The sequence below is a fragment of the Aspergillus affinis genome (genome assembly GCF_023601865.1).
Source record: "Aspergillus affinis strain CMG 70 chromosome Unknown NODE_167_length_61688_cov_86_527763, whole genome shotgun sequence".
Classification (NCBI taxonomy): Eukaryota; Fungi; Ascomycota; class Eurotiomycetes; order Eurotiales; family Aspergillaceae; genus Aspergillus; species Aspergillus affinis.
In genome coordinates this window covers 1-61,688 of record NW_026515948.1, presented here as the reverse complement: position 1 = coordinate 61,688, position 61,688 = coordinate 1, and the positions used below count along the sequence as shown (strand labels likewise).

The 61,688-nt window shown below is 49.3% G+C and overlaps 14 protein-coding genes across 14 annotated transcripts, besides 6 other annotated features; 8 read left to right on the top strand and 6 right to left on the bottom strand.

Moving 5' to 3' along the window:
* Positions 1–4,531: 4,531 nt before the first annotated feature.
* On the top strand, positions 4,532–7,188 carry KD926_002958 (transcription factor domain-containing protein; the record flags this gene model as incomplete). The annotated part of the gene is made up of 4 exons (XM_053094537.1): positions 4,532–4,978; positions 5,053–5,150; positions 5,221–5,994; positions 6,060–7,188. The coding sequence occupies 4 exons, from the start codon at positions 4,532–4,534 to the stop codon at positions 7,186–7,188; spliced, it is 2,448 nt and encodes an 815-aa protein (XP_052950718.1).
* A 601-nt stretch (positions 7,189–7,789) lies between these two features.
* KD926_002957 (tubulin-binding prefolding complex subunit GIM3) lies at positions 7,790–8,563 on the bottom strand (the record flags this gene model as incomplete). Its single annotated transcript, XM_053094536.1, has 4 exons — positions 7,790–7,982; positions 8,085–8,152; positions 8,296–8,433; positions 8,546–8,563. 4 exons carry the CDS (start codon positions 8,561–8,563, stop codon positions 7,790–7,792), a joined length of 417 nt encoding a protein of 138 aa, XP_052950717.1.
* Positions 8,564–9,243: 680 nt separating this feature from the next.
* On the top strand, positions 9,244–10,771 carry KD926_002956 (autophagy-related protein 27; the record flags this gene model as incomplete). The annotated part of the gene is made up of 3 exons (XM_053094534.1): positions 9,244–9,868; positions 10,000–10,468; positions 10,576–10,771. The coding sequence occupies 3 exons, from the start codon at positions 9,244–9,246 to the stop codon at positions 10,769–10,771; spliced, it is 1,290 nt and encodes a 429-aa protein (XP_052950716.1).
* Positions 10,772–11,951: 1,180 nt separating this feature from the next.
* Positions 11,952–13,945, bottom strand: KD926_002955 (uncharacterized protein; the record flags this gene model as incomplete). Its single annotated transcript, XM_053094533.1, has 4 exons — positions 11,952–12,095; positions 12,266–13,114; positions 13,600–13,782; positions 13,883–13,945. The coding sequence occupies 4 exons, from the start codon at positions 13,943–13,945 to the stop codon at positions 11,952–11,954; spliced, it is 1,239 nt and encodes a 412-aa protein (XP_052950715.1).
* Positions 13,946–16,787: 2,842 nt separating this feature from the next.
* On the top strand, positions 16,788–19,571 carry KD926_002954 (ATP-dependent Clp protease ATP-binding subunit; the record flags this gene model as incomplete). The annotated part of the gene is made up of 1 exon (XM_053094532.1): positions 16,788–19,571. The coding sequence occupies one exon, from the start codon at positions 16,788–16,790 to the stop codon at positions 19,569–19,571; it is 2,784 nt and encodes a 927-aa protein (XP_052950714.1).
* Positions 19,572–20,169: 598 nt separating this feature from the next.
* KD926_002953 (SDR family oxidoreductase/polysaccharide deacetylase family protein) lies at positions 20,170–22,538 on the bottom strand (the record flags this gene model as incomplete). Its single annotated transcript, XM_053094531.1, has 5 exons — positions 20,170–20,636; positions 20,749–21,126; positions 21,182–21,477; positions 21,566–22,142; positions 22,430–22,538. 5 exons carry the CDS (start codon positions 22,536–22,538, stop codon positions 20,170–20,172), a joined length of 1,827 nt encoding a protein of 608 aa, XP_052950713.1.
* Positions 22,539–27,038: 4,500 nt separating this feature from the next.
* On the bottom strand, positions 27,039–28,344 carry KD926_002952 (uncharacterized protein; the record flags this gene model as incomplete). Its single annotated transcript, XM_053094530.1, has 3 exons — positions 27,039–27,784; positions 27,877–28,187; positions 28,253–28,344. 3 exons carry the CDS (start codon positions 28,342–28,344, stop codon positions 27,039–27,041), a joined length of 1,149 nt encoding a protein of 382 aa, XP_052950712.1.
* Positions 28,345–32,103: 3,759 nt separating this feature from the next.
* On the top strand, positions 32,104–33,901 carry KD926_002951 (putative choline transport protein; the record flags this gene model as incomplete). Its single annotated transcript, XM_053094529.1, has 5 exons — positions 32,104–32,289; positions 32,342–32,388; positions 32,449–32,528; positions 32,590–33,082; positions 33,145–33,901. 5 exons carry the CDS (start codon positions 32,104–32,106, stop codon positions 33,899–33,901), a joined length of 1,563 nt encoding a protein of 520 aa, XP_052950711.1.
* A 2,751-nt stretch (positions 33,902–36,652) lies between these two features.
* On the top strand, positions 36,653–37,099 carry KD926_002950 (uncharacterized protein; the record flags this gene model as incomplete). The annotated part of the gene is made up of 1 exon (XM_053094528.1): positions 36,653–37,099. One exon carries the CDS (start codon positions 36,653–36,655, stop codon positions 37,097–37,099), a length of 447 nt encoding a protein of 148 aa, XP_052950710.1.
* Positions 37,100–39,661: 2,562 nt separating this feature from the next.
* On the top strand, positions 39,662–41,283 carry KD926_002949 (MFS general substrate transporter; the record flags this gene model as incomplete). Its single annotated transcript, XM_053094527.1, has 2 exons — positions 39,662–40,634; positions 40,694–41,283. The coding sequence occupies 2 exons, from the start codon at positions 39,662–39,664 to the stop codon at positions 41,281–41,283; spliced, it is 1,563 nt and encodes a 520-aa protein (XP_052950709.1).
* Positions 41,284–41,604: 321 nt separating this feature from the next.
* Positions 41,605–45,925, top strand: KD926_002948 (MFS general substrate transporter; the record flags this gene model as incomplete). Its single annotated transcript, XM_053094526.1, has 10 exons — positions 41,605–41,932; positions 42,013–42,176; positions 42,239–42,433; positions 42,482–42,657; positions 42,714–42,791; positions 42,862–43,068; positions 43,168–43,235; positions 43,318–43,413; positions 43,527–43,719; positions 44,455–45,925. 10 exons carry the CDS (start codon positions 41,605–41,607, stop codon positions 45,923–45,925), a joined length of 2,976 nt encoding a protein of 991 aa, XP_052950708.1.
* A 427-nt stretch (positions 45,926–46,352) lies between these two features.
* KD926_002947 (NRPS-like enzyme) lies at positions 46,353–50,665 on the bottom strand (the record flags this gene model as incomplete). Its single annotated transcript, XM_053094525.1, has 5 exons — positions 46,353–46,447; positions 47,363–48,467; positions 48,521–49,517; positions 49,578–50,323; positions 50,375–50,665. The coding sequence occupies 5 exons, from the start codon at positions 50,663–50,665 to the stop codon at positions 46,353–46,355; spliced, it is 3,234 nt and encodes a 1,077-aa protein (XP_052950707.1).
* A 503-nt stretch (positions 50,666–51,168) lies between these two features.
* On the bottom strand, positions 51,169–55,238 carry KD926_002946 (uncharacterized protein; the record flags this gene model as incomplete). Its single annotated transcript, XM_053094523.1, has 7 exons — positions 51,169–51,768; positions 51,819–52,656; positions 52,725–53,426; positions 53,906–54,646; positions 54,716–54,827; positions 54,904–55,013; positions 55,063–55,238. 7 exons carry the CDS (start codon positions 55,236–55,238, stop codon positions 51,169–51,171), a joined length of 3,279 nt encoding a protein of 1,092 aa, XP_052950706.1.
* A 590-nt stretch (positions 55,239–55,828) lies between these two features.
* Positions 55,829–57,191, top strand: KD926_002945 (aldo/keto reductase family protein; the record flags this gene model as incomplete). Its single annotated transcript, XM_053094522.1, has 8 exons — positions 55,829–55,897; positions 55,954–56,100; positions 56,157–56,261; positions 56,324–56,520; positions 56,581–56,650; positions 56,712–56,767; positions 56,820–56,965; positions 57,022–57,191. 8 exons carry the CDS (start codon positions 55,829–55,831, stop codon positions 57,189–57,191), a joined length of 960 nt encoding a protein of 319 aa, XP_052950705.1.
* A 373-nt stretch (positions 57,192–57,564) lies between these two features.
* Positions 57,565–57,974: a sequence feature (Protein overlapping with rRNA (KD926_002944, KAI9035723.1) was converted to a misc_feature.).
* Positions 57,975–58,156: 182 nt separating this feature from the next.
* Positions 58,157–58,587: a sequence feature (Protein overlapping with rRNA (KD926_002944, KAI9035723.1) was converted to a misc_feature.).
* Positions 58,588–58,636: 49 nt separating this feature from the next.
* Positions 58,637–59,027: a sequence feature (Protein overlapping with rRNA (KD926_002944, KAI9035723.1) was converted to a misc_feature.).
* Positions 59,028–59,072: 45 nt separating this feature from the next.
* Positions 59,073–59,363: a sequence feature (Protein overlapping with rRNA (KD926_002944, KAI9035723.1) was converted to a misc_feature.).
* A 64-nt stretch (positions 59,364–59,427) lies between these two features.
* Positions 59,428–60,048: a sequence feature (Protein overlapping with rRNA (KD926_002944, KAI9035723.1) was converted to a misc_feature.).
* Positions 60,049–60,685: 637 nt separating this feature from the next.
* Positions 60,686–60,742: a sequence feature (Protein overlapping with rRNA (KD926_002944, KAI9035723.1) was converted to a misc_feature.).
* Positions 60,743–61,688: the final 946 nt, after the last annotated feature.

The following is a 61,688-nucleotide window of genomic DNA, read 5'->3' as shown; positions in this document are numbered from 1 at the left end:
CCCCCCCCCCCCCCCCCCCCCCCCCCCCCCCCCCCCCCCCCCCCCCCCCCCCCCCCCCCCCCCCCCCCCCCCCCAATGGTTAAAAATACTCTACCTATTACGGATTGAAGAGCAGCAGGGGACACCCTTGTAGTCTGTGTCCTATTTTAGCATGCTAGCCAGCCACAGGTTGGAATATCACTACTATGACAAGCCACTAAAGTAGCGGGTGGACAAGGAACAGATAAGTGTTGACTTAATAATGCCAGCTAGGCCAGACCGAAAGCAAATGCATCATGGGAAGAACCTTCTTCTTGATCGACACCGCCACACGCACGAGGCAGCTCTGCTGGGAGGTCCACTGTTGGGACTTGAACTTACGAAGTACGGAGTACGTGGCATTGAACTGTTGAAGTCGGTAGTAAATAATAATAATAGAACTTACAGAGTACGGAGTAAGGACGATGAAATCATATTTGTGGTCACCGATCCGGTGAGCCAGCCCGTCTGCGCACTCCGTATTATCCGTGCCATGGAGACACTTCCTGGTTCTTACGGCCGCCGGCCGCTGAATGGGTTGAATTCGGTCAAAACACGGACAAAACCTTCAGCCAAGCGAAAAATCTCCGGACCAGACAAACAAAATCTGGGCGGACCTAATTTTTTCTTTCTTTTGGATGTTCGAAAATTTTTCTGGTTCAGGGACTGGGTCGACTGATGAGGATTGATGATTGGGAGCGGGGAACATCTGTCGGGATTCGCAGAAGCTAAATTGTTTTTATTTCTTTCTTCGCATTTATGGCGCTGGACATGAAGGGTTTATTTATATTCCTTTGCAGAGGGTATCTTTTTAACTCGTGTTCATTTATATCTTCTATTTTATTTTAATTCCTCTTTTTTTTTTAATCTTAATGTTCTATTCTTCTTTGTCACAATTTCTCGTCTCAACATTTGTCTGGAGAGCAGTACTCCGTGAACCGTGAACACTTCAACCGGACCGCCCGCTAACCAAATCCCCCCTTCCACCTTTACCGTCCCGGTTGTCCATCCGGGGTGGGCTTGCCTCGGCGTCTGGCCAATCAAGGCTCCCAGTCCCTCGGTCCATCAAGCGACTTCAACAGATCGTCACAACGATCACAAGTCCTCTTTTTTTCTCTCTCTCTTTTTTTTTTTTTTTTCTTTCTTCGGGTCCCATTGTGATGATGACGTTGCGCCGTAGTGGATGGAGGGGGAAGTGCGTTGTGCATGCACCCAAGTCGAACTGCCTTGTCCTGCCGAAATATACTTCTCTTCTCTCTGTAAGGTACTCTGTAGCTGTCCCGGCCCGGCTAGCTCACCTGGGCTGTTGCGGAGTACACACTGCACTGTACCCTAGTTTAGTTGTTCGTGTGTACTCCGTACCTACGGTAGCCTCTCCTGCACAAGCAGAACTAACTTTCATGCTTTAGCTTAATCCCTAGTCACTAAACGTCCATCTAGTCCATGTCCATGGTCAGATTCAGGGGAGCGTAAGCCTAGTTAGTACCTACTGTGTGTGTATGCCCAGCCAGCACAGACAACCCCAAGAGGTATCGGTGAGGAAACCACGAACGAGAATAGCAATGGACCAGGGATCCAATCAGCCCATGAATCCGGAAGCAAAATAGGCAGGTAACTAACTTCAACTTTCTTTCGTGTACACCGTAGGTCTTAACTCTCATAGGTAGGTAAGGCAAGGTACCAAGGAAATAAAATTTGGCTTTCCATATCTCCGTCAACCAATAAATGGTGTCTAGTGTCTACCCAGAAAAAGAGAGGCACCACACCTTGAGGCATGACGGTGGAAATTAATAAAAGAAAATAGAAAAAAAAAAAAGAAAAGAAAAGAAAACACGTCGGCTCTTCCCTGCCCCATTATTCACGACTATCAGTACTGACGGCCGCCGTGATGATCATCGAGCGAACCGCTGCTCCTTACGTACGGACTACGGAGTCCATGTCGGTTAGCAGAGGATAAGACCTCGGATATGCTGACGGGGTGGGAATGTCAACGACAACAGAGTTTAGCGTAGAAAAAAGAAACAAAAAAGGATTCAATGTCCGAAGACTGTCAACAGAGTCAAGTGATCTGATAGAAATACGTCCAGGAACCAATAAACAATAATCACTGGACCTCAAAGTCTGGAACAATCCGTACCATCCAAGTAGAGTAGACAAAGAAGTCGCTCCGACTGTCTTACCAGCCTCACGCCGTTCGGATCCTACAATAGGAATCGAAGAAGCTCATAGTGGGACCCGTGGAGCGTAGGAAGAACGACCGACACGTCGTGATCTTACTCTTAGGGATGAGAACACTGCCACTGCCGATCTCGGGATGCTTTCAACGTTAGCTTGGAGGTCTGATCTCCCCCCAATCCACGTTGTAGCTTCCCCTATGTGTCTGCAAGTCCAAGGGCAAAGACGTCAAGAGCCTGGCATGCAGAAGAGGGGAGAACAAAAATAAATAAATAAATAGCTATGTCAAGCACACCCAAGACCTGACCTTACTCCGGGCGAAGGAGAAAATAGAAAGATGTTTTCTATGTATAGCATACTATGCATGCATGCATGCATGACCGATGCAATATCGGCCCACGAATATCAAGTCACTACGGAAGAATGGATTATGATCAAATGATTATGCTCAGGGTTCGGGAACGGTGTCCGGGAGAGGAATTTGCCCTAAGGCTACGAAGGATTCATGACAGTCTAGATCACCGGGGGGAGCTGTTAGGCGACATAACAACAAGTAGGGTGGTGATATACCCAGTAAGCTTGGTGCCTGTCTGGTTGTGGTTGTCCCATGCCCCCTCCCGCTCTCTCTTTTCTCTTTGATTCTTTTTTTTATTGTTCATTATTTGAAAAAGTCCAGTTAGTAATAATTCAAATAAGAAACAATGGAAGTACACAACTTTGATGATAAAGAAAAACTCACATTACTGAACAGAATTACCGACTTCCGAAAAGCAAAAAGGGTCAGTGCCCAACTCACCACAAGAAAAGAAACTAAACTCAAAGGATGTCGGCAGAAGACTCCTAAGGATATGCTTCTGCAGTAAGCTCATTTGTGAATCTCCACCCTCCTCGATCCGATTTGGGTTCGAACTGGCGTCGTTTCAGCCATGTTTTTGGCTAGCCGGGGTCAGCCGAGAAACTTTCGGAGTCGTTTTCTGCCCATGGGTCGACCCTGAAGGTGGGATGCGAATGAAATGGATTTCGGTGTGGGTGCCGGTACGAGGTCATGATTGGGAAGGATTTCGTGTCGATCGGTCCTGTCGCTGTCGCGAAGCATTCTTCTTCGGGGAGGCGAATGGGAAAGAGCATTGAGAACTTGGAACTTGAGGGTGAAGAAGGTACCTGAGTGTCAATCAATACTGACCTTATTTAAGATTGTAGCATACGAGGATGAGAAAAAAATAATAATCATAATAATATCCAACATACTCCGTAGGTTTGTATGGTAATAATTAAAGCTGAGAAAAAATTTTCCTTTTCTTTCTTTTTCTAATTTTTCTGTCAGAAAAAATAAAATAAAATAAACGTTTCATCATTGCTCAGGAAATCCCCATCATCACCATGACTGCGATCTAATCTTATTAGGTTGATTGGATGACTCCGTCCTGACGCTCGGATTTTCTTTGAATTAAATTTTATTATTGGATTACATTTATTTCGTACCTCCTCTGTCCGCCTTCTTATATTAAACATCGCTCGGGATCATTCATATGGGCCCTCGTTGCCCCATCTCTCCCTCTCTGGTTTCCTCTTTCTTCTTCCCTTCCCCTCCTTTGATTTCTATTATTAAATATTCTAGAAGCACGAGAGAAACAAAGGGAGAAAATTCGATCCAAGAAAAAAACAATAGGAAGACCGTGATCCCAATTTCCCGCTTCCTGTCAGACTCAGCAATTATTTTCCATCCTTCGGCGCCACAGCTGATTGTTTTTCTTACAATCATTTTTCTCGTCTTTGTTTTCCATCAGTCGACCTCGGTATTGGCTTACACCCGGTGGAGATTTGAGTCGTGTTATGAAGATGAAATAACCCAATCCGTCGCCTCAGCCACCTCCATCTGTCCGCATGTCAATTTACCACCATTGATCGCTCCAACTCTAATCGCGCCAAACAACTGACTGATTACCTACACAACTCTGGCCCTTCTCACCACATTCTCATTTGCCACGCTACATCCCGGAATATCATTCATTTCTGGGGTCGGGATTTCCCCTGTTGCGTTTCGCTTTCTATCTTGATCGCTTTGGCGGCCAGTGCTGGTATTGCGTGTCTTACTGGTTCTCGGTATTAGTTCCGGTTCCCAACCCGCGCTTCCTCCTCAGGCGGATGGGCATCATCTCTCTCCCTTTTCCCTCCTTCTATCATATTCCATTCAACATTTTCGCTCCTTCTCTTCTAAGAACGTTGCGTGGTCGTGGTGGGGTTCATTTCACTCCTTTCACCCAATCTATACCACCAGCACCACCTTCCGCATTCTTCCCGTCTACTTCCCTTATGAGCTTGGCTCTCATAGTTCGAAATGCAGACTCATTATTTCCGTTCGCCGAATAGCCAACCTCAAGCGGGTGTGCCGTATGAGTTGCCCCCGGTGCAGTCGGTAACTTCACCCTCGGGACCCTTCCAGCAGGGCCCTCCTCCGGGTGCTCTGCTTTCCGCTCCGCCGAGCAGACCCGAGAGCGGATTGAGGATGCCCCATCTACTGCAGCCGTTGGCACAACAAATCCCCAACCCTCCCCCTCCGCCTCCTTCATCCTACTCACGCTCCTATGAGTCCAGTGGCTCACCTGCGGAGGGTATTTCGATGCTTCCCGATGCGCCGCCTCTCAATGGACTTGGATCCGGCCCCCCGGGATTGCTTCAGCCCAGTGCGGGGCCGCAGCAGCAGCAACAGTTGCAGCAGAAGAGGGCCTATCGCCAGCGACGAAAAGATCCCAGTTGCGATGCCTGTCGAGAGCGCAAAGTTAAGGTATGCTTGGCCTGATTCCTGTTCCATTATGGCTTGGCAGCGCGCCGTGATTGACCCTTGAGCCAACCTACTAGTGTGACGCATCCGAGTCGTCCAGCTGCACCGAATGCACAAACCGCAAAGTGCGCTGTCAATTTACCAAGGAGACCAACCGGCGCATGTCTTCCATAAAGTGCGTTCGCTGAAATTCACCCGTTTGATGGTTGTTGAATGAGAACAACTCGTGCTGACTCAATCTGTAGACAGGTGCAGGATCTAGAGAAGCAGCTCATCACGACCAAACACCAGTTGCAGCAACTCCGATCCGGCATGCTGAGATCCGATAACCTGATGGACCTGGATATTGACGGAGCAGGACAGCCCCAGTTGAAGTTACCGGACCTTGGATACCGACCCCAGCGCCGGCCTAAGGCCGTCGTCGCAGGTGATCTGACCGAGGCACGTGTCAACCTGCGCAAGTATGGCAGAGGCATCATGCACGTGCCTACACCGTATCGCCAACAGGGCCCCAAATCGTTGTTGACGGCCGACGCCCCGCCACTCCCGTCGAAAGACATCGCGGATCGTCTCCTGGCGCAGTACTATGCGTGCATCCATTCGGTTCTGCCCGTCCTTCACTGGCCAACCTTCATCGCCGAGTACGAGAAGGTCTATCAAGCGCGCTCCCTCTTGGGGATGCCACGAGAGTGGGTCTCGGTGTTGTTTGCCATCTTCGCTTGTGGTTCTCTTCATATGTTGGAGAAAACGAGGGAAAATGATGGTAAGGAATTTATCAAGATTTCTTGCGGAGTTATCGATGTGTGGCAGGACAACTTCACCCTCGATCAGGCCCGGGCAGCTTTGCTGGTCAGCATATTCTTGTATGAAGTGAATTCGAAATCTGCTAGCTGGGTCTGGATCGGTTCTGCCGTCCGGGTAGCGCAGGAGATTGGCCTGCATATCGAATCGGGGCCGTGGTCCACACTCGAAGCCGAAACGCGAAGGCGACTTTGGTGGGGGATGTACGCTTGGGATAGGTAGGATAATCTTGATTTCCTGCATTGCGCGGTGATTTGAAGCTGACGAGTTGTTGCCCCTATAGGCTTCTGGCTCTAGAAATGGGGAAACCTGTCCTGATCAATGATCAAGACTGCGATGTTGACCTCCCCTGTCCTGTTGACGAGCAGTATATCTCAGATGGAGGGGTTGTGCCCGAAAGCCAGCAGACGACTCCCCTCCTCGCCACCATTCATGTCGTTCGATCAATCGGGCAACTTACTAGGACATTACGGTCCTCAACTATCAGCCCGGCCACGATAGACACATTTGAGCGACATTTCAACGCATGCCTTGCCACATTTCCCTCGCAGTATCATCCGAAATCCGACCAATATCTCGACCCTCGAGCGCTTGATCCCATCATTTACCTCCAAAATGCTCGCCTCATTCTTCACCGCCATAACATCAATCCGCTTTGTGTGCCCGACGTGCGTACCTCGGCCCTCGATTACTGCGTTTCCACGTCCCAGGATACCGCACGTCTACTTTCACGATGCATGCGCTATCCCTCTAGTCCCCATTCAGGATTTGGGGCCGCGGGAAATGAGGCTTGGCGGCCCTTGCTCGCCTCGTCCGCAGGGACCACCATGTGCACACACATCTGGCGTTGTGCACTCATTCTGCTTTTCCGGCAGGATTTCGTCACCGCTTTAGTGTGTGTCCAGGCAGCTGCCGCAGTTGGAGACTCGCGCGCGCTGAACGCGGCCTGTGGGCGATATATTGTTTTCTTCTTGAAGTGTCTTTTGGATCGATTACGCCACGGCGACGATCTCGACCGAGACGAGGAAATGCTGGCCTACGTCTCCGGAGACATGCAAGGCCACAGCGACGGCAGCTGGGTGTGGCAGGGCAGCGAGACCGGCACCCAGTTAGCGGCAATGTCTTCTAGCATCGGTAGCCCGGTCTCATTCGGGCAATCCGACCCGAGGGACAATATTTCCACCGACGACGCCGAGAATACTGAAGGTTGGGATTGGGCTGAGAAGACAATTCGGTTCCTACACGAGAAACAGCTCGATCAGCAAAAAGAGTATGAGAGAAGGGACGGCTCGTCGTTCCAGAATCCGCCCGAGTCCGCGTATCTCAGCCCCGAGGCTGCCGTCGGGAGAGATGAGGCATCGCCCCGACGCTCGAGCTCGTCTCATCGCATGAGAATTGCCAGCATAATATGATTTGGGACCCCAATATCATATCTTTAGTCCACGGCGATAAGAGTCCAGCAAACCGCCTTTCGTCGACAACCCAGCTTTTCGGTTCACCTTTCAACAGAATCGCGATGCAGCTCCGAGCAAAAATTTCCATACTCTTGACCATGACACCAGAAAAAGAGCCTGAAATGGAATGTACTTGTATTGGGGTCCAAGTCAAGTCATGAGCTTGGTAGACCACGGACCATGTGATACGATGTTATGCATTACGATCAATTTATTGATGATCAATCCAGTGTTTGATTATACCTACTTTACTATATATATTATTTACTGTATGTCAGTAATCAAGATAAGCGCTTTTTCATCTTGACCCTCCATTTACCAGTAAAAGCCAAACCAGAAATAGTAGTAATAGTCATTGACACATAAATTTCTTTAACTCTACCACCCATCCATCTGTCATATCTTCGCCTCGTAAATCCCTTCGTCGAGCTTTTATATCCAGCACTAGGAATAGGGCAAAATAGAACACCCTGGCTATCAGATCAGATCACGTAACTAATCTGCCTTGAAATCAATGCATTCATATTCTTCACTTTTTTTTTTACTATTTCCCTTCACTTCAAGTCTCCAAGTTAATACTGCGACCGAACCGCGCATACAGCGCCACCTTCAACTCCTGCAGCTCCTCGCGCAGATCACTCAACTTATCCTCGAGGCCGGATACCTCGGTGTCGATCTGCTCCGTGGAAGAGGAGAGCAAGGACTGCGCTTCTTCCAAGGGGAGTTGAAAGAACGAGTCGCCGATTTTGTACCTATATTAGGTTAGATTCTTGATTCTTTTCGATGCTTTCATTTTTCTGGGAGATATGTGCATAGACTGGCTAGGTGTTGGGGGCAGAGAGGAAGGTACTTACGGGACTAATTCATCCTCATCCGCCAGTTCCAATTCCGTCGAGACTTCCTCGAGATCTTCTTTGTCTTTCTGTGGGTGGGGATTAGCTGATATTCAGATATCTGCATACCCACCTCTCTCCCTCCCTCCCCATCCTTTCTTATCGGAAAAGATAGAGTGGGAATCTGAGGACTAAAGAGAAAGGCGGGGCCCGGGGGGGAGAAAGAACGAACCTGCTTCGCCTTCAACAAATCCTCCAGCACCGTCTCCCGTTGATGCAAGCGACTGAACCGATTGATCTTCTCCTGGTCCTCGCGACGGACTTCATTGTCGTCGCCGCCGCCGGCAGCGACTTCGTCTTCTTTGGAGAGCTGCCGTGGATTTTTAGCTTATGTCCTTCTTCATCTTTTTTCACCTTCTTCTCTTTTTACGTTCTGATAAAATGCAGAGGATAGAGGGCAAGGGTTAAGAGTGTGTACGTACCATGCGCGTCTGCATCATCTTGAAAGAGGTTGCTCTTTTGCTCTTCTGTTTGGTTTCTGATGGCCTTTTGGTGGGGTGGATTGAGGCACTTATTGGTTGCTGCCAGCCCGAGGGGTTAGTCAGCTAGGATGGTGTCACGTGGGTGTCACGGGGAGGTCGGAGGTGGTTTGGAGGGATTGGATCTTCCTTCGTCTTATGCTGGAAGGTCTTGGGATGAGTTTAGTGTGTCTAGTGGTTGTGAGAGGGTTATTTTCTGGGGTGATTGTTTTTACTGTGAGTATTTTGAGTTTATCGGTGAAGTATCCTCATGTCTAGATAAGTATATAAGTATATATTGGTGAAAGGCATTTGGTAGTAAATTTGACTTTATCTCCACTTCTTATTTCTTCTCATTTTTCTTTCTCTCTCACAATAATCCCAATGTGCTGATGAGTGGCTTTCGTCACTATATAGAACGACCCTAAACTTCTCAATCGACACCAAGGAGTACAGCAGGTCGGGTGACATCATCATCATCGCTCATCATCTGGTCGCTCCGAGCGAATCAACCTTCAAATATTGGCAGGAGAAAGCAGAGCCCCCAAGTGCTTCGAATAACTCCTCTTTTCCTTTCTAGAGGGATCGTTCATCAGACCTCGAGGCCACGGCACTCCACGCGGACTGTGTGTCCTTCCTAGAATATCTCTCGTGCCGTCATACTGGAAGTATTGGGCACACCAGACTGGAGAAGCCAGCGACGCCTCGGAGAAAACCAACATCCCGACCACCGCATCGAGCAGCTCGTCCATCATCTTCCATACCAGCCATTCCGCCCCAGTCTCGATTTCTCAGCTGCCTGGGCATTTCTCGACACAACACTCATCCTGACCCCAAACGACCCCGACCGTCCTCCTTGCGTCTGTCGAACCTCTCTACCCGTCGTTTCCCTCCTTTCCTCGGCCAGCGCCCGTTGCGAGCTCTTCACGGCCATCACCGCCGATCCGCCAACTTCGCGCAACGAAAATCACCCACCACCTCGGCCTCTTGTAACGAAGTACACGCCTACGCTTATACACTCCTCCACCATGCGGATATCTTCCGCCCTCTACTCCTCCGCCGCCCTCCTCTCCTCTGGCCTCGCCTCCGCCCGCGGCTTCGACTGCCACAATATCAATGTCAGCGGATATAAATATGACCTCAAGCCTCTGGGCGGAGTCCACACTCTATACCATGTCAACGAGACGGAATCCTACGTGGTCAACACCACGTATGTGATGAACATTTGCGGGATCTTGAAGGGCGCGGCGAACCGGGATGGGATGAAATGTGGTACTTCGAAGAATAGTACGTAACTGGACTCCTACTGCACTTTTCCTTATCTCTCTACCTGTATCTTCTACGCAGGCCAAGACGACGATCCAGGAAATTTTTGTTTTCACGTAAAAAACCTCAAGCTAATCACCGTTCCCCTCCAGTCTGCGGCTTCGAATACAAACACGCCCCCGACGGCTCCGAGTCCAAACACCCCTTCCCGATCGTCGGTCTCGACCCCGTTGGCCACGGCTCCAAAAACACGGAGATCACGCGCCTTAAGACCGACGACTCCGACCAGGAGGGTCTCCGCGTGAAGTTCTCCGGCGGTAGCTACGAGAACGAGGACGGCAAGAAGAAGAGCGCCGGCGCCGTTATCGAGTTTCAGTGCGATCCCGACCGGTCGGGATTAGAAGGGTTGACGCCCCAGGCGGACGACGGGCCCGAGAACGAGCGTCGCGACGGCGACGAGAATCGCCAGAGTCTGCAGTTCAAGAGCTTCGGGCTCGTTGATGATGATTCGTATGTGCTGCGACTGGACTGGCGGACTCGGTATGCGTGCGATAACTACGTCGATGAGAATAAGGGTGATTCGTCGAGTCATTGGGGTTTCTTTACTTGGTTGATTATTATGTGAGTTCCCACTCCCCCCTTTTTTGATCTAGCTCTGGTGGACCTCTCCCCTTGAGATTGAATTCCGAGTGAATTGAACAACGAATAACTGATTGATTCCTGAATAGTCTCTTCCTCTGCATCGCCGCCTACCTCATCTTCGGCTCGTGGCTGAACTACAACCGCTACGGAGCTCGCGGCTGGGATCTGCTCCCTCACGGCGACACCCTTCGCGACGTTCCCTATATCTTTCAGGACTGGTTTCGACGGGTGATTAACACGTTGCAAGGGTCTGGTTCTAGAGGAGGATACAGTGCGGTGTAGATTTTCTGTTTTCCACACCCTTTCTGCCTTCTTTTCTATATTTTTTTTTTTGACTCTTTTATGGCATTTTGCTCTTGGCTTGCTTTTTCATCTTTATTTTGACTTGCTATGTTATATTTTTTTTTGATGTGCGAATGTCATAAGGGCCAGATCTCTCTATGTCTCTCCGTCCTCCTAACTCCAAACCATATATTCTTTTGACTTTTGAAGGGAAAGGAAGGAATAGGCAGTTGCACGAGTCCCATCCGATAACTGGTGTTGATGTATCAGATAGGTTGGAATGGATACAGATACAGATTCTACCTTTCTCTTTCTCCCCTATAATTTCTTCAGTATCTATCTACATTGTATGAATGGAACCAATGGCTGCTGTACATAATTACACTTACCGACCTCAATGTATGACTGAATAATAAGAAGATAGAAGAGAGTGATTTTCCCGGAGTATACGAAGACCGTACGGTGATATATAGATGGATTACATACCTACCCAAGGATCTAGGAGTTCCGTTCCGTTCTTCACGATAGGATTTACTGTGTACTTACTGGGCATGTATACACTACGATAGTTAACCATGAAACCGATATGCTCATCAGTCATCGGGAAGATGATGGTTATGAGAGCAAAGATCTACAGCACGCAATCGACATATCTCAATCACGCAAGCTCCGATAAGAGAGGATCGATCGATCCCCCGTGCCGCAAAACCAATGAGACCGACTTCCGTGTAAAGCACGACATCAGAAACAAATCAGATAGACCTTACGGAGATAATATCGAGGAAATATGGGGTAAGAAACTGGGGCTAGTATTCGTTATGACAATCTCCCAACATGCCAAACCCATCAGATCATAACATAACATCGAGTAAGAAAAAGCATTGCCAAATGGCGTCATCACGGCTAAGATCTCATCATCAGGAGCGGTGAACCCGCAAAAATCAGAAAACAACTCGTAAAGTATAAAAAGGTATTCGTTTCCCTGGTCCCCACCTCCTGGTACATTCTGGGGCATTTGGATCTTCTTGGTGGGGGGTTGGGTGTTGCAATTCCCCTATCTCTTTCCTTCTGTCTCCCTTTTCCTTCTCTTTCATCCATCCCTTGAGTCGTCTTTCCTACTTACTTTCGTTCTTCCCCTTTCTCATCCCTTCGCTCCTTCGAGCCCCTAGTCCGCACAAGTCTACACCTTCATGGCAAATTGCTTCATGTACAAGTAATCTGCCATGTTGAGATCCACGGCTTTGCGGATCTGGGCGGCGCCTTCGGGGCCGTACTTCTTGGTCCATTCGGCGTCGAACTCTTCTTCTGTCTTGACGGCGCGGGCCTGACAGTTTGGTATGTTAGTTGACCCTGCTCTCTCCGTGCTTGACGTCTTTCCTTCCCCTATGGCCTTCCTGGCTTGACTTTCACGCTTTCCCTTCAGTGTTGAATGGAAAGGCAGAAAGAGAAGACAGGAAGGCCAGAAGGGGACGGGAAGGAGTGAAGACAACTTACATGCTTTCTGGCCACCAGACCTCCCGACTCAATTGCGTCGTTATGGAATCCTCTCCACTTCTCGAACGCCTCACTTACGAACCGATGATCGTCCTCGTTGTCCCAGTCCAGCATGCTGGGATCATAATCGATGCCGACGCTGCGACAGAACGCCTCCATCATCGGAGCGGGCTTATCCAGCATATCGTCGGCGTCGACGACACAGATCTCGGCACCGGATTCATGGCCTGCCCCGAGTCCGCCGACCACAGGCTTCAACTTCTTCGAGCTGCCGTCCAGCTCGTCGGCATCGTCCTCCCTCGTCGCGATGTGCGGACCGATTAGCCCCACGCTGCGCAGGTAGTCGAAGGTGCGTCGCACCTCGTCGTACCCGGCCTCGGCGGGGTCGTAATAATAAAAGCCCGTGACGTCGTCCAGCGGCGGGATGGTGCAGCGGTAATACGACGGCACGCTGTAGTGCGGGTCGCGGATGAGGAAGGCAAAATGAAACTGGGAGAGGATGGACAGAGGCATCACGGTGGGGTTACCAGGTTCCGGGAGGGTATCGTACGGGAGCTCCGAGGCAGTCTGCTTTGACTGCTGCTCATGTGTCCCATTTGCGACCGCCTCTTCCTGGTGGCCATTCGGCTGCTTTTCCGCACCGTTGGTGACCCCGTCGGGGTGGTGGTCGGAGGATTCATGAACGACGCCATTGCCGTTCATGCCCCCGACCGAGGCGTTGTCTACGGACACAGAGTTTCCCGTCCCGACGCCACGCTTGATTCTGTTCAGGGATGGCGCGATGCTGGCAGGCTTCCCACTGGGAGGAAGAAGATAGTGGATGATGTCTTTGATGAAGATTCTCTTGCCCTGCGAGTGGAGGTAAGTATTTTACTCGGACAAGAACGATTGACGAGAGAATAAGGGAAAGATAAGGCGGTGGAAAAGGTAAAGTAGGGTATGTCCGGGCGGACGATCGTTCAAGATCCGTCATCATCATCTGTGTGCCCTTGGTAGGTAGACATGGGTAGGGAAGTAAGATCCCATCCCGCATATGGGGATTCCCGTAGACTCATAATCCGTGAGAAAATCGGAGGAAAAATGAAATGCAGGTGCTCGAGAGATCATTTTCATCTCGTTTCGTATCATCTAGCAATATGACTTGGAGAACTCCCATTTTAGTCCCTGCCACTTCCGATCCCTCAAATTGAATCGTTCGACAGAATCGGATCATGACAAGGGAAGTAAGGGAAGAGCAATTTTACGAGCCAAAAAGGGTTCTTCCAAGTCAGGGTTCTCGTAACGCGGGCAGAACTTAAAAAAGATCATGAAAAAAATAGGAAGAGAGATCGGACCTCGGAACCTTCACGCTCGATTCTCTCCATAACAGACCGATACGTGGACTGGCTGAAGCCACTCTCCAGACGAGCCTGTTCGTCGTTGGCAAATCTGGTGCCCAATCTCTCGGGACCATAGTAGAAGGCATCGCCAAATGGCTCGTGGATACACTGGATGGTATCCCGACGAGTCATAAAGACCTTAAGTGATAGGCGAAGGATGAATTAGCATATATTGCTTGGCCTTGGAAGGTCTAGAATTTTTTTTTCTTTCTTTGTCGATCAATGATGATGAACTCACTCGTTCGAAAGCCGTCGAGCAGGCTCGGGGGTGAGTCGCCACGAAGATGGGTTTCTGAGACATGTTGATTGGATTTACTTTCAATTATCCAACAACTTTTTCTCGTCTCTGGTAGATATTCCCCTTTTTAAGGAGGGGTATACTATGGTCTTGAATGACAAGCCGATAGATGGGAAAAATCCGGAACCAGTTTGCTAACTACCAGGGAGTTTCACCACCGGCGCAGCTTACTGTGACGAAGATCAATACAATTGACTCACTCTACTGTGCGTCGACAGTATCGTGAGGAAAGAGGATAAAAACCTGTCGACTTGAGTCCGGGGAGCAAGTCGGGAGGATGTAAGAAGAGGGGTTTGAAAAAAATAAAAATTCAAATCGATCAAGGAAGGGGCAAAGAGGAAAAAAAAGTGGGTTTTATAGGAAGGAAGTTGGGAACCGAGGAGGAGCAATGAGAAGCAAAGTGTGTGGATGTGAGAGGGTGCAGTTGGAGGGTTGGAGAGTTGGAGGGGCGCGATGGCGATACAAGAAAAATCAATTATGGATTAATTCTGCAGATTAATGGACGTTCCTTTTTGGTTGCTTTTTTGCTCTCTCATGAGGTATTTATCTCGAGATATTTTATTGTGTTACATTTTTTCCCTCTCTCTCTTTGATTTTTAATTTGTTAGCTGTTCTATTCTACCTGGTCTACATCTGCAAGTCTTCTCTCGATCGATCAATGAGATGAGAAGCCAAGGCAGACTATTCCATGCCATGATCATAATTGATCCCAGAGAAGTAGGTCCTGCGAGGCAGGTCGCCTCTCTCTCCCCATACTCAGCAACCATGAATATTTCTCTTCATGCGATGCTGCATAGGTAGATCCGGTGAATGAAATGCGAGCACGCCATCGAACAACTAATTAACTCCTCGACTAGACCACGATTGTCGTGGTCTATACGGAGTCAAATAATAATAACCGTCGTGTCTGTCCTGTGTCTAGAGACGCCGGACTTCACTAGACCACGCACGATGTCCACGGCAGACGCAGCGGTTGCCTCGTCTTTTCCTCTTCAAGGCATCCGCACCGGAAATAACAAAGCCCACGATGGAACTAAGGAACAATCGACTGTCTGGGGTGGAGGGGCACGGAAACTCCAAAATAGCATCCGCAGTCGTTGCCAATTCCAACGATTATTGCTGAATACTGATGCTCCGACAGTGGCACCGGGTGGGTAAAGGATAAGATCTACATGGGAGAATAAGCCCATTCTCCCCTCTGACTTGCTCAGGGCTCGAACATCCAATCCTTCCGAGTCTGTTTCGGGCTTATTCCGGGTCCTGAGTGGCCACGGAGAGGGCCTGGACTATGGCCCCAAGTGGATTCCAGTTCCTGAGCCATGGCCGCCTTTTTTTCGTTATGCGTCCAGCAATTAAAATAAAGTGGGTAACTGAACGGCCTACGGAGCTGTTCAGCAGCCCCGGCAAAGAAGACACCAGAGAGCTGGGGGGTTTGCCCGCCGGAGTTAGCCCAGACTGAGAAACTGCAAGGCTGCAAGTTGACTGAATTGCTTGGAAGGACCGTCCAAAACTTCCCTGCTACAAGGAATCCCTAAGCCATAGGAACCAGGGTAAAATGGGCAGCGTTCCCACTCTTGACGTCACGCACGGGCTGGAGGGGAATGGGATGACATTTGACCTGGGACTTGGTCGAATCGAATCCCAGAGGAGGATCCAGAAGTCAAAAAGGGAGGGGAGGGGGGAGGACTGGAGAGCAGGAAGAAAAGAACGAAAAGGAACGGTGTCGTCCGTCGAATCAGCAACGGCTCAGATCCGATAGATCATTTGGCATGGAACGCTGGGCGAGATCTCATCGTCCCGAGGTTGGACGGAGGAGAGTTCTCGCGGAATGATGGTCATTATCATTTGCTATTTGTTATTATCGCATGGATGGGTCATCGACTTTTTTGATTTTTTTTTCTTTCCTCCGGGCCCTCTGCTTCTGCTAGTCACTTTTTAGTTGGCAATTTAGTCCTCGAGCTTGCCGGCCGATAGACCATCGTGAGACATTTAATGCCAATCAATGTAGATGATCCTCAACGTGGGGGCGTGGCGGACTCGTATCAGGTTGACCACGGCCTGCCATTTGGTTTCGCATTCGGACGATGTGGGATACCTGATGTGGCGTTGATCCGTGATTTTGATCTGGGTCCATCGTGATTCTGTAGAAGTGAGACTGAGAGTATTTCGGATCATTGCATTCTTTATGTGCACAAGGGTGAATTATGTCAGCAAGAGTCGAGCAATAAGGTTTCAGGCATTAAGGCACCAAGGCATGAGGGTCACATGTCGATCAGGCAGCAGGGCATACAGGCATCAAGGCACTAAGATACCCCAACAGCGGTCCAAGTCATGTGACATCCAGTGATATCCATAATCCCGCCTCACTGGGAACTGCCAGAGAAATGCCGCCGTTTATGGGGCCATCCCGAATCCCGAATCCCGACAGCATCTCAAAGGATTGAGACCGGCCTGTCCAGACCTCATTGCCAACTGCCATATTCCCCGTCAACCGACCTTCGTCCGAGGGATCGCCTGTCATGTTCCCACATAGCCTGACGACGTCACCCCACGTGACCGTATCACGGGAAACCTCCAGATGCTTCTGGAAGGCGGTGGAAGGGACTCGTGTCGTCATGGCGCACCGAGGGACTTCTCGATGCCCAACTAGCCGTTATATAAACTCGGCTCACGCTCGTTCTGGCTTCATCAGCATTGCAGCTTGGAGATTAACAATCAGAGCATCAGAACCTTATCGAGACCTCTACAGGTAACCACACTAAACACCTTACTCCTCACCTCGTTACCTCCGATTCTTTCATCTACATCTACCTCGACTCGACTCTGTTTTTCTCTCTGTCCCACCATGAACGGGGCTTCGTTCACAGACCGGGCCAACAAGGCCTTGCTGGACTCCAGCAACCTCGCTGAACAATATTCTCACCTCCAAATCATCCCCCTTCATCTGGCAGTCGCCCTCCTCAATCCTTCTCTAGATGAGTCGAAAGACCAAGAAGCTCCCTCCCACTCCTCCCACGATTCTGCCTCTGCCCCTCTTTTCCGCCAGGTCGTCGAGCGCGCCCATGGCGACCCACAGCTGTTGGACCGCGCGCTCATGAAGCTGCTGGTCCGTCTACCCAGCCAAGATCCTCCGCCAGAGACCGTCGCCATCTCTCCCGCTCTCGCCAAAGTTATCCGCTCCGCCACCGACCTGTCCAAGACCCAGAAGGACAGCTTCGTGGCAATTGACCACTTGATCCTCTCACTTGCTCAAGATTCGCAGGTCCAGCGGGCTCTGGCCGACGCTAACATCCCCAACGTCAAATTGATCGATACCGCCGTGCAGCAGATCCGCGGGTCCAAGCGTGTGGACTCCAAGACGGCGGATTCGGAGAGCGAAAATGAAAACCTCAAGAAATTCACGATCGACATGACCTCCATGGCCCGCGAGGGTAAGATCGACCCCGTCATCGGCCGTGAGGAAGAGATCCGTCGTGTGATTCGCATCCTGAGTCGGCGAACGAAGAACAACCCCGTGCTCATCGGTGAGCCCGGTGTTGGTAAGACCACGGTCGTGGAGGGATTGGCTCGTCGCATTGTCAACGCTGATGTGCCCGCCAACCTGGCCCATTGCCGACTGCTCTCTCTCGATGTCGGATCTCTGGTTGCCGGAAGTAAATACCGTGGTGAATTCGAAGAAAGAATGAAGGGTGTTCTCAAGGAAATCGAAGAGTCTAAAGAGACCATCGTCCTGTTTGTCGATGAGATCCACCTTCTCATGGGTGCCGGCTCCAGCGGCGAGGGAGGCATGGACGCCGCCAACCTCCTCAAGCCTATGCTTGCCCGAGGTCAGCTGCACTGCATTGGTGCGACTACCCTGGGCGAATACCGCAAGTACATCGAAAAAGATCAGGCCTTCGAACGACGTTTCCAGCAGGTGCTGGTCAAGGAACCCTCGGTCAACGAGACTGTTTCCATCCTCCGTGGGTTGAAGGAGAAGTACGAAGTGCACCACAACGTTAACATCCTTGATGGCGCAATCGTTTCGGCAGCAACGCTCGCAGCACGATACTTGACGGCTCGTCGTCTTCCCGACTCGGCTGTCGACCTAATTGACGAGGCAGCAGCTGCTGTGCGAGTGACCCGGGAGTCTGAGCCAGAGGCATTGGATAATCTGGAGAGAAAGCATCGTCAACTTCAAATTGAAATCCATGCCCTCGAGCGTGAAACCGACGAAGCATCCAAGACCCGTTTGGAGGCTGCCAAGCAAGAAGCGGCCAACGTGACGGAGGAGCTGCGCCCCATGCGCGAGAAGTACGAAAGCGAGAAGGCGCGCAGCAAGTCGATCCAGGACGCTAAGATCAAGCTCGACTCTCTCAAGGTCAAGAGAGATGAAGCGGAACGTATGGGTGACACTCAGACGGCAGCCGATTTGGAATACTACGCCATTCCGGAGACCAAGACTCTCATCGAGAGACTCGAAGCTGATCGGGCACGCGCCGATGCCGAGCAGCGCGCTCGTGGCGGTGACGCCGGTGAAGCTCTCCTTGCCGATTCGGTCGGTCCCGACCAGATCAACGAAATCGTCGCTCGATGGACCGGAATTCCCGTCACTCGGCTGAAGACCACCGAGAAGGACAAGCTGTTGCAGATGGAGAAATACCTGGGCAAGCTGGTCGTCGGTCAGAAGGAAGCGGTGGCCTCGGTGTCGAACGCCATCCGACTCCAGCGATCCGGTCTCAGCAACCCCAACTCTCCTCCAAGCTTCCTCTTCTGCGGTCCATCGGGAACAGGTAAGACCTTGCTCACCAAGGCTCTGGCCGAATTCCTCTTTGACGACCCTCGGGCCATGATCCGATTCGACATGTCTGAATACCAGGAGCGGCACTCCCTCAGCCGAATGATCGGTGCACCTCCCGGCTACGTCGGCCACGACGCTGGCGGTCAACTCACTGAGAGTCTTCGCCGCCGCCCATTCTCCATCCTCTTGTTCGACGAAGTCGAAAAGGCCGCCAAGGAAGTTCTCACCGTCCTCCTTCAGCTCATGGATGACGGCCGTATCACCGACGGCCAAGGCAGAATCGTCGACGCCCGCAACTGTATTGTGGTTATGACCTCCAACCTGGGTGCCGAGTACCTCTCTCGACCCACCGCGAAGGACGGTCGCATTGATCCTCAGACCCGCGAGCTCGTGCTGGGCGCTCTGCGCGACTACTTCCTGCCCGAATTCCTGAACCGAATCTCCAGCACCGTGATCTTCAACCGTCTCACGCGGCGCGAGATCCGCAAGATCGTCGACCTCCGTCTGGACGAAGTCCAGCGCCGTCTCGATGACAACGACCGCAGAGTCACCATCGAATGCACCGACGAAGTCAAAGACTATCTTGGCGAAGCCGGTTACTCTCCCGCATACGGCGCCCGTCCCTTGGGTCGCATCATCGAGCGCGAGGTCCTCAACCGCTTGGCTGTGCTTATCCTGCGCGGCAGCATCCTGGACAACGAAGTTGCTCGCGTGGTTATGCGCGACGGACGCATCGACGTTCTTCCGAACCACAAGATCCCCGTCGACGAGGACCAGGATATGTTCGATGAAGACGATGCCATGGCGGAAATGGATGACGAAAATGGAGACATGGATCTCTATGACTAAATGCATCGTCTTCCCTAATCGTCTTGAGAAATTAAAAGAAAGCACATATTGTGACAATATTGCATCAGGAAACAACAAACAAAAAACATACACAAAAAGCATGTGGAACTTTGTGTGAAATACGGGGTGATGAGAAAACATGATCACGACGATATGATACATTGGCGTTTTTCCTTTCCTTTCCTTGCTTTCTTCTTTTATCTTTAATTTCTTTGGTATCCCTTGTTTTAATTCAAGGTGCATTTGCATTTCTTCTTGTTACCACTTCTACTTAGCATGTATAGTTCTGATATGTATATGAACATAAGATGCATAATTTATTGAACTTAAATATTCCAATTCTTTGCTCTTCCTTTCTTTTCTTGTCCTTAGAGGGCTTCGTAGATATACTATAGTAATCAGAACCTCGTGGACACAGACATATCACTGGCCACCTACTACAGTCTACCTGTGGCTATTGTTCGAACAACCATACTGCCACGCTGCAATTACACTTCAAGAACATTCTGTTGCACGGGTTAAAAGATACAAGTCATACTCATCTCAACCATCCTCAAGAAAGCCAACCAACACGATTTCCCTAACCTACCACACCACCCTAGACTTCCCTCTCCTTCCCCTCCTCCCTCTCCCTCCACCACCTCGCCACCTCCCCGGTTTGACAAAACTCTACCTCATCACCCCAACCCCGACACCAGCCCAGAAACCGCTCCACCATACCAATCACATGCGCCATGCCGCTCGTATCCGGATGCATCAGCACCGGGAAAATAGGCTCGTCTTCGTTCTCCCGCAGCCACAGGAACCGGTCTTTCCAGAGGTTCTCGATCACTCGGACGTCCGTGTAGCCGTGCGAGTTTGGGGCGTGAGGCAGGAACTGGAGCGGGGTCATGTCTTCCATGTACCAGTTGCAGGGGACGCAGGTTAGGGGGCGTCGGTCTATGCGGGACGCGCTGGGGATGGGCTTCATCCAGGTTGAGGCGGGGAGGGTGAAGTTGGGTGCGGTGAGGGGGGGTCGCGATGGGGCGTAGAAGGGTTGGCTGTCGTGGTCGGTTAGGGAGGCGTCTTTTTTTCATTAACATAAGCGCATGGACGTGATAGGTTAGTGTTGGGTTGATATGAGTGATGGATAGGGCTTGGGGGAGGTTTGGGGAGGGAGGAGGGATGGTGGACGCACCGTATTCGAATCCGAATTCTTCAAGCAGGTCGAGAGTCGACTCTCGGAGTTGATATAATGGTGCTCGATGCCCGATGGGTTTCTTGCCGGTCAAGTTTGTTGCGATCTCAATGCATCGGACGAGTACGTCGCGTTCCTGTTCCGGGGTGAGCTGGTATGCGCCTTCGTGGGCGTATCCGTGTAGTCCGATCTCGCAGCCCGAGTCGACGACCTGGTTGACTTCCTCCGGGAAGCTCTCTACCGAGTGGCCGGGGATGAACCAGGTACAGCGGTCGGCGAGGTTAAGTTTCTTGAGCATGCGGAGGAGACGAGGGGCGCCGACCCGGGCGGCGAAGAAGCCGGATGAGTAGTCGGCAAGGATGTTATCGGAGTGTTGGCCTTATCGAGATAGTTAGTAGAGCACGGCGAGGAGGGCCTAGATGGTATACTGTACCTGTTCCTAACCAGCCAGAGACAGCGTCAAAGTCGATTGAGATGGTGATGCGGATCTTGTTTTGCTTGGGCCTGGTGATAGACTGTGGGATAGTTCGAGCGATATCAACATCTGCTTGGGATGGAGTGTTCTTGGGTTGTTGATTAACTTCGCTTTCCTTCCAGATCAAACGGCCCTCCATGCCTCCATCAACACTAAGACATTGTCCGGATATATGGCCCGCCGCACGATGGGAGGCCAGGAACACCATCGTCCTCGCCACATCCTCTGGCTTCGCAATTTTCTTCAACGGCACTCTAATTTCCTCATCAGCAAACACCACAGATTCCAAAGCTCACCTAATCTGGCGCTCGGAGGTAAATAAGGCAGGGAAAATGCACTTACGTAGCCTGAGCTTCCCTCCACAATTCCGTCGGATCATCCAACCTTCCCTCGATCATCCGCGTATCCACCCACCCCGGCGCAACGGCATTGATCCTCGCCTTACTGTTCAACCTCACGATCTCATTCTTGATACTGCGCACCAGCCCATACTGCAGCCCGGCCTTCCCGGACGCATACTCCGCATGACCCTCTTGTCCGAACTTACCCGTTTCGCTACCCGTCACCACAATGGCTAGATTGTCTAACTCTGTTCCCAACGCCTGTTGCGTTGTCTGAGCAGTTCTCAGGAAATGCTTGATGGTGAGGAATGTGCCGCGGACGTTGACGTGGTATGTCTGTTCCCAGGTGTTCAGAGGCAGGTCCCAGATGGGATAGTCTCTGCTCTCGTCGGTGATGCCGGCGTTGGCGATGAGGATGTTGATGGGTCCTTGTTGTTTGACGGCTTGAGTGAAGCTGGAGGCGATGGACTCTTCGTCTGAGATGTCGCCTGCTAGAATGGATAGTTGATCGCTCTTTTTCGCGAGGTCGCGAAAGTCTAGGGGCTTGATGTCAAGTGTCGTCACTTTGCATTCTTGGTCTGTGGAGATGGGTTAGTAAGTAGGTTTGGCAGCATCGATGTGGAATAAGATATGGATATGCGCTCTTGACAAAATGGAAGAAGTATCAATCCAGACGTATGGCTCATAACACAGGTTAAGGCAGGATAGAAAATGTCCAAGACATATTAAGCATCAGTGACCACTGAAATAACATTGATTAGGGGGAATATCTTGAACCGAATGTCAAGGGTCATGGCTTCCCAAAAGGATAAAAGAATGATGTGCAATGAATCAATACATCCAAATCCACCGCTGAACAACCTACCAAGGAATTCCCGCACTGCCTGCCGCCCAATGCCCCCTGCAGCACCAGTGACGAAGACATGAAGTCCTTCCAGGCCTAAAAAGGAGGCGGAAGTAGAGGACGCTGTCATTTTAGTTACTGGACTCAAATAAGTCCGAAGCAGGATAGAGGGATTGATGGAATGACGGAAGGAGATGGATGCGATGAGGGGAAGAAGAGATGGATCGACTAGTGACCAATCGGGAATTTCGGCGGATTGACCGATGGCAGGCAAACCCAGACTATAGATTCACAAAGTTATGTGCGAGATAGAAGACAATGGTTTCAGTTTATCTACGATTGTTGATGTCAGAGTTTAAGCTGCAAGATGATCGCAGATGGATTCTGTATTGCTACGCGTGGTCTGAATCTACAGAACCTATACTTGCAATGTAAAAGTAAATATAATTCTCTCTGTCTTGAGTTTGACGAGGTTCAGTTAAGATAAAAATATACATATATATAAACCAAGATCCCCTGGATCAGAACCTCCTGGATGGGTGTCAATCATCCGGCTGTGAGTGAATTGTGTTTGAATCTTTAACACTTCAATATGACGACATGATCATAAGCATTGATAACTGCGCTAATCCTTTTCTTTTTCTCTTTAGTTGAAGGGTATATTGCTTCATGATAGCGTAACTGACAAACACAATCATGAAGCCAATTCTTGCCAGGATGCCAGGACACCCCATAGAAGACGAGATCGAACGTCTTTCATGATTCCATGACATAACTGTACTCATAAATGAAATGATATATAATATAACCGTATATTCAACACTAAAAGTAGTTCTAGAATTCTCTCTTTAGGCCAGCTCAACAGTTGACAGAGGAATACGACCCCAGTGTCAACGCTCACAGAATGAGAGACTGGACGTTATCATCAGCAAAATATAGTATTCAGCTCATCTTCTCTTTCCTGAAACGAGGGGAAAAGGCCATCCTGCCACGACTTCCATATCCCCAGTACATACCAAGCCCCTTACTCAAGCCCATAGGTCCCCTAAGACAGCAACCTCGCCACCACCGAAACCAAACTATCTCCATACCTCTTCTTCCGGCCGAAAACAACACCGGAGATCAACCACACGGAACACACCTACAAGCCACGCTCCAGCTGAAGTGAAACTAGTCGAGTATGCTCCGTAAAGCAGCCAGCCTTGCTCCTGGATATCATCCTCATCCACTTGGATATTTCCCGGACCTGACTTGCCATCTACTCTCATTCTGAGAGAGGCGTAAGGAGCACGGAGGATTTTAATGAATGAGTAATCGGCTCTTTCTACTCCGTAGGTGGATCTAATATAGCCAGATGGGTAATTAATATTATAGCTTGGCTCTGGGGCGTGGACACGTGGACTTGTGGACTCGTGGGTTCTATCTGAGTTTCGTACGGAGTATATTAAAGGATTAAATGAATACATGGAGAATGAATGAACGAAGAGATGTTCCGTGTCCGTGTCTCCTAATCCCTGAACAGCAAAAAGAACAATAGACCACGGCCCCCAATCAACACAACAAACCATCTAAAGCCATCCAGCCACCTGAAAATATGGAACACTAGTCGATGGTCGACGGGAGATATAGATATCCCAAGTGCACGGTTTACATACTCGAAATAGTAAACAACAAAACACCATCGCGGTCTGAGCCATGTCAGTGGCCAAGGCGCGCCCGGCTCTCCGTACGAATCTAGAATTCAGTATCTAAAGCGTATCGATAGTACCTCGTACAAGAAAAGGATATCCATAATGATAATATACGGTGAACTTAAAACGGAGCCTATGGAGTCGCAAAGACGGAGGATGGCCGTTGGAGGATCAGCCGGCTCGCAAAACAAAGTTTAGCGGACTTCAGTGTGTCTCGGAGGGATGACTATCTAGAGTCTGGGGGGCTTGATTTGGGTACAATAGTAACAGCTAGCAGTGAATACAGCCACACTATTGTTTCGTTTTCGTGGTAGAGAAATATTGTTCTTTGTCTAATGCAGGGGAGTAGAGAGGCTCTGTTTAGGATCTGATGTTGGTTGGGGGCCATCTCGGACGAACAGGGAAAATCTCATCTTTAGGGCGATATGTGTGGTCTATGCAGGTGTTCGGTTAATCGGTTTATCCGAAGGAATTTGTTTTTGCTCAATAGGAGTTTTCTGGGTGTGGTATGTTGATGACTTTGTGATTGAATGCATTCAGAATGACATAGTATCTCAACTCAAGTAGTAGATATGTTTTATTTTCTCTCAATAATAATGATCACTGGAACTCATCATCGAGCACACGTCTCAACAAGATGGGATTCCTACAAAACACATACCGGCAATTATCTGCCTACCTGACCTTGGAAGATCTTCCAGAACAACCAGAAGTTGATGTGCATAGTGTATACCAAACCCATGAACTAATGATCAACAGCCCATCTTGGAGACAAGCCCCAACACACCACAGATTGGAGTAAACTCAAAAACCGCCTTGCATGAACCATGGGAACACATCGTCAAAGATACGCGCTTCTGTATGTGTATGAGGGAACTTCGCACGTTCACTGTACTGCGGAGTATGCATCCATCCCCGTAAAGGGGAAATGATAAACGCCCATCTTGGTGAGGGACTTTTTTAACCTTCGACTATGCATGCACTGTGAAAATTTATGCACTCCACCCAACCATTGCTGACATGGGTTAACCGTGGAAATGAAATTCAAACTCCAATAGTTTAAACGGGCGGAGGCAAACTCTCGATGCTCGCAAGCTGACACCGAAAGTCAATAAGATAAGCCAGTGTGCCTTGCTAGGCGAGTCCGACGAAAAGAGAAACCTTGACGAAGGATTTGAAACTTTGATAATAAAGATAGACCTTTTCCAATCTATCCAGAATGGGCTAGTGCTTGTCAGCTGTATCGAGAATTATATCGGAATTCCAGAACAGAGACATAATATATCTTAGTGCACTCCGTATGGTATGGGTCAACTTGATGCTAGGATGTAATAAAAAATAATTCCATTGTGTTTCGTAACACGAGTTGATGATGATCCCCGCCGGCGAGGAATCTATCTCATGTATCGTGTACTGAGTAGTCTGTGGTAGGAATGCTGCACATCCTCCCCACCTATGCATCACAGAAAAGGGGTCATCACTGGGGAGATGTAGATCTCCGGGGTTGTCGGCTAAACGAGCGAGTTGTGTGCTTGGAGGGTACGTGCCGGTAGGTTTTCTTCCCCTCGTGGCCACCAGCCCAGATTACCACGGGCCTCATCCGTGGGAAGGCTGATAATGTTCAGCACTGGGCCCCTGGTTGTGCTCGAATGGCGTAGCTGACACCATGATCTTTCCCAAATACAGCATTTGGCGGTGGGGATGGCGCGGTGGATTACCATGGACCGGAAAGGAATAGTCTCATGGGTCTTGCCATCCGTCAAGGTTTGCCCCATACGGTGAACTTGTGGGCTGCCGGGTGCGACCAATCTTAGATGTTAAGGTGATTTGGAAATCGGAAGCGAGAGGCCAGACTGTACAAAGAGTGTTCTGGGTTGTCAGGCAGACTATTGATTTTTTAAAACTTATTCCGACATATAGATCTTGTGGTGCGGTATAGATGTTATCGAACGCGCATTGTTTCAGGTGAAGTCTGTTCGCATCAACAGCAGACATCGCTGTTCCTGAATCCGATGCATGCCCGGGGGTCTCTGGCTTGATCTTGGGACCCGGATTGTCGGGGCTTCCCAGGGATGCAGCCAGCCAGAGGCAAATTGTGAGCTGAGGGCCGGGGAATAAAGTTCAGGTGCAAATAGGCAGTGTCGGAATGGTGGCCCTTTCCGAGGAATGTGGCCCTGACGCCTGCATCTGCTGGAATCATTTTCAATTTTGAGGCGGTCCTGTCCAAATGGAATAGCTGGATGATGAGTATTCATACCGGAGCTTCCATCCATACGATTTGCACCCCGCTGGAATGTTAGAGACGACCCAGAAAACAGAGACCGCGCTAAAAGCGGCGGGTAAAGGTCGGGCGCGCGACGTTGACGCAACCAAGAAAAAAAAATAATTTAAAACGAAAAAAAAAAAGTTCGGAGCCGGGAGATCTGCATCGTGTATTGTAACGCCGTAACCAGATGGTAACGAAGAGTCCGTCCGGACAAATTCAACCCGAGTTGATCTTCAAACCGAAGTTTTATATTAACTGCTCGTGGAAGATTCTTGGAACGGCAGCGAAGGATTCGTGATTGGTTTCAGTGCTGTTTATTCCAGACCGTGGGAAATAGCACCCATGGGCCGCTGGACTGAATCCTTCAGGCGATGGTACAGCGAATCGATAATTTCACGCTCAACCAGATTGGACTGCCAGGACCGGGGCTGGTCCACTTTGTGCCGATCACCTCCGTATTGATGTTTTTCAAGGACATTGTTCCATAGAGTCGTAATATTAGCAGATACATGGTGTCTATCGGATATCAAAAATCAGATCGCCTCACAAAGCCCAGAAACAAAGAAGAGCAAGGATATGTACAGGATATAAAGGATGGCAGTAGGCTAGTTTCAACAAAAGAAAAGATCGCACAAAAGAAAGACCGCAAAATGTAGACGCCGACTAGACTGTTTCAAGGCTGCGCATGACGCTCATGCGTATGATGTAGAGCATCATCCCTCACATGCCCGAAATCCCAATCTTCAGGCTGCCGCGTTTCGCGCTCCACCGTCACCGTCACGTCCTGTCGAATTCTTAGGGCTCGGTCGGAACCATCGTCACTGATGTTGCGATCGTCGGCCGCCTCCGTACTGACATCTGACACGGCTTTCTGCGGCGCATCGACGGTACTTCGGTTGAAGCTTTGCATATTGAAATCTCCAGAGCGGAGGTGACTCGGAGGTCCGTAATGCCGATTTCCGGATGTTTTGCTGGTCCAAGGTCCAGAGCGATACCGGTCTGTTCCGCGTTTCGATCCGCCGGTCCAACTTTTGAGGGCGGGAAAAACATCGCGTAGGAGGGACCAAATCAGCGGGAGATTGGTAACTAACACGGCCACCGTGACTTCGCGGAAGTACCAATTCATGTAGACATAGGAAATCAAAGCGGGCACGAGACAGTAGACCTTATTCAAGATGGCCGCAACGATAACGAAGATACCCATGCCGAAGATGACAACAAGGATCAACTTCTGTTTGAGGGGCACTCGGACTTGAAGGAGGAGAGGTAGACCAATGAGGAGCATGAAAACGTCGGCAGAGATGGAAATGCATCCTTGAATGATCTCGTAGTATTGGTAGGTTGAGCACTGCTCGTTGGGCGTGGGAACAGCCCAATAGTTCGATAAAGGGCGACAAATGAGAAATAGCGAGAGTTCAACTGCAACGAATCCTAGCGCGATGTATATGGCAAGGTAATTGACCCATTTCCGTTGTCGCAAACCTTCGCTATGGATGGTATGAGCTTCGTACAGCATGGGAACTGGGAGGTGATTCCATACGTGAGACGGGCATATATCACCAGCATGCAGGCCTTCATTGCCCAGATTGCTAGAATGAATGCATGCTCAGACACATAAACCCATTTACTCCCTCGCTCCCGCTCAGCCTTTATAGCAGGAGTCAGATCCTGGATATCCTTCTCGTCCATCAGGTTCGACCCTCCACCGGAGGCGACTTGGTTCAAGGCGACGCATAGTATAGTGTACCAGATAACGGCAAAGACCATCAGGTAGTCATCTATTTGGAGATTCGTGATCCCCAATCGACGTATTCGTGCCACACTGCAAAGTATCGCAATCGTCAGCATCAACCAAATTGGAAGGACGAAACCAAGGCCGTAACTTACAATCGTAGCAGGACGCCCAACATGCCCACGGCGTAGAGAGTCCACGTCTCCTTCGCAAAGTCCCGTCCATATTGCGGACCCAGAATTGTCATGTTGCCGTTTCTCAACCTATGAAGCCGGGAAGGAGGGGGTTAGTATGGCATGCACGCAAGGAGGCTACAAACCGGGAACCAAAGGGAAGCCACCGAATATAAGGCGGATGCACGTACATCTTAAAGGTGATAAGGTTTGGGGATTCGACGCATTTGCCAGGGGAAAGCGCCGCGGCCAGCCTTAGGATCAATCAGCGGCCGGCGTCCGAGCTGGGATGTGATTGATTGCAGCTGTTGATGGGGGAGAAGGCCAGCGAGCCAGATAATCCAGGTCCCATCCCGTCGGGCCGGACAAATTACAGCGAGCCTGCGATCGAAATGAAGCACCAAGGCCAGGCGAGGGAAAGGTGCATCAGCTAGGGCGACCCGTGGCTCAGGGCCTCAATCGGCCGCACTGCGGGACCACCCATCTTGATTTCATCATCCCACACTGCTACCACAATAGGTATAATAATTGGGGTCGCCCTACCCTCCCGGCAATTTGATTGACGGGTGCTGGATGGAGGGACCCAGACACCATGCGGCCAACCAGCAAGCAGTAGGCGAGGTATCCCATTTGAGTAAGAGGTGAGTACCCAAGCTGGGTATGGGTCGCTCTTCATCATGTTACGACGCCTCAAGCCACAGACAGACATAATTATTATGGACTGGAGCTCAATCTATTTGTTTGCTCAAGGCTGTCGGAGTGGGACGAGGTGCAATACAACCTGGAACTCGTCTGGTATTGCCCAATACGGGACGGTGTACGTTCCCGGTGGGTCCTGCCATATTAGTCCCGAGTTAATGTCCATCCGACCTAGTCCCTCTCGGGTTAGTGACAAACCTAATGTCCCCCTCCTTTCAGCCAGGGCATGCAGTACGTAGGATGCCTCAGTGGCCTCGCAGGTCAGAGCGAACACCGTTATCTATCGCCAGTGAATCACATCGAAGCCCTGGATGCAAAGCAAATCGATCTACTATCCTCACTCTCACCCTGTCAGCACTCAATAGCCAACTACCCTGGCTGTGCTGCTCTCCCGTGGAGGCGTGCAGAATCATTATCCCCTCTAAAGATATCGTCGGCCGACAGCGGCCTCTCCTTGGCAGCGTCTCTCACCATGGAACACAATCCATAAATAAATAGACGGGATAGACGGAGTCATGAGATGCTCTTCCGTCCCCAGTCGAGCCAAGGGTCGAGAGCGCTGGCGTAACTTACAGCGTGTACATCTTCGTTCGTGATTGATTTGTATTGCAGGTGGGGCAGGGAAACATCGTGCTTTCTGCGGTGTAACCTGGCAGGGTGAACACTCCGCTGGATTGGGCCTAGGATCGGACTCGATCTGGCCGGCGCAGTCTGGAGGTTTATCCCGTCTTGCTAGCATGGCATAAATATCGGAATCGGGCCCTTGACTATGCATGCTCTCTCAGCATGCTTGTGCACTCAAAGTGGTCATAGCTTAAGTCTACGGAGTACAGCTATCAACCCACCCCGACTCATTAAGCACATCCTCTCGATATTGCTCCTGATATTAAACCGGCTGTGTTTCCCAATCAGTCCCGATGGGCCCTTCTGAGATGGAACTATCGAACCACACGTCTTGCTGTCTCCTTTCATAGATTATATTCCACTTCGACTTCGGACAACATTCTAGTTCGCCCGGGCTAACTACTAGGACATACCATAAGGCTTGCCAATAATCAAACCATCTCAGCACACTCTTGACTCAACCATCCAATAATTCCCACGCTGTTCCGACTAACGCATCAGAATTTTCACGAGGCCCGCATCGATCACTCCAGACGATGAGCTCACCGGCTTGGCCTGCAGGGGTGTGTGATACCCCTGCAGCGGCAGACCTATGATGTTGCGGATTCCGACTCCGGTCACGTACCGCTCGCTGCCGGCGCGATCTTAGAGTTTAGGTTAGGTTCCCCGATCAATTTCAAATCCATTGTCTTTGTTGTTCTGGAATCCTGATGAATGGCTCGGAGATTTCCCCTACCATTCGATCTTAGTTCTCGACCCTGTTTGTTGCTTGGTGGGCAGCTGGGTTCGGTGCCTGACCCGGCTTTGTTGCTGTAAAGGGATAGGCATCGTTGAACATCCATGTAGGTTACCTGATTCGTATCCCACCTTGCAATACTACCTGAATCGGGGGTAAATGACGCAGTGAAGTTGGTGCCTCGGTTGGGAGGATCGAGAATCTTGATTCTACCCGACGCTGTATATACTCTGTACGGAGTAGTCAAGTATCGCTGTTGATATGACGATGGTGATCTTGTCCTCCTACCAAGACCGGTAGACCAAGCATAGCACGGACAACACAGACAGCATGGCCTGATGCTCGCAGGATTCCGTGCTGCGTGTCTTTTTGTTTCTTTTATTTTCAATGTCTCTTATTTTAATTTCAATCTTCACTTAGTGGCATTGTTATTAATTAAGGCTTATCTACATGGGGAATGGAAATTGACATCAATTCCCACAAATTAAATGCACGCCAAGATATCACCGATGAATAATTCGCCGCGGTAACTAATGATTAGCCCGATAGCGGCGCCGCCGTGTCATTGGCCCCGGACAAGGTTAGGGCCCCAGAAAACAGAGTTCCGCGGTGGCAAGCGGCCTGCCCGTGGTTGAATCGCCCGTGGGAAAGTATCCAATAATTCGTCCCTGAACGAGAGTTTATCGACTATGTACGGAGTAATCTGTCGCAAAGAAGGAACATTAAGGGCCACCTTAGGGTACTCGCAGTATTGCGAAGGATTCCAACGGAGTAAGGAAAATCTCTGTCGACTGGGAGTGAGACAGACACGCGAGCAGATTCCGGGTACATTCCATCTCCCCCCTTTTTCTTTTTTCTTATTTTTTTTCTTTAACTCGAATAGTTTCTGTTGGTTGGTAATGTTTTCTGGGACGGCATCTCTAGGTTCTGTTAGGTAGGCGACTGTGCCTACACCATATAGTATTCTGATGGTTGTGCCACACCTGTACTAAGTGCTCCAACGTACAGTACACTCCGCAGGCGCTCCATACCCCAGAAGATGCCAGTAGATGTTCACAGTCCAACCCGGATTCCCGTAGATCCTGAGGACAGGCTCCCCCCGTGTGGGGATAAGAATGATGCTTAAATGCTATCCGCCATGAACACGTGCCCTTCTTGTCCAGGATTCAAGGCAGATCATCCAACCGAAAGAAATCGTGATAAAGCATCTGCTGAAACTCCCCCTTTGGGAATAGGCCGAATGTCTCCGTGACCCCTCCGACAGCCAGCCAGGGTGACCATTGGCGGGAGATGGCTCCCTCCCCACCCCAAATCCAGCTGTATACTTTGGCTTTGGTCGGCGGCCAGATCCTTACCTACCTTAAACTCCCTTAAACTCCCTTAAATCCTGCCCGCCGAGCCTGCATGATTCCTCTTTTAAGAAACCGTTGGTACCCTCACTGGTCATCATCCTTGTGCCACGCCACTTGATCCTTATCTTTCTTCTTTTTCCTTCACACGGCATGCTCGACCGATCTCTTTAGTTTCGTCTCCTTCTCTTTCCTTTCCGGTCATTCCTTCAATATATACCTGCATTCGTTTTCAACCTAATTATCAAATCTATCGCCCCGGTATCTCGCCATTCGCCGACACCTGGTCCTATATCGCCAAAGAGCTCCCACCCGTTCGATCTCAACTCTCACGTCATTTTTGTCCATCCTCCCTACATCCTCGACCATCTCATTTTCGACCAATTCAGCCTTCATCCACCCTCGATCGAATAGCAGCCCACGAAATGGCACCAAAAGATGCACCTGAAAAGGTGGAGCCCTTCGAGTCTTCAACGGAAGACCGGGCTGAGATGGAATTAGTTAATGCGTCCGGCCATCGTCAAGAACTCGATCGGAATTTCAGCTTGCTCAGTATCTGTGCTGTCGCGGTGACGACAGGAAACACATGGATTGCCCAAGGTGGCAGTCTGGTACGTGGTCCTGACGCTTGGGGAACTTGACTCCTTACTTAACTTTATATAGGTAACGGCGTTGGGGAACGGCGGACCATCGGGTGTCATCTATGAATTGTATGTCCTGCCAAACGATCCACCGACTCGTGTGTGTCTTTTGCTAATCGCGACCCCTAGCATGGCCGTCTCGGTTTGTTATTGGTTGGTTGCTGCATCCATTGCCGAGCTGGCATCGGGAATGCCTTCCGCCAGTGGCGGTATGTCGAAAGCTAAATTGTCTGTCTGTTTGGCTGGGGATCTGGCTAACTTGAACGCCAGTCTATCACTGGGCATCGATCACCGCCGGTAAATATGGTCGCGTTTGTGGATTCTTCGCGGGTTTCTGGAACTGCCTGGCCTGGATCCTGGGTGCTGCATCCATGTCGGCTATCCTGGGTCAGCAGACCGTCTCGATGTACGCCCTCATGCATCCCGGCTTCCAGACTCAGTCGTGGCATGTATTCCTCAGTTTCATCATCTGCACGTGGATGTGCTGCTGCATCGTTCTGTTCATGAACCGATTTCTCCCGCATATTGGAAATCTGGGAATGTTTTTCATTTTAGCCGGGGTCTTCATTACGATCGTCGTTTGCGCTGTCATGCCGCATGTTAACGGCACGGGACATGCCTCTAATGAGTTTGTCTGGCGCACCTGGCAAAACCAGACGGGATATACGAGCAACGGGTTTGTCTTCGTTGCAGGAATGCTTAACGGTGCCTACAGTGTGGGTACTCCCGACTGCTCGACTCATCTGGCAGAAGAGATTCCCAGGTATTGACACCTCTCTCGATCCTTGCATATTTTCGTCTTGAAATATCTAACTTGGTTGACAGGCCGAGTCGGAACATCCCCAAGGCCGTCCTGGCCCAAATGAGCGTCGGTTTCGTCACCGGTGTCCTCTACATGGTTGCCGTCTTCTACTCGATCAATGATCTCGACGCCGTTATGAACAGTGCATACGAATTCCCGCTCGCCGAAATCTACCGTCAAGCGACTGGCTCGCGGGGTGGCTCTCTCGGATTGCTTATCGTCGCCTTCTTGCCTACCGTCATCACCTGTGCCGGCTGCTATATCACCGCCGGCCGTACGCTCTGGACCATTTCCCGCGACAAGGCGACTCCCTTCTCCGGCTGGCTCTCGAAGATCAACTCCCGCATGCACAACCCCTTCAACGCAACCCTGGTCTGTGGCGGCATAGTCACCATCCTGGCTTGCATCTACGTCGGATCGACTACCGCGTTCAACGCCTTCGTCGGCTGCTTCGTGCAGCTGTCCAGTCTGTCTTACTTTGCCGCCATCTTCCCGCATCTCTTGACTCGTCGCTCGTCCTTCACCCCCGGCCATTTCTGGCTCGGCCCCGTCGGATACGTCATCAACGCGTTGAGCTGCATCTACATCTTGGCTTTCGTCGTCATTTTCTGCTTCCCGTTCGCTTTGCCCACCGACGCGGCTTCGATGAACTATGCTAGTCTGATGACCGGTGGATTGACGATCTTTGTGGCTGTCTGGTGGCTCTTCCGCATGCGGTCCTACGAGGGACCCAAGTTTGTTCCGTTGACGGACAAGATCCTGATGGACGACGCCAAATAAAGGGCGGGTAAATAAAGTGGTAGATGGGAGGAAGGAAAAAGTCGGTGCGGCTTTTGACCGTGAAGTGTGGTTACCACCCCATACTGTGGGTGGATTCTCTTATCAAAATAATTCTCTTCGCTTTTCTAGATTGTATCTATATTAGATGCAACGATACCTCGTTGGCTGGTGTCCAAACATGTTCCTATCATTCAATTTTCCTTTTTAGGAATAGAAACTTTGGTAGGCATGTTGGCTATAAGATATGTAGGTGTTTTGAGGGCTTTCGATTGAGATTCAATCCTATTAACGATCCGTAAAAGATATTTACCTTTGATAGTAAAGTCCTAAGCTATTGTCGCGATCTAAGTCTGATGGTTGAAACACATACGCACATCCACAGAATAATTTATTCCCCAACTTGAACAAACCTTCTGAAGGCTTGAACAAAAAATACCTGTCTCATGACTTGTTAAGGACAAAATGACCCATATCTTCCCTCCTACATCACTCCACTTATCTACCAAGACCAACAAGTAGTCTTCGTAGTTGCCGCGCAGTATTTAGGGCTTCTGCAACCTGCATTTTGTGTGTGTAATGAGCATAATTAAATGTACCTGGCCTCTGCCATCATGTCTACACGTCGCTGTATCATTGTCACAAATGCCTCATACAATATCCTGGCGCACTGTTCTCTGGTGGATCGCTGCTGCCTTTATGTCGGGCATTAAGTAGGAGCATAGAGGGATACCATGCTAATGCACGAAACACAAGATCAAGTGCTTCTGGTTTCTTCCTCCCCAAGGATATGACACTTAGAAGACGAGATGCCCGTTGTACAGCACAATCAAGAAGGAGCAACTGTTCAGGGAGCGGGAATTCAAAGTAGATTGTAACCATTCAACTTGGAATGCGTTAACCATGCTTTCTCATTCTGAAATCCTGAGCACATATACTGTTCATAATTCTCAAAATGTCTGAGCTTTTTCGCACTCAATCTACCCCTACCAAGGCAAAGGAGTCTCCCGATTCCCCGGCGCCAATCTATAACTTCTACCCGAGCTGCCCCAACACACTCATTGACAAGCCCGCCCAATGCCCGTGGCTATCTTCCATTTAATTTCGGATTCGAGGCTGAGGTAATCCTCCGTCCAAAGTGTCCTGCTAATCATGTCCCAAAGCTTCAGATCCCGTCCTCCGATGCCTCACATTCCGAAGCGCGTCGGTTCAATATCACCCTTCTCCAGGCCGTAGCCAACGTTCTATCTAGAGAGGGAATGGGAGCCGCCGTTTACGATCATGGCGTTGATTGTGAAATAGTCTATTCTAGATGGGCTGTGACGACAGATGCATCGCTTTCAAAGGTTCACATTAAAGATGGTTTTGTAAGTTTTGCTTTACTTTCGCGGCGTTGATTAAGTAGAGACTGACTGTATAAGATCCTCTCGAGATAATTTCACCTGTGGTCGTAGCCAACGCCGAATGGGTCCAGACCGTCAATCATTTCTGGGCTGTCCTCACCGAGCAATCCGAATTCCGGCGATATACCTCATGCAGCTTTCACATCCACATCTCATTTGCGACTGGCAATTACTCACCCCGCAACTCCAATCCACGGCGAAGGCAATTGTGTTTTGGGAGCCAGCCACTGCTCGATGCCCACCTCCCTCGAGACAGGATCAAGCCAACAGTTTCTGCAAAGGGGTGATGAAAGACAATGCTCCCTTGGTCAACCTCCTCGAGAGAAGCGGTCCTCTACGTGGACTCCGCCCCGCCTTTGACTATATTGACGCAGCTGATAGAGACTCGATCGTGAATTTCGTGTGCCCCGACAGATATCGTGCCTGGAATTTCATACCCTCACGGACAGGTGGTCATGGGAGTATTGAGATTCGCTGACCTCCCGGGGTTGTGACTGCCAAGAAGGCAAAGCACTGGATAGCCTTTGCTATGGCTTTTTTGGACATGGCCGTTCAGTTCAACCTGGAGATTCTGGCAGCTAATGTGCACAGAGTCGATCATCTTGACGATCTCGAACACCCCGACTTCCAAGAACAGTTCCTCGAATGCGCCAAAGGTATCGGAGTCTACTCTCAACTAGACGCTAAATTATCCCAGAGTGATGACCCGCGATCACTGTATGTAAGTATGATGACGGCAGATCGAATAGCGTGGCTTTTAGCCCAGATTACAGGTATAGTATATACGATTGATTCTCATCGTCCATTATTATCTTGAATTTATCCTATCCAAAAACCAAAACAAAAAAGAATTTAAAATTGGTAGGTTTCCGATGCCTGGTGCCGATGGGGCTTGGGGGCCCTGTCTCTCGGTACAGACAAAGGAACCAAAAAAAGTGAAGGCAAAAAAGAAGGTCTCGGGTTTGAGGCCCATCTTTTCATTTCTCATTTCTATCGCTTCTATACATAGACATATATCTCTTGGGGTTTATAGTCATACCAACCGTATTTGGTGTCTAGGGATTACCTTTACTGCTAATGGTAGTTATAGGGGTGCACTTCACAGAACCAGAGTCAAGCAGACCCGTCGTCACGGCAAGTCTTCATTCTCTATGGCATGCCTGTGCCAATGACCTCACACTGAAGTAAGCTTCCGAAAGATGTAAGGTAGCCCCAATTGACCCGTTATGATTAACTATATACTTTCTTTCTTATATGAGTCACTCCTAGAGACCAGTTCCTCAGCCATCAATCTTCAGTCTTCGCCCACTCGTCGCCCACTCGTCGCCCACTCTAAAAACCCGTTTTCAACATGGAGCTTCTGGATGAACTCGAGAACCTGGCCGGTTTGGCATACATGGCCGATCAGGCCAAAGGCCACCCGAACAACGACGCATACGACTTGAGCATCAAGCGATTTGAAGGTTTCTTCCAACCCTCCTCCTACCTCCCTCGGCACGCAGACCTATTTCCTCATGCTTCTGCTACCGGGGCCACCATCACCTCCGGCGACACCAAGATCAGCTTTCTGGTCAAGCTAGAGGGCCTTCTAGTAACAGCATCCAGGATAGAAGACCTAGCTGGCCTCTTAGAGCTACCACCTATTCACAAAGGGATCGGCGAAAGCGGCCAAACCGCCCAATTCTGCCTGATCAACGGCACGACTAAAAAATATCTTCTCTCGTCACTCGCCCACTCTTTCAGTCCGATTCTGAAGCCGACGCTGTACTGTTGTTGCTGCGGGAAATTCAATAGATGATTGAGATCCCTGTGCAGCTAGCCGGATCAGCTTTTGAAACTGGGGATGCTCGATAATTTGGAAAGGAAGTCGTAAAACAGCAATTGTAGTGACAATTTCTCGTTTCCAGCGTTCTTTACTAAAGGGCTCCGTGATTGCCTGGCTATGGGCCTATGTAGATAGAATCAAGCTTAGCTGGTGTATCATTTAATATTAGTAAAAGACAAGTTCACTTACCTGATCTCGCATTACCTGTCTAAGGCTTGTTTGTTTAGAAACCGAATTCGCGTTTCTTCGAAAGTTTTCTGACTTTTAATGTCTATTCATGGACTTGATCCCATTTAGTGTATAAAATGGGCGATTGAGGAGCTTTCCACATCTCCGACAAAGAACCTTTGGCTGCCCAGAAGAGAAATGGGCTACAGGATTAAAGTGATTCAAAACATCTGAGTGTGTACCACTGCCAGCCCAATTCATCTTTTTCTTATCACTATCTTTACTGCAAAATTCTGTCTGTAGCTACCACTCGATGAACTCATTCTTGTTCATGTCAGAATAAAGAATCCAGCTCTTATTTTGATCAGGGCCAACACGTTGGAGGCAAGAAGGAATTACAAGTGGTCGCGCGAACTCGAGGTCAGGAATTGAGCAAGTGGATTGCTGGCTAAATGATATTTCCGTCATTAGTAGTGGAACATCATTAAAATAAAGGCCATCCAACTCTTCCCCATTATGAAAAGATGAGGAAGAAATGCCAGACATTTAAGGCATAATAGAGTGCTCGACTAAAAAAAGGAATGTAGAAAGATTAATGTGGAAGAAAGCAGTACTTAAAATTCTTGTAAAGAGAGAGACTGATTGACTGACTCTATAAATTGAGAGAAATTTGCTGACTAGATCAAACAAAAGAGAGTCAACAGATTGTACAAGCTCTCATATTGATTAGCTTTGATTCGTTTATAAAGAGGGGTTTTGCATACAGCCTGCATAAAGCCCGTCAAGGGCCTATCTGCCCGCGTACAGCCCGTCTGTAGCCCGTCTACAGCCCATCCGCACCTTTTGAACCTCTTGGGGGAAAGTTTTCTCACAACTCAATAGATCATTTCCAGTCGTATACAGACAAGCAGGTCAGGCCTTCAGAAAAGTAGAGTATAGATTACAGTACTAAAATGATAAGTCTCACTTTCAGCCTTAACTAAATTAATTAAGATTAATATCTCAATAATCATACCCTACCTCAGCCACGGACTTGATTGATTCTTGAGATGTGGCAAATCAGAGGCAGTATAGCCTGGTAGTTGTTGATACGCATCGAGAGGATGATAGAGACTTATCTTCAAATGTAAATTGTAACAAGTTGACTGATAGTTACAAAACTTCATATCATCAACATTTTTGTCTTATATTTTATGAAGGCTGAGTATTTAAAGCTCGAGAAGTTCAAATACAGTATAGTATCAAAGAATTTCAAGAAGATTGTAGTTTGACAGTAATACAAGCTATCATAACTATGACAGGTGTAAATATTAACTAACTAGTTAACAGTCATTTATTTTGATGAATAAGCAGATTATATCCTAAAATTATGCATAGATGGACCCTTGGCGATGTGACGGTCTACAAAGGAGCTTAGTATAAGACAAGTTTGTTTCTGACTCGTAGTCAAAGAATTTTCCCATGGGGAAGAAAGGCTATCTAGGAGGGAGGATCTAGAGCCTCTATATACTGCCCGAGGCTTCGCCTCAGGCAGGAATGCCTGCAGAGCATCCAGGAAGGTTCCTGGATGCCTACCGGAGGGTCCCTCTATCCTATACTAACTAACCAGAACGTTCCTCCGTTCCGGGAAGCTCCCTGGCTCAGGAGGTAACACCCGGGCTCTAACTAGACAGGCCCTGGGCCTTTCATAGGGCTCGTGGTCGGGCTCTGCAGAGCTCTAGAACCGATCGCATGTTAATAGAAATCTTATGAATTCTTTCGATAACTATCAGAATAAGCACCTATAAACTATTGATGTATCGGATGGAGAGATCAAATGGTTTCCCAATAGCTATGAGGAATATTGGGCCTTTGGCACCTGGAAAAGTTATAAAAGAAATGTCTATAATGGAGGAATTATCTCGGTCTGTCTCCGCCGTAATGAACATATTTTCTGGTTAGCTTAGCGGGAGTGCCTGAGGCACCGCCGAGGCAGCCAGGCATCTGAGACACTGCAGGTGTCAAACGACCTACACCTCGCCTGCCCCTCCAGCTTCTGTCGATAATCATTCATTCGAGATAGATCGTTGGATCGATCCCGTGTCATCATCCTGAACCTCCGAATTTCGACGTCGGTGAGGAGCATCAACCCTCATCTAATCCCTGTGCCGGATAACCAGAGCCGTTTCCGAGGCAGATATCCGACGCTAAGGGATAGTCTGGGGTATGGAGTTCAATCCGGGGTAAAGCGCCGACAGGATTTCACCCCCAATGCTTGGCAGGAGTATATATCTTGGGGGGCATAGAGACTGGTCAATCTTTCTGAGCCCCCTCTCGGCACTGCTTGCTTTTGACTCCCAGCGTTCTTCTTGATTTTTGCCTCGAGAAATGGCCGAGCCAAAGAATGACAATGAATGCGTCCATCTCGAACAAGTCGCCAGTCCTCCGCCGCCGCCCAAATTCATTGTCTCGCAGGGTGGCGGTGACACGGCGTTGGCTCTCTTTTCTGACCCCAGCCAGCCCTACGAGCCGTTGAGCACGCAGGAAGCGAAGAAATTAGATCGGAAGATCGACTGGGTCATTCTGCCCTATATCAGTGTCGCCTATGCGTTTTTCTACATCGATAAGACCACCCTGTCCTATGCCGCCATCTTCGGCATCCAGGAGGATCTGAACCTCCACGGCACTCAGTATAGCTGGCTCTCGTCTGTCTTCTATTTTGGGTTCTTAGTCTGGGCGATCCCGACCAATTTAGCGCTGCAGCGATTCCCCGTGGCCCGATATCTGGGTGCGAATATCTTTGCCTGGGGCGCTCTGTTGATGGCGCAAGCGGCGGCCCGCAATTTCATCCAGTTGGCTGTCCTGCGTGCCCTGAGTGGTGCGGCCGAGGCGTGTGCGGATCCGGCTTTCCTTCTTATCACGAGCATGTGGTATACGCGCAAAGAGCAACCGCTGAAAATTGGGTTATGGTACACGGCAAATGGGTTTGGGGTGGCTCTAGGAGGTCTGCTGGGCTATGGCATCGGACAGATCAAGGGGGCCTTGCCGAGCTGGAAGTACGAGTTCTTGATCATCGGGGCGCTGTGCTGTGCCTGGGGGATCGTCATGTACGTCTTTCTTCCCGACTCGCCGGTTTCGGCGAAGGGGTTCTCGCTGGCAGAGAAGAGGACAGTGGTGGAACGGCTTCGAGAGGACCAGACGGGTGTGGAGAACAAGAACTTCAAGGGTTATCAGGTCCTGGAGGCGTTCATGGACTACAAGCTCTATCTGCAGTTCTTGATCTCGCTGATGCAGAGCCTGGTCAATGGTGGGATTTCGAACTTCGGAACAATTATCATCAAGGGTTTTGGGTTTTCGACGTGTGAGTACTAGCTCCTGACTGCGCTTTTGGGAAATATGAGGCCATTCTGACTCGTTTAGTGGGCACCACGCTCATGCAGATCCCGTACGGAGCCATTATCGCCATCTCCATCCTCCTCTGTATATACCTCAACCGGATCCTTCCACCCAACAACCGATGTCTCCTGCTCGTCGCCTTCCTCCTGCCCAACGTCGCTGGAGCATTTGGCCTCCGCTATGTTCCGCAAGATAACCGCGCCGGTCGACTGATCTGCTATTACTTGACGGCGCCCATCAACGCCTCCTTCGTCCTCCTTCTTTCCCTACAGACGGCGAACACAGCAGGCCATACAAAAAAGGTTATCAACAGTGCTTGTCTGTTTTTGGGTTATTGTGTGGGGAACATCGCCGGTCCGTTCTTCTACAAGTCGGAGCAATCTCCGACCTACATTCTGGGAATCTGGAGCATGATTGTCTCGCATCTGCTGGAGATCGTGGTTGTATTCGTGTTACGGTTCCTACTGGCAAGAGAAAACAAGGAACGAGACAAACTGCAGGGAATTGATGGTGTCAATGTTCTTGAGAGAGAGCTTCACGAGCAAGACGTGGACGCGTCGGCATTCGGCGATTTGACGGACAAGGAGAACCTAAACTTTAGATACATTTACTAGGTAGACACAGAGTAAATATACCCAACAGAGTTAGTGCCTCTAGATCTGCATATCAATAACAATCCATCTCTGCAGTTGTAACGATCTGCACGATAACGGATACTTTTCCGTCACCTCATCAACCCCGCAAATCCTCCATTCGCTCATCATTTCGTCCTGTCTTTGATGTAGTATCTCACGTCTGCCGATTTGCTATAAGTTGGCTTGTGTCTCGACCGCCAAGATGATCTAAGACCTTGGAGCATAGCTTGTCTTGAGCTTCTCTTCCTCATCGTCGTCCGTGTGTCTTGGCTACCGTCTCTCATCTTCCTTTCTGTGACAATGACGGACCCAGACCCGAAGAGCTCGGAGATCGAGCAAAGAGAGTACACATCTTCTGCCAAAGATATCGTGAAACCTGTCAGTCGCGCCCCGCAGTATGTGCGGGATTTGTCGCCCGAGGAGCGACGACGTGCCGAGAAGAAGCTCGTCCGCAAGGTCGACCTACGGCTCATGATCGTGACTTTTGTCATGTACGTGATGAACTATCTGGATCGGAACAACATCGCCGCGGCGAGGCTGGCGGGTCTTGAGGAGGATTTGAATCTGAAGGGAAATCAGTATCAAGTGACCGTGAGTATCTTGTTTATTGGGTATTTGTTGATGCAGGGTATGTGACTCATTCGTTACATGTTCAAATTCTATCTGTGCGGTTTCTGTAATGCAGGGATTGTTGATATAATGATATAGTGCCTTCGAATATGATCCTCAATAAGATGGGGAGGCCGTCGATCTATTTGCCCAGTTGTATGGTGGTTTGGGGCACCATCTCGACCGCGACGGCGGCCACACATAACTACGCCGGTCTTCTGTCGTGTCGGTTTTTTCTTGGATTTGTCGAAGCAGCTTATTTTGTGAGTCCTCATCTCTCTTCTTCCAAAGAGATCTAAGCTAAACGGATATCCCTATGATCCAGCCAGGATGTCTCTACCTCCTGTCGGGATGGTACACGCGCAACGAGCTGGTCAAGAGAACCGCCCTGCTGTATTCTGGATCGGTTATCTCCGGTGCCTTTTCCGGCTTGATCTCAGCTGGAATCACGGGAAATATGAATGGCGTCCGAGGGCTGTCTGCCTGGAGATGGCTCTACATCATCGAAGGAGTAATCACGGTAGGGGTTTATCTATGATTGCCATGTACAGTGACTGACACCAGTTAGATCTTCATCGCCATTCTGGCGTTCTTCATCATTCCGGATCTACCTCGGACCACTCGATGGCTCAACGAAGAAGAGCGACAGCTCGCCGCATGGCGTCTTGAAGAAGATATCGGCGAAGACGACTGGGTCGACAGTCAAAACCAGTCGATGTTTCATGGAGCGAAACTTGCTTTCCTGTGAGTTCTTCCTTCCACCGTGGATTCCGCAATAAGCCCTTCTAATTGTTTGCCAGTGACTACAAATCGTGGCTTCTCCTCGCTACAATTTACGGATCAACTTCCTGCGGGACTGTTACGAATTTCTTCCCGACGTGAGCATCTCCTGTCCCTTAATCATATGTCTTTCCAGCGTCGCAAATGATGTTGATATCTCTCATTCAGGGTGATGAAAGGCCTCGGAAAAGGAAACGTGGAGACTCTCCTCTTGACAACACCGCCCTATCTCATCGGCGCCGTGGTCATGCTGGCGAATGCCTGGCATGCCGACAAGACAGGCGAGCGGTATTTTCATATCGTCCTGTCGCCGGTCATTGCACTAGTATCATTTATCCTTGCAGTCGCGACGACGTCGTTCGCGGCGAGATATGTGTATGTCTTACTCACCGTGGTTTTGATCCTAGGGATATAGTCTCTCGCTTGGGAAATTTTCATACTCAGGGTATAATACGCACGCTAACAAAACTATAGGGCCATGTGTCTCATGATTGGAGGCATCTACGCCGGTTACGTCGTGGCATTGGGATACATCTCCAATGGTGAGTCACTTATCATTCTCGTTTTCACAGTCAAAATTCAATATTTTCTCTATGTCAGTATACTAAAACCAATATCATCCAGTCCTCCCTCGTCCAGCCTCTAAACGCGCTGCCGCTCTCGCTCTGATAAATTGCCTGAGCAACGTCTGCCAGGTTTACGCTCCATATCTGTATCCGGGTATGATGTCTTCCTTTTCATAACCGCCTGTTCTATCTCTCTCTCTCTCTCTCTCTCTCTCTACGGACAAATTCACTTCCTAATTAACGATCAACAATACTAACGCTCAACAGACGAAGACAACCCGCGCTACTTGAAAGCCTTCATCCATAACATGGCAATGTCCGTCATGACAATATTCTTCGGAACCATCCTTCGGATTGTGCTGGTGAGACTGAACAAACGATTGGACGAGGAAGAGGGTGTGAATATCCTGGAAGAGCAGGGCCAGGACGGGAACCAGAGGACAGTGCAGAGAGGCTTCAGGTATCTGATCTGATTCTGATTTGGCTGTCTTTGTTCTATGTATAGAGGCTGTGTGGAGATTGGGGATTGGGCATGAGGCTTTCTGGATAGTCTCACCTGTTAGGAGTTTGCTGCTTTGTTCGATTATTTCGCCTGAGTTTTTCCCTTTTTCTTTTGCCTTTTTCGTTTAGTTTCTTCCATTTCGTTTCTTTTATTTTTGTTCATAAAAGGGGAACTCCTTGAAGAGATACTATCGTAAAAAATGAGAATGTATTTACCGGTAGCTCAAAAAGATAGAACGGGTTCTTCGACCCAGACCTCTACGTAGTTGTCTATGGGAATTGATAGGGAAAGGGCCGTTCTTCGCTCCAATAATCTGTTGGTAATTCTGGTCTGCTTAATCGACATCCAAACACGACCTACGAAGGGCGTTTGCATAAGAATTGGACCCAACTCAATGTATTCACTCCCCATCCACACTGACTTCTGTGTTTTGTTTTGTTTTTGTTCCCGTCTTCTCACAACATTCGGATGTTTGCTTTCGCTCCTTTCCCCACCACCATTCCCCCGGTTCTTGTTTACCGTTTGATATCCCTAAGCGATGCTTTCCACAAACAAGCGTACCATCCAAGAAGCCGAATTGCTTCAATTTAAGAGATGGGAACTCTCCCTGCATTCCAGTGGAAAATTCCACATCAGCTTCCATCTTCTGCTTTCGAAATCCAAAAATTCACCTTGAACGATCTTCTATAAAAGCCCATCATGCACCTCGCACGGACCTATCCTTCCCCCAAACCCAAAGACGATTCGCAACGGAATCTCCCACCAGGTCCCTGTCGTGCGAATTCCCTTCAAAATCCTAGCATCCTCAAAATCCCAGGACTCAACTGCCCGAATCACCACCGAACCTACCGCTCTAACCGACGCCGCCCCCACCCCTGGCCCCAAGATGGCGGAGCCAAAGCCATCTCGTTCCCCAATCCCCGAGAACGATAGACGGAAGGAGGAGGAGAAGCACGAGAAGGAGGAGGAGGAGGAGGTGGTGGTGGTGAAGGAGATGACAAAGGAGATGGAGGAGGTGTTGATGGAGGAGGAGAAGCAGAAGGAGGAGGAGGAGGACGACGACGACGACGACGACGAATCTGACTCTGACTTGGACTGGGGAGATTATGTTGTCAAACGCGGTTATTATCGCAACCCTGCAAATCTCGAGAGATACGGATTTCGTCCAGTTTGGTGGGGAGGAGAATACCCCTACGATGAGATCCCGGAAGACATAAAACAACATCTGAACGAGGACGGAGAGGCCAATCACTTGACTTTGATCGGTTCCCTGCGAAGCATTGCCTGGCTGGCCGGGATCGACGAGCTCGTCGAATCAATTGATAGTCCTGCCTATACTGTCGAGGACCGTATAGAAATCATCCCTTACGGGCGCACCTTGAGGTGGCCACTCGAGCAGTTAGACGAGGAGGGGTTGATCTCACCACGAGTCCTAGAACAGGCCTATGCAGACCCAATCTTTTCCAATTCACGGCGGTATAGAGGCTGGCAGCCTTCCCGCACTCGGGGCGGCTATGATGAAGCCCCAAAAGGTGTTGGTGATACTCCCGCCATGTTTCCCCTCAAGGAAATCACGAGACAGAATCGTCTGCAGGGAGATTCCGGCAATATCCAGTGTATGAAGGTTACCAACAACAGGAAAGGGGCTGATGCTATGGAGCAGCTGATCTGCCAGCAAGCTGAAGGCCTTTTGGGGTCGGGAAAGCTCTTGTTCCGGGGGTTGACTTTGAAAGCATTGAAGTTATCTCTTGCTTTCTTCATCCCGTACCTGATCTCATCACATTATGACAACGAGTTTGGACCAGGTATCTACACTTCGGATGATATAAAGACCTCCTTGGATTACATTAAAGACGGTTGTGGGGCGCTTATGGTCTTCAAAAACCCTGACTTGCGGAATTCCACTGTTTGGAATCTCGAAGGCGATGGTTTGGAAGCTTGGGTGGCTCGGTGGACAGACCCGTCAATGGGTGAGGGCAATAGGGATCCTCCGCCAGAGTATCAGTCTGCCGATTTCATATTGGGTCCACTCAATGAGCCAAAGGACGATCATCGGGGCAAACGTCGGCAGCGCAAAATCTACACCCAGCTGGTTGCGGTCAGCTACAAGGGCTGCCAGACCTTGGCCGATTCCCTGTACATGATTATTTTTATTGATCCCTGATGGTCTCTACGGCAGTCTGAACACACTCGCTTTCCTTCTGAAATTGTTTCCGTCTCCATTCGTTACAAATTGAATTACTATTTTCATGCTTCGCGCAGTATACATTCTCTCATTCCCTCGTATAAGTAAGGACCAATCCGCTATGGAATCTTAATCAATTAATCAAAATTCTAATGACCCGATGAAAACTATCTATTGAACGGCTAAGCTATGTACGCGGTATACGCGCTTCGCCGAAGGAAGCAGAGTCTCGTGTCCGTAAGCCATATAATCCCACAAATGCAGCAGAAAAGTCAGATGTCAAACACAACTTAAGCAGCTCGCTAGTGCCTAGGGCGCTGTACAATCCTTTCCGCTCCGTGCTATGTGGATGTTGCTGCTGCGCGCGTCATTGATGGTGATGGGTAGGCCTGACCCAGGCCATCACCTAGAGTTGACCGTGGCCATCGGCTTCCGCGCCTAGATCGATGTCTTCCAGGAGGATGCTGGGCTCCATAGCCGCCTCCTCGTTTTCCTTGTCGTCTGGCTGGGCGAAGTGAAATACTCTTCCGGGTTTGATTCAAGTAGCTGCGTATGACTGTATGGATAGATCGATGTACAAATGTCAATGAGGAAAAACTACGATATATAACGATATGAATGAATTTCAAATGAGATGGTCAAGACGATGGTGGGTGAAAAGGGAAATAAGCATTGAGATAGTTACGGTACCTGGCATAATATTATGACTAACACCAGTCCACCACTCCGCAATAAAAAAGAAATCAGTCCTTTCACCCCCTAATCAACCGCCTACTGTCGGCAGTATAATAGATGTTTAAAAAGAGCAATACAGCGTGGATTCTATTATTCAACCTGTCATATATACTACTATACAAATTTAGGTTAAGTTTACCCGCTGCCCAACCTCCCCGGTGACATTACTAGATAAGCAATTCCTTATTATCTAGCGATGATTTTAGACTGAGAAAGGTTGCTATCAGGTAAACCTAATCCAAATTTGTATAGCAGTGTATATAACAGATTAGATGGTGGAATCCCTACAGAAGCCTACCTACAGCTTCTGCGATCTGCCTGCCTGCAGCCCGCGGACAGCTCAACTTGATCGCGCTCAAACGATCGAAATTCGACATAATTACTCTTCTTATAAGAGAGAGTTTATATATAGTTACACTATTATTCAATTCAATCGCTTAAATTAAGAAAGCTTATTAGGTCTAGCATGCCAACAGAATTTATGAATGTTTTTGGTTGCCGAGTGGCTGGTGCTCAAGGGGCTCCCGGCGGCTCTGAACGTCCGAAAGGAGTCAAAAACTCGGACTAGAACTTCATCGGTTCATTCCCTCTAGGTCGGAACTGGAGAAGTAAAGATTATCAAATTGACGCATCACATAAACTCATAATAGATATAATCCAGTATGTACAATCACCACTCACCCCTCCAAGCATCCACAAACCTCTTAATCAATCCGCTCTCGATCAGCTCCACCCCGCCCTTCAATGCCGGGCTCGCGGCCTCCGACTTCTCCATGTCAAAAACCAGTCCCGCCCGACCGGGGTTATCATTGTCGTACTTTTCCGTGAAGAAATCTAGAAGTTTCACGGTGGGGTTCTTTTTGGGATCCTGCTCCCCCTCGCGCAGCCGTTGCACCCACTGCCGTTTCGGCAGGGTTTCGAATTCTAACCCGGCGGCTTTCAGGGCCGGAAGAAGGTCGCGGGTCCACTGGAAGGTTCGCGCGTTTTGGACATGGTAGATGACCTTGGGATCATGAACTAGGGCTCTGGCCTCGGCGTTGGGGTTGATTCCCGTGAGGTCAAGGATGGCGTCGGCGACGCAGTCGACCGGTAGCCAGGATGGGGTTTCCTCTAGCTCTGGCAGGGCTTTCAGGGTGACGGCACTCTGTAGCATCAGGGGGATTGCTTCGGTGGTGTTCCATTTCCCTGTAACTGTGTCGCCGACGATCTGCCCTACCCGGAGGACCTTGGCCACGAGACCGGTTTTCTCGGCCGCCGCTTGCACGACCCGCTCGGCGACGAGCTTCGATCGTGCGTATCCCATGTTTTGAGCGTGTGAGAGCTCGGGGATAGGGCCTTCGGCGATGGTGGCGGGCAGAGGCGTTCCGGCTGCGGCGGAGATGGAGGAGCAGAAGTAGAATTCCGCAGGGGATGATCGTTGGCTGGAAAGGCAGAGGTTGATTAGGTTGTGGACGCCCTTGATGTGTTGTTGCTCGAAGCTGCGCACGCCAAGCGTAAAGTTCACAGCCCAGGCAGCGTGAATGACCTTGGTGAGAGAGGTGCGGAGCTCATCGATAATAGACTGAGACAGACCCAAGTCCTCGCGACCGAGCTGAGCAGGGAGAGCGACAATCTTGGAAACATTGACCATCGGGAGAGATCTTGCGGATAGAGTGGATAGCACTCGATCTAGAGCAGCACTGGAAGAGGAAGCTCGCACGAGGCAGTATATTTGCTTGACCGAGTCCTTTTGCATTAACTTAGATAAAACGTAGGTGCCAAGCGAACCAGTAGTACCGGTCAGTAACTGTCAGAGATGGTTAGCGGATACACGGTTGGGTTGGCATTGGGGAGCATTACAATGACTTCTTGCTCTGTTTCGCGAGGCGTGAACGCGGAATATTTTTCGATAAGCTGAGACATCACTTCGAGCTCGTCCTCTTCCTCTTGCTCCTCGCCTGTCCGAAGAGCATATAGATGTGCGGCAAGCTTTTTAATGTTGGCAAGATCGAATATCACGTTATGACCAAGTTCTGCTATTCCAATGTCAATTCGCCTCTTGATCGTAGCCCTTGCCTTGATCGCCTGGAGACTATCTACTCCAGCTTCATAGAAGTCGGAATCTGGGGTGATTTCATTGAAACCGAGCTCGGTTTGAAAGAGGTCCAGTAGATATCTTTCTAGCTCAGCAGTTTCCAAGGCAATATTCTCTCCCGAATTCGCATCGCCATCTTCCAGTATCGCGTAAACGGCTTCGATGGCATCATTGAATTCCAGATAACAGCGATTTCGGATCATGGTACCCTTGTCGGTAGCTGGGTAGGTGCAGTCAATATCTAGAATAATCACCATATCTTTGGAGATCTGGCTGAACGCCTCGGCAGACTGATTAGCCGCTTCGATATCTGGCCAGACCTTTTCGAGAATCTCATCCTTGCTCAATTCCTGACACTCGTCGCTCGGCACAACCAACAGACCAGGCAAGGGTTTGCCCACGCCGAAAACAAGATTATCCTTAACAAACTTGCTCTGTCGCACACGATGCTCAATTGGAACAGGCAGAACCTTCTCTCCGTTGACCAGGGTGACCCGATCATCGATACGGCCCAGATACTTCCAAGCGTTCGGAATTGTGGGATGCTTGAGGAAAGTGTCGCGAGTGTAGAAGGAATTTGGTGGGTCGTCGGAATTCGAACTGACTTTGGCGGGCAGTCCGTCCAGGGCAACACATTCGTAGGAACTGTCTTCGAGCTCAATCATTCTTAAGTAGGGCTCGGCGGTTTTCAAAGGTCGAACGTAGTTCCAGGCTTTGTCGTCGGCAGGTCTCTGCGATGTCATGAGCTGGCCTAGCTCGGTTCTACGCACCAAGTTAGCCTAATGTAGTTCAGAGGAGAGTTCATGTACTTGGAAAACCTACGCGCCATAATGACTGATCAGCTTGACGCCATGTTCGACCAAGAGATCTCCAAGATCATCTGGACAGCTACTCCCTCCGAACAGGACCTGTTCACATTTGGCCAGTTCTTCAACACCACCATCAACCTCACTTAAGAGTTTCAAAACGTACGGAACACCGTGGAAACTCTCGGGCTGAGTCACTCTCAACGCTTCAAGAATGTTCTTCCCTGTTAAGGGCAGATTGGCGTTGTAAATTGCAATCGGCTTAGCCTTGAACATAGCTCGAAAGAATGTTGACAGTCCATGATTATGGTAGAGTGGTAAGGTCAGCAACGCCCGAAACCCTCTACTTGAAGCGTAATTGGCAATGCAAGCCTTGTGTGTTTGGAAGATCGGTTTGGGGAGACCGGTTGATCCTGATGAGTGAATGATGAAAGCCCATTTCTGACTCATCTCAGGAGTGCCGTTAAGTTGTAGATTTGGCTTTCTCGTGCACTGCGAGTAGACCGAAAATTCCGGTATTAAGAACGTGCTGATGGAAGCGGCCTCCTGAATGCGCTTAGTTGCCTTCTCGGTCGCAGCAGAATGAATGACATCCGTGCATTTAGTTTTCGCCAGTAAGTTGGTATACGCCTCTGTGCTGAGTCGAGTTGACAATAGCAAAACTGCATAGCCCAGGCGAGAGAGGGCCAGGAGTGAAATGACATAGTCGAGGTTAGAAACACCTAGGATTGCGACCACTTTATTCTCTTCGACATTAGAAAACTAGGAACTTAGTTAGCATGAATTACATTTTAAGGGAAGATCTTCACTTACTTCGGGTAGACCGGAAGCCTTGAGAACTTGAACTGCTCCAGTTGTGAACCTATCCAAATCTGTGGCGGAGTAGAAGACGTAATCACTCAACCCATGGGAGCTTTTCGGATAGCCAACAAGGGGCTTGTCTGGTACTGTCTGCACACGCTCCAACAAGACATCGTTTATGGTATTTAAACATACTTCTTTCTCATCCGGAGGTGTTGGAGGAGGCCTAGGACTGCCGGTATCGCTTTTCGACACCATATCCCCATTCAATAAGACATCGTTGATTTGAGATGTCGTGAGCATGGCTGTAGTTTGTTATTCCAAATTCGACATGCGATGTTTAAAACATCTAAGAGATAGCTTTTGGGGCTTGCCTTGATAAATCGAAGGAATTTAGCTAAATTGCGGAGGTGATGCATGGCTTTTTCAAAGTGTTTCTTGTCTACCGACTTCATTGGCGGAGGTCTCCTTCCTGGGGGTCGATCGGAAAAGCGACTTTGGCCTCGGATAAGCTTGTCTCCATCCGATTTGAAGGTTTTCAAGCCCAACGCTCGTGGCGTGATCCTTCGGCTGACTGATCTTTTCTTTTCGTGGAAGACCTGGGCTCCGCGCAAGGCCTCGTGCGCCCGTAGCAAGTGCCAACCGAATTCCGATGAAAGCCCCAATATCCGGTGATTATGGATCTTGAGTTATACAATTCCACGGCATATTCCCCCGTAAAATTAGCGCGGAGGATAACCGTATAAGACCGCATCCAAATTTCTTCGCCCTCATAATTAATCGCTAGTAATCAAAACACATGACATTCACATTCCAAAATCAGCGGAACCCTCTGTTGGAAACAAAAACCCTAGCTCGCCCAAGCCAGTAAGGGCCAATGAATCGAACTCTCCCCAGCTGGTTAGATCAGCAATGTATGACGCAGGACTGGTATCCTCCATCAAGTCGTCCATCCAGCCTTGTGACTCCAACGGGATCCCTGATGGGTCTAAAGCATTAGTCTGGGGATCTGTCATGCTGCCAGAGATCTGAGGAACGCCATTCTTTATCCCGTTGTCACCTGAATTGTGATATTCAACTTGTTCGTCAGGATCCCTTTGCCTTCCCGTCTCGGCCATCGCGATCTCGGTCACTACAAGGCGCGGCTGGTCTGTCGAGTAATGCTCCATGCCTCTGTGATGCTTTCGTCTGATTGACTCTTGTGCCTCCTTTCGAAGCTCCTCAAGGACCATAACATAGCGCTGCGCAAAAGATGATGTCGATCCGCATGTCGCTAAATCTTTTTGTGCTTGCTCGCCCGCTTGAAAATATAGAGAATCTCCTTGTATGTTGACCGCCTGGGAACGGTTCTGAATAACATGAACATATAGTACAACAATCGCTGAGAATGCATAGTAATGGGTGAACTATGACAATGTTAAACATGCACGGTCATAAGCGTAGGGAGTAACCATACCCAAAATGCATGATACATTTTACCATGCTCACAGAGGTCGCGGACAATCCCTACGATTTTCATCGCGGCATTCAAACAGCTCTGAACATTTTCATTGATGGTTCCATGCAGCTGCTCGTTCTTTTTGCTCGTGGCACTTGCCAGTACGGCAAAGTTCTTGAGAACAAAGGGCCGGTAGAGTAGTATTTGAGCGTGCGAAAAGGCCAGATTCAACACATTGTACTGACGTTGATACAGAGTGATCAACATATCTATACTTGGGAGGTCAAGAAATGCCGACAGTTTCTTTCGCCATTGGGACAACTCGGCCCCGTACTTTGCGGCGGCGGACATTTGCATCTGTAAAGTGGTTTTCTGGATCCCGTATAGATCACGGAGTATGCCACTGATAATTCTGGACAGTTTTGCGTGGTATACAGGAGCGAGCATAATGCTCTGGGCGTTCGAAGTAGCTGGAAGAATGGCGTCGGCTCTAATCTGCGAATCGTTGGCGATTGCGGGTAGTTCTTGATCGATTTCATTATCATGAAATATCCGGGGACGGCCCAAGGCGGCACTGAGATAATTATCCAAACTGTACGCGCACCAAAATACTCTTTTACGACACTCCTGATCCACAAAGTCATCGACCCCTAGGGGGTGTTCCCGGCGTCGTTTGCGGTGCAGGCCGATGGCAATAGCAAGCCGAGCAGTGGTTCCGAAAAGACTCCAGCAATGGTTGATTCGGGACTGAGAAAGTAGATAAAAACACTGCGCCAGGCGTGCTTGGACACTAGTGAGGCGAACAGGTCCTGTCTCAGCTGACAAGTGGTGCTCTGAGGCACCGAAATAAACCGCGCTATTCGAGAAAAGCAGGTCTTATGAATATTCGGATCAAATAATGAAAACTTCTCGAATAGCACTAACCTATTTACTGAAGTCCCTAAAGCAGTCTCTGTCCTGGGCAGGTACTGCTTTGCTTGTAAGAATAGCATGAGAAGTAACGCCCTCACCTCCCTTGCGCCCGGCGCAACGCTTTGGGTGTCATGTAAGCTACCATACAATCCTTCAAGCCAACCTTCGGTCGTTTGTTGATGTAGGAATCGATGTGTAGGAAATCCAAAGTCGAAATACCGATTCAGCAAAGCCTTGGCTTCTTCTTTTGTCGGAAGAACTAGGAACGACGCATCGTATTTGGGCAGTGGGGCATCACCAAAGCTGAAGATAGTCGTGTTTGGCGAGAAAGCGACGTTCTGGTGTAGTCTCTTCTGGACACGAATCAAAAATGAGACGCCAGAGGAAGGGCCTACATAATGACCTTCCATGTCGGTTTGATGGGGTTCAGGCGAATTGCGAGACGATGTAACATTTGCATTTTCATCCGTTGGTAACAACAAACGACCCTCGCTCTCTATGTTGGTTATGGCTGGTGGAGGACGCAATTTTTCTGGAGTCAAACTCGGTGGCATTTCGACCCGCTCGGTCGGGGCGGTTTCTTTCTCCTGAGCTTGATGCAGCAGCGGAATTGGTGGCAATTTGCCCCTGGTATAGCCGGCATTGTATTTACATTGTTGCCCCGACCGCTGGCATAGCGAACAAGGAAGGGTCCCCGAGCAGCGCAGCTTTTTTCTGCGGTATTTGGGTTAGTTTGACGATTTTGGAGAGATCTCGACATTAGACATGGTAGAGCCAGGTGGACGTACTTTTTACACGTATCGCATGCACGCGTGACGCGAACTCGATCCTTGCCGACGCATCGACGTTTGCTGGAAGGAGTATCATTTGACTCCATCAGGGCAGATTCATAATGGTGGCTACCTAGATGGATGCCAGGTGGTCAAGAGCGACCGGTGTGTATTGCGGAGAGATTTGTGGGGAAGAGAGAAATGAGGAGAAAGAGAGTGAAAGGACTCAAAGGAGAGCGTCAGCGGGAGGCTAAGAGCCTTAGGCTAGGCCTAATCGACCCCTCCCGCAGCCTGAGGCCCTCAGGTTCATCTCGGCCTGCGGCTCAACCGACTCTACCGAGCAACACGTTACAACTCCGTTGACTATTGATCGTTGATTTCTATCCTGGTCTAATAAGTTGGGAAAAAACATCCATCTACCACTCCCGCCATTCTCCTCCCGGACCCCGGAATGCTGGACTCCGCCATGCGACTGCATTCACCGAAGCTGCCCTAACCTTATCTTCGTCAATTTCAATTCCTAAGCCAGGCCCAGTTATCAAGTCGATCAGTCCATCCTGTACATTCCACACCTCCGGGTTCTTGATGTACGTTTCGATATCCGCCGAGCCCGCGTTGTAATGAATGCCCAAGCTCATTTCTTGGATCGCAAAGTTGGCACTGACAGCATCCACATGAATATTGGCTGCCAGAGCAATGGGTCCCAAGGGGCAATGAGGAGCCAATGCCACATCGTATGCTTCTGCCATTGTCGCCATTCTACGAAGCTCAGAGATGCCTCCGACATGGGAGATATCCGGCTGTAAAATGCTCACGGATGCGGACTCAAGGAACGGCTTGATGTCCCATCGGCTATGCAGTCGCTCGCCGAGAGCAATGGGAATGGGCACAAGTTTCGACAGAGCCGATATGGACTCTGGATGTTCGGAAAGTAATGGCTCTTCGATGAATAACGGCTCGTGCGGTGTCAATTTGTGGGCGAGCTGTAGTGCCATAGCCTTGTGCACCCTGCCGTGAAAGTCGACACCAGCATCAATCCCCAGGGCCTTCACAGTCTTCAATCGCTCGACAGAAGCATCCAAGGCGTGTGGGGAATCGAGCCAGCCGAGATCTTCGGTCGCATTCATCTTTATGGCTTTGAAGCCCTGCGAAATCCGCGCTTGTCTAAATAGATCATCGGGCGGCATGTCAGTTTATCCACGTCTCAATCGATGAACTTTGGTGGCTCCATACGCTTGAGCTTCAACATCACCCGGTCGGTCGCCTCCGATCCATGCGTACACCTTTAGCTTGTCCCGTACTTTGCCGCCTAGAAACTCGTATACCGGCAGACCGAGTCGTCGTCCTTTACAAAAATGTATGTTAGCGCTATTCATGCTCGAGGCATTTGAGGTCCTCCCTGCTTTGAAAAGGGAGCATACCTTTCAAATCCCAAAGGGCGATATCTATTCCCGACAAGGCACTCATCAGAATTGGCCCGCCTCGGTAGAATCCCATACGATAGCCATTCTGCCATATGTTCTCGATTTCACTGTGATCGCATTGAGCACCATTCCCTGGTAAGGAACCTCTGTACTTACTCTGCATCCATGCCCGTGAACCGTTCAATGAAAGCATCGAGAGCACCTTCTACCGCTTCCGAATGGCCTTCAAGGGATGCCTCGCCCCATCCAAAATTGCCATTGGCATCCGTGATCTTCACGAAGAGCCATCTTGGCGGTACGCGAAAATACTCAATTTGTTTGATTGGCGCCATGGGTTTAATTTTTTGAGATAACAAGGTGAACAGGTTCGGAACAGGAAAACAATGATGGCTCTGATCCCGTGTGTATGACACTTTATGAGTTGGAGAAAGTCCCTCATTTACCCCTCATTATGACTGGAAACTGTTAGAATAAACAAAGAGGTAATAGATCGTCGTCATCGAGCCCGCGGTGCAACTCGGAGTTGCTGCGATTTGCAACTACATCGGATAAGTATATCCGCCAATCGGAAAAGCGGATGGGCGGACCTTTTTCCCCGGCACTGCCAAAGTGACCCACCGATTCCCTTCCAAAGGGGCAACATCATTGTCTTCACGACCATTCAAAGTGAGAGAATGAGCTCAGACGATCCGATGATGGTACTTTACCCCTCATTGACGCTCTTGATGTGCCGCTAGAAGTGGGGGAGCTTTTTTCATCTGTTATTCGTCCGACCGCTTTCAAAAAAAAAAAAAAAAAAAAACTACTCTTTACTTAACCGCGAAGGCTCGTCGTCTACTTTCTGAGGTCAATTGATTCTCAAATTGCCAATAAAGGAGAAATTCGGCTATACGAGACTTTTCTCATTGCAATATCCATAATTATGTCTCTCGGACGAACATTCAAGCTAAATACGGGTTATGAAATCCCCGCGGTTGGGCTGGGAACATGGGTAAGTAGAAGGAATCTTATTATTGAGAGGACTATGAATTAACTATGACCATACAGCAATCGAAACCAAACGAGGTTAAGCAAGCTGTTGCTGCGGCCCTGAAGGGCGGTTATCGTCATATCGACGCTGCCTCGGTCTATGGTAATGAGCGCGAAGTCGGTGATGGTCTTAAGGCATCCGGTGTCCCCCGAGAAGAGATCTTTGTAGGCATTCATCTTCGAATATCTTGGGTAATTTGTACTAACCGATGGTTATATAGCTCACTAGCAAACTATGGAACACCGATCACGATCCCGAGAACGTTGAAGCTGCTGTGGATCGTTCATTGAGCGATTTGCAAACAGACTATCTTGATCTTTATCTGGTGAGTGTTGTCTAAGGGAGTTATACAAGCTCTATAAACTAATGCAAGATTATTTACATCAGATCCATTGGCCAGTCGCGTTCCATCATTCATTGACAACCGTTCAGCCGGTCGATGAGAAGACGGGCCTCATCGACGTAATCGACGTTCCGATCCAAGATACTTGGACGGCTATGGAGGCACTCGTGGCAAAAGGCAAGGTTCGATCGATTGGAGTCAGCAACTTTACCAAAGAGAAAATCGAAGAACTACTCAAGACGTAGGTATATTGTGTCGATATCATTTGGCGCAACGCAAGACACTAATTTCATTCTAAGAGCAAAGATCCAACCTGCTGTGAATCAAATCGAAGCCCATCCCTACCTCCAGCAAAGGGACTTGTTGGAATGGTCAAAGCAGAAGGTAGGTTGATCTAGAGTTTTCGGGTTATTTCTATCTAACATGCACCAGGGCATTGTCGTGACAGGATACTCTCCCCTCGGCAATAACATTTACAACATCCCTCGGTAAGTACCTGTAACCGCAAGAAAAGTCGTCAATAATTTAATAATATACCAGAGCTGTCGATGATCCTCGTGTGATTGAAACCGCCAAGTCTCTAGGCAAAACCCCTGCGCAGGTCCTTGTCAGCTGGGCCGTACAGCGAGGAACGGTGGTTCTTCCAAAATCGGTCACCCCGGAGAGAATCCAAAGTAACTTTGAAGGTAGGTTAATGACCATGAGACCGGGTATATCAAATAGCTAAGAGTCATCACCATAGACTTTATCCTTCCCGAGGATGCGTTTCAGGCTGTTCAGTCCTTGGAGAGACATCAACGCCTGAATTTCCCAGCCAGGCTTGGCGTCGACATCTTTGGGGAGGTTGGGGAAGAGAGCGTTAAGAAAAGTGCACTGGACTGGGCTGAGCAGCAGAGGAAACTTCGAAACTAGGGGTTTGAACTGATTTTACTTTCAAGGGATGATGTTATTCTGTAAAGACCATAGATATAGATCAGTCAATAATAGCTCTGATCTAAAGATATATACTGGGAAGGAACGGCCAGCTGTATACCCGAAATAAATTCACACTTCAAAACTATGTCTACCCATGGCGCACAAGTCTCTCAGTGAGAAAGAGCAAATTAGTTTTTATGTACTTAGTGCAGGAGAGCTATTGAGATGATGAAGATGGTTGTAGAAGAACCCAGTGTTGCATATAAACGCGAATGCTTGGCAGGGTGCCTCAGGCATTCACACATCCCACGCGACTTAAGCCCACTGGCCTCCAAGCAATAATATTCAACCCTCAACTAAGCACTCTCACTTATTCAGCGTTCGATGCAATAAACCAAGGGATTTGCGTGAATGAACCGCCCGCACGAAGATCGCGACTCGAGAATCCCACCCATGCCTGGACCTTGCCCTCCGGAATGACCCACTTCTGCTTCACGACATCCCATCGACTGATGTCCCTTCTTGTTAAATCGAACGTGACCGTTTTAGACTCGCCAGTTTTGAGGTGGAGCTTGTAAAATCCACGAAGTACCTTCTTTGCCTGAATTTGGGAGTTCGTCGAAGGCAACTTGGGTAGGTTCAAATAGAGCTGCGGCACCGTGGCGCCTGCTGTGTGACCGGCGTTCTTCACGGTGGTGGAGATTCTGTACAGGTTGTCCCATAAATGGGGATTTCCTCCGGGCAGAGTCTTTGCGGATAGAGACTCAGCGGATAATTTATCTTAAAAAAATAAGCGTAATGGTCATGTTTCTTGCCAGGGAGAATGTGGTATAGGAGAGACCGAAGCCGAACTCGTAAAGGACAGATTTGTTGTGAAAGTCGAAGTGTCCTGGAATTTTTGTTAGTCGTTTTCTTCTCTCCCTTGAATCCAAGAAATGGCGTTTTATAATCATGGAACCTACGGTAATCAATTAGATCTCCACCTTTGAAATCATCCTGCCAGGCCGTCGGATCTTCCGCGTTTGTGAGAGACGTTGAGTTGACAATAGGCGCATAAGAGTAGTCCGATTCTTTCTTAGCGATGGTATAAGGTAAGTGACCGGATGGGTTCACGTCACCCCAGAGCACGTCGACAATACTGTTACCGGCCTCTTGACCTGGGAGATGTGCGACCAGAATTGCCGTGACATTGGGATGGTTTGCCCATGGCATCACGTTTATTCCACCCGTGTGAGAGACTACCACAGTGTTGGCACATTTGGATGCAACTTTCTCTACAACTTCAGCTCCAAGCCAGTCATGGAGCAGCGTAGTGCGGTCTTTACCTTCAGTAGCCCAACTCTTCAAAAAGACTAGGCAGATGTCTGGTGGTGAAGGGAGGAGAGCATTCATACTATGGTTATTGTTAGTGTGTATCTTTCTAGGTTGAGAGATGTACGTACCTCGGACTGTTATCTTCAATAATGGCAGTGTTGTTCAACAGATATTGAACTAGAGTTTTCTTGAAATTGGCACGCTGCTTGATAGCTTCCAAGGGGCTGACAACGTAGCTGAACAGGCCGGAACCTGAGCCTTCACCCGCTGGAAGCACGCCGTACTCGTAATTGCTGACCCCGTCAAAGTAGAAGAAGGACATTCCGTTGGTGAATTCACCCGCATCATTATCATAAACAGCGATCTGCTTCGGTGATTGCAGTGGTAGAGTGTAGTTGACATTTTTCAAAAGCACAGTGCCCTCCGCTGCAGCTTTGCGAATGAAGTCTCCGTGATTGCCGCGAACATCAACGTTTGCGGTATGAGGAAACGTATAGTTGTAGTTCTCGTACGTCTCGGCTGTAAGTTGTTAGTGATTTTCATCTGTGGAGGGAGCTCACTTACGGCCATCAAAAAGAAGGGCGTTGATATCCTTCGAGCTCGGGTCAACACCCGGAAATCCCTGGTCTTGATTTAAGTAGAAGTAAGGTGTCAAGACCCGATGGCACATATCGTCCAAGCGGCCGGTTGAAACTGATCCGTTCTTTATGGCCTCTGTGAGGTTTGGACCCCAGTAAACGGGTCCAAAACTGGAGGTTCCTGGCATATCCATATCTTCTCCTGAGTTTATGGCCTTCGGTCCGGTGTCAGTGGCACCCCAGTCGAACATCACGTAGCCCTGGAAGCCAAGTTCACCTTTGAGGATACCGTTGAGAGTCAGAATTTGCCACTTTGATTTCTAGTCTTGATTGGGGCATACTCACTGTCGCCACTCCGGCCTTGACTGCTTGCTGGAAAGGCCAAAGATAGAGCTCATGGAGAGTTGTATCATCAATGTTAGACGAGATGCTCTCGATTGTCTTCCCATTTTCGCTCTGAGACGGCTGCCTTTGAGTCTCCTGTTCATTGCCGATGTAATGTTTTGCGCAGGCTTGAACACCACCATCCTGGGTTCCCACGATGGTTTCAGTGAATAGCTCTCCCATCAAGAATGGATCCGGCGAGAATCCCTCCCAGTTTCGTCCACCCAAAGCTGAACGACCGAGTGGACCGGCAACTGGTCCCAGGATAATCTGAGACCTCTTAGCGCGGAACTCCGCCGCATGCTGATTTCCTCGCTCGTAAGCAATGCGCTTGTCCCATGTCGCAGCGATCGTCACACCAGCAGGGAAGACCGAGACATAGGTTCCTTGCTCAAGTGCCATTGGTCCATTCTGGATGCACAATCCGGTGAAGTTCAAACGCGGGATGGGTATGATGTTGCCCACGCAGGGGCCTTCGGTGCCGGAGACTAAGCCAACTTTCTCTTCGAGGGTGAGCTGGGATACGAAAGATGTGGCTTTGTCAAATGCGTGCTCCCACTTTAGTCCCGTCGCGTTGGCTGTATGTTGCGATCAGAGTCAATGCATATAATGGTGTCAGAAGTCACTCATGATTGGGAATCTCATTGGCAGTAGACTATGCAGGTAGTCATTGTGATTCCATGCCGCTCCTGCTACGTTTGTCAACGCAGCAATTGCTTGCAAGTAGCCCAGAGCTGTAGACATCGTGATTCTTCACTCCCTTATTTGCTGAGAGACTGTGGACTTGTCTACAATCAAGGAGGGATATTTCTGGTGTTAGGCTACCATTTTATAGTCGAACAGACACTGCTCCCTTCACTATTACCCAGTAGGTATACTATTGCTGGGAACAGCAAGAAACAAAATATCGTCTCTCGGTAATCCTCATTGCCCATCTTCATCTCAAACCGTGGGGTTTCCCTTTTTGGATGTTTTCAATTGCAAAGACGTGCGGGTGAACTTCGGGTAAATCCTCATGGTTCGATATCTGACGTCAAGTCAAATCAATGTTCTCCTAGTGCTGACGATCGAGGATTAACTGATCAACGGCATATTTCAAAACAGAGAGACAGAAAGCAAGCCGGGCTTAGTTTTGTCTCTAAAGCATAAAAATAAGTCAAAACAAAAACGTACAACAGCAGGGATTCGCTGGTGGTCACCCACCCAACTACTAACCTGCCGGCGTGTGGTTTAAGTACGGCTGAGCGGACGGGAAGCCCTGTTCTCCACACCCTATGGTCGTACGTATTAGAGATAAATGAACATTTGCACTATATATCTCACTATTTTCTTTGGATCTGCATAACCAGATCCTCTAGATTATTAGTGTGGGTAGAATTGCTGCTTGACCTCCACCTGCTTCCATCCAAGGCGTCCACTCTTGCTATTTCATTGAATAGCGGTAGACTCTATCAGAGATGCAGATTTATTAAAAATCGGTGAACACTGGCTCAAGGAACACTTTACTCCTTATATAAAGGACCGGAGAACAGGCCAATATAGCCTCTTACTCCTTGACGGACATGACTCCCATTTAACACCTCAATTTGATGATATATGTCGTCAATATGATATTATATCGATCTGCATGCCCGCTAATTCCTCTCATCTGAGTCATCTCTGTCAACCGTTGGATATAGCCTGCTTTTCACCATTTAAAAGGGCCTACAGCAATTCATTGAAAGGCTTATACGAACAGGATATCATCATATCGATAAAGTTGACTTTCTTGATATCGATTTAGAAGCCCACGTCCAAGCCTTAAAGAAGGCCAATATCCAGAGTGCTTTCAAAGCCTCCGGAATTGTTCCTTTTCACCCGACAAAGGTTCTGGATAATCTCATCTTCTACAGAGAGGAGAGCCGGCGAAGCAGCCAAGGAACTACTTCAACTATTACTAAAACGCGTTTAAATTTGGAGCGATTCAAGGAACATGAGTCTACAATCTCTCAGTTACTTCAACAAGCAGATTCCCTGGCTTCACCCATGCAAACAGCGTTATCATACATCTTTAAGGGAGCAGAGATAGCCTTGAATCGGGCGGTTCTCTTAGAGCATGAAAACCTTCAACTTCGTGAGACTGTTGAACGATGAAAAAGAACGCAGCAGCGCAATCAACACCAGATGCATGGTCTGGATGGCTTCACAATTCAGGAAGCCCGTGAGGCCTTCGCCAACG